The 72,089-nt window shown below is 34.4% G+C and overlaps 5 protein-coding genes and 1 pseudogene across 9 annotated transcripts; 2 read left to right on the top strand and 4 right to left on the bottom strand.

Moving 5' to 3' along the window:
* The first annotated feature begins 4 nt into the window (after positions 1–4).
* Positions 5–9,271, top strand: LOC143580699 (transmembrane E3 ubiquitin-protein ligase FLY2-like). Its single transcript, XM_077063655.1, has 14 exons — positions 5–582; positions 1,784–1,856; positions 1,988–2,115; positions 2,262–2,377; positions 4,135–4,195; positions 4,280–4,502; positions 4,590–4,747; positions 4,838–4,897; positions 5,732–5,825; positions 5,932–6,099; positions 6,827–7,155; positions 7,859–7,975; positions 8,395–8,554; positions 8,811–9,271. The coding sequence occupies exons 1-13, from the start codon at positions 466–468 to the stop codon at positions 8,494–8,496; spliced, it is 1,746 nt and encodes a 581-aa protein (XP_076919770.1). The 5' UTR covers positions 5–465; the 3' UTR covers positions 8,497–8,554; positions 8,811–9,271.
* A 7,011-nt stretch (positions 9,272–16,282) lies between these two features.
* On the bottom strand, positions 16,283–26,781 carry LOC143580698 (putative serine/threonine protein kinase IREH1). 2 transcript variants are annotated; one of them, XR_013143701.1, is made up of 18 exons: positions 26,173–26,781; positions 24,547–24,614; positions 24,272–24,454; positions 22,912–24,198; positions 22,670–22,842; positions 22,336–22,582; positions 22,140–22,232; positions 21,916–22,056; positions 21,748–21,840; positions 21,302–21,503; positions 21,145–21,230; positions 17,969–18,057; positions 17,789–17,840; positions 17,649–17,705; positions 17,199–17,372; positions 17,042–17,119; positions 16,433–16,617; positions 16,283–16,358 (listed from the first exon to the last, which is right to left on the bottom strand). XR_013143701.1 is itself a non-coding variant. In XM_077063654.1 (17 exons), the coding sequence occupies exons 1-17, from the start codon at positions 26,744–26,746 to the stop codon at positions 16,513–16,515; spliced, it is 3,702 nt and encodes a 1,233-aa protein (XP_076919769.1). In that variant the 5' UTR covers positions 26,747–26,781; the 3' UTR covers positions 16,368–16,512. The 2 variants fall into 2 exon arrangements, 1 of the variants encoding a protein (XP_076919769.1); XM_077063654.1 differs by lacking the exon at positions 16,283–16,358 and having other exon boundaries at positions 16,368–16,617.
* A 3,198-nt stretch (positions 26,782–29,979) lies between these two features.
* LOC143580713 (uncharacterized) lies at positions 29,980–32,198 on the top strand (annotated as a pseudogene). Its single transcript, XR_013143704.1, has 2 exons — positions 29,980–30,192; positions 31,163–32,198. The product of XR_013143704.1 is annotated as an uncharacterized LOC143580713 (transcript).
* Positions 32,199–33,281: 1,083 nt separating this feature from the next.
* LOC143580697 (nuclear poly(A) polymerase 1-like) lies at positions 33,282–39,429 on the bottom strand. Of its 2 annotated transcripts, XM_077063652.1 has the most exons (13): positions 39,305–39,429; positions 38,216–38,775; positions 38,048–38,125; positions 37,855–37,962; positions 36,286–36,348; positions 36,032–36,193; positions 35,823–35,936; positions 35,671–35,733; positions 35,247–35,576; positions 34,989–35,153; positions 33,751–34,479; positions 33,559–33,629; positions 33,282–33,484 (listed from the first exon to the last, which is right to left on the bottom strand). In XM_077063652.1, the coding sequence occupies exons 2-13, from the start codon at positions 38,330–38,332 to the stop codon at positions 33,439–33,441; spliced, it is 2,046 nt and encodes a 681-aa protein (XP_076919767.1). In that variant the 5' UTR covers positions 38,333–38,775; positions 39,305–39,429; the 3' UTR covers positions 33,282–33,438. The 2 variants fall into 2 exon arrangements, with proteins under 2 accessions (XP_076919767.1, XP_076919766.1); XM_077063651.1 differs by lacking the exon at positions 39,305–39,429 and having other exon boundaries at positions 38,216–38,809.
* Positions 39,430–43,635: 4,206 nt separating this feature from the next.
* LOC143580696 (putative inactive receptor kinase At1g48480) lies at positions 43,636–46,395 on the bottom strand. Its single transcript, XM_077063650.1, has 2 exons — positions 45,003–46,395; positions 43,636–44,382 (listed from the first exon to the last, which is right to left on the bottom strand). Exons 1-2 carry the CDS (start codon positions 46,378–46,380, stop codon positions 43,757–43,759), a joined length of 2,004 nt encoding a protein of 667 aa, XP_076919765.1. The 5' UTR covers positions 46,381–46,395; the 3' UTR covers positions 43,636–43,756.
* Positions 46,396–54,681: 8,286 nt separating this feature from the next.
* LOC143580694 (translocon at the outer membrane of chloroplasts 64-like) lies at positions 54,682–63,977 on the bottom strand. 2 transcript variants are annotated; one of them, XM_077063649.1, is made up of 14 exons: positions 63,623–63,977; positions 62,253–62,405; positions 62,043–62,167; positions 61,824–61,949; positions 58,923–59,105; positions 58,467–58,611; positions 57,619–57,787; positions 57,334–57,468; positions 55,678–55,878; positions 55,423–55,550; positions 55,305–55,356; positions 55,084–55,153; positions 54,831–54,954; positions 54,682–54,796 (listed from the first exon to the last, which is right to left on the bottom strand). In XM_077063649.1, exons 1-13 carry the CDS (start codon positions 63,826–63,828, stop codon positions 54,872–54,874), a joined length of 1,776 nt encoding a protein of 591 aa, XP_076919764.1. In that variant the 5' UTR covers positions 63,829–63,977; the 3' UTR covers positions 54,682–54,796; positions 54,831–54,871. The 2 variants fall into 2 exon arrangements, with proteins under 2 accessions (XP_076919764.1, XP_076919763.1); XM_077063648.1 differs by having other exon boundaries at positions 54,682–54,954.
* Positions 63,978–72,089: the final 8,112 nt, after the last annotated feature.

The following is a 72,089-nucleotide window of genomic DNA, read 5'->3' as shown; positions in this document are numbered from 1 at the left end:
CTAATAACATCCAAAGTCTTACCTCCCCACCTCGGTAGTCCCGGTCACAGTCATCACGCCCCGTCTTTTACTCTCTCCGAATAATAATAATAATAATAATAATAATAATATTAAACAAACCAAAAGAAACAAGAACACCACCAACGATCATCACCACAACTACTACTCACTCAAATCAAATCAGTTAATATTATTATTTTCTGTAGCTAAACTAATTGACTTGTGAATTGATTCTTGTTGCAACAACCTGACCGCCTTAATCGGTTGTTAACCTCTCATTTTCTCTTATCTATCGGCTGCTGTTGACTTCATTTCAAGCAACACTCGCTTTCATACTTCCTTCATTCCTTCACTAATATTATAATTGTTATTGTTATACTTATAATCTATGTGTTTGCTGTTCGAATCTACTCGCCGATTGTGATTTGGCTCCGTGTAATTGTGTGATCGGATAAGTTAGGGTTTATGGAGTTGAAGGTGAAGGAAGTTAGGGTTTTGTTAGGGCTGTTGTGTTGCGTGTTGTCGGTTTTACGGGCGGCTAATGGATTAAGGCCTTTGAGAGAGCGAGCTTGGGGCGATGAGGTTAGGGTTTACACTTACTCTTTTAAGCTTGTTTCATGTTGTGTTTTTATTGTTATTAGGGTTTGTAACAGGTAAATGTTGTTTATAACTGTTTATGATGACTAAATTAGAATTAAAGAGAAGTTGGTTTTACTGAATTCAGTTTGATACCTTTTTTTATTCCTGAAACGACACGTGTTTATGCAGACTCTAGAAACGAATGAACGATTGACGTAACTTGTGTGTTACATTCATCTTTTATGTTATTAAAGTGTATATAACTATATACACCTTTTGTTATCTTATTGCTTACTGTTAAGCAGACACAGGCAAGAGGCAACCTTTGCAACACCACCAGTATCGATCTTTTGTTTTGGATTGCAAACATCCACGAAACATGCATGAGATTGTTGCAATTTAGGCTTTAAATACTATGTTCATATCTATATATTGAAGGATGTGGGAGCTGTCTGGTAATAAACACCGTCTTTATACAATTTGTTTTGTAATATCATGTGAATTTCTATGATAGAATGACAAACTATGATGTTCACTTTACTTTTGGACTGTTTTTTTTGCTAGACAATTGATTTTTTTTTTTTTTTTGTTAATTGACAAGGTAGAAAATGTCTTGTATATTTAGTTTTTAGGTATCTTTGAATATTATATACCAAAATGACATTTTCTGCCTTGTTAATTAACATACAAATATCTCAATTGTATACTAAAAAGTAGTCCAAAAGTAAAGTGAACACCATAGCTTGTCATGCTACTATAGAAATCAGCATGTTCACCTAATTGTATAAAGAAGTTACTTGTTACTTGAAAGTTTCCATATGCATTAATATACAGATACCAGCATAATATTACAACCTTAATTGCAACAATATTATACGTGTTTCATGGATGTTTGCAATCTGAAACACAAGATCGGTACTGTCAGTGTTAATCTTTGTACTTTGTAGTCTGCTATGTGATAAAATAACTAAAGGAATATTCTGTGTAAATGCTAAACATGCCATTCCACTTGGCACTGTCCATTCTTGTAAAGGATAGTAACAAGATCAATGGTTTGTTTGCAACAAAAATCAAAGTACTCCAATCCGTGATATCGGTGACTCTTATGTTCTGTTTGCTAGAAAGAATCATAATCACAATTGTTCTTGGTATTGAAATACCTAGATGGAGTAAAATGTAATTTAACCCTCTCTGGTTTTTTCAGTGGCTTGTTGCAAGGAAAGATGATAACGATGTGGGCCCATTCTCTGCATGGAATATAACTGGGACATACAGAGGTTTGTAAGTTAGAATTAGCTCTAATAACACGTGTATCAAATGCTTATTTTCACTTTATTACATGAACATCAAGATATATTAACTAGGGTTTATGTAACTGACTATTTTTCTTTTTTATGCTATCCATCAGGGGCTTGGAGGTTTCTCCAGTCTTCTAATACGTCTAGTAGGTTTCCAGATTTTAGGAAATCAAGTGGGAGTTCTGTTTTGGAATTGATCACTAGGCCAACTAAGATAAATGGTGTACATTATGTTCAGGTATTATGATCATATTGTTATGTATCAAGATTGATAGCTTCAAATATTTCTTTCACACTAAAGGCTACAAATGATGTTTTATTTTTCTCCTTTTTATTATAAGGAATTCTGGATTTGTAATAGAACTTTTGTTCCTGACATGACAGGGTGTAATGATTTTCCATGACGTGTTTGATAATGAACCTGAAGTTGGTCGTGTACAAATTAGAGTAGAAGGAGTATATATATGGCCGTTCAGACAACTTCGATTGGTAGTCAACAGGTACCATATCTTCTCTGTTTTCAGGAAATTTAACATATATAACTGATAACAGTTACATGGCAACATATTAGCGTATTTAATGCCTAACTAAAAATGTATGATTTCTGAAGCATGAAAGCATTTGTCTAGTTATAGCAGCAACGACTACTCCCATATTCCTGCTTCTTCCCCCCAAAACCAAATTTGTCCTTACCTCAATCCATATGCTTATGTTACGTTTGAAGTTTAGCAAATTTTTAACACACTTTTTTCGTTTATCATAATTAGTTGTACCTTAAGTTATATATATTATGTTGGAAGAAAACTAATAGTAGAAAGAGGACGCAACACACCATAAACGAAATATAATGTGTGCATGTTTTGAATATAAAAGTTATACACACACATGTTTGTTTGTGCGCTGAGGAGGGCATACCCAAGAGGATGAAGCAAGAGATGATAACTGATAAGGGGTTTGAAATTGAATAGAACCATGGAATGATGTGATACTGTAATACTTGAGGATGCCATGTAGTTCATCGAATATTATGTAGTAGGAACAATGTAAGTGTTGAAATCAATTAAAACTTTAAAACGTTTGCAAGTAGTTTCAACTAGATTCTGATTTTTTTCTATTTTTTTTATGTGAACAACTCTATTTTGTTAAGTTTAAGGGTACAAAGAATGTACAGAAGTTCCATGTGCATTGTCACATTTTAAGGTAATAATAGTCGTGCCAAATTGGGTTTTGTTTTAGCATTTTCTAAATATTTTGGATAATTTAAAACGTTTTATCTAAAAAATCCAAGATTCCAAGTACATCGATAATAGACATGACTTGCTGCTAGTATTGAAAGCCCAAAGTATGACTCGTTCGACTAGGATATCAAATATCATTGTGGTAGAAAAAAAGAATTAAGGACAGTCAGCTCTCTTAGAGGAAAAACAAGGGTGTGTTTTCTTAGTTGACAACACGCATCAAAAGAAGACAAAGATGACATGCTTGATGCTAAGTTCTTTAACTTTGAAAGAGATGAATTTTTATAGAGGTGATGAAGGTCGTGTAATCTTACTGTATAACCAATTGCAATCAATGGATGAGATTTATTCAAGTATTAGTGTTCTTGTATCCCATGCCCTCTTCTAATAATCTATTGGGCACCTGTCGCGGTATAATTGTGTATTGTTCTTCCCTGATTTCCCTCTACCGTTACCAACCACAAATGCAGGAGCTGGGTTAGAACATTGGTTCTAGTCATATTTAGTAATCGTATGAAGGTCTCTCTCACAGTATGTCTAGTAGACACTCGGGATTAAGTCTAGAAAGAGTGACAACTATAAAGAATTCCTCTCTTTGTGTGCAGTCTATTCTACACGTGAGTTGGTGAACGATGTGCCTTGAACTCTTGCGTAAGTGCCCGATCTTAGCGTATACAGACCGTTAGATATGTGGATGAACATCCTAGGAACCCTAACGTTCCCTTTTCATGTAGATGTGTATAACACTAATATATTCTAGCAGTTCATAGTTGAGTCAAAGGGCAATCTATTAAGCCAACTTATACTTTCATGAAAGATTGATTTATCTATTTTTTTTTATGTATATAGAAGAAAGTTACTCTTAGCAACTATGTCAGCAGCATCACAACCTCAAACAATTTGTTTTCTCTTTCCTTTGTTTTACTTTCATCCTGTTGCTTTATATGAAAGATGTTGATTATGCATTAAAAGTATGTTGATGAAATGAAACATATTTAAAGATGTATATTGTATTGCAGCAGCAGAGACGGAGAGTCTGGTCAAGAAGAGGATTATATATTATCCAATCCATACCACCTGGTAATCTTTATATCTTATTTATGATCACAATATCATCATACAAATGATTTTTGTTTATTGCTCACTTTCTTTACACAATTCCAGCTTGGAGTTTTCTCATCACAAGTCTTCCAGGAGTCCTCACAAGATAAAATCAGAAAGAACACAAAATGTACGTTTTCCTCCTTAACCCACACTTTGTTCTTTATTAATTTTATTTCCCAACAAAGTTTTGAGTTTGTTGTTGCAACCCCAATTAGTGACATCGACAAACACTGCAATGTTGAAATCTCTGCTCAAATTTCTCGTGTACCATCTACTCAAAATGGTATTAATTAATTCTCCAATAAAACTATACTTTTCTTATATTTACAATAACATACTTTGCTAGTAATGTTGAAATCATTTGTGTTAGATGTAGAGCATGATCGTTATTATATGGAAGGGTTAATGGAGAGCCCATCAGCTGATGATTATGGAGATTGCTTCTCACCCATGCTAATGAATGCTACATCTGTTAACATAGAAGTTTATTACAACAAAGCAGTCAATTACACCTTAATGGTTACCTTTGTATCCTAAATCGGTTGAGGCGTACTTATGTTATATAAAAATCATCGACTGCTGCTTTATTGTTGTTCCTTAAACTATTCGGTGTATCAGATTTCTTTTCTGCAGGTTCTTCTGTTAATTAGGCAAATGGAGCATAGTAATACACAATCTGTAAGATTTTCGTAACTTCTACTTGTATTCCTGCAGATAGTTAAGTTCTAATCATAGTCACATGGATCACGGTACGTTCCGGTACGTGGTACGGGAACTGGTACGCGGTTCGTGCATTTCTAAAATTCGGTACGAGGGAGGATAGGTTCATTCGGAACGCCAATTTGGTACGCCGTACGGTGTACCATATAATCTGGTACAGCGTATCTGAATAACACTACATATATATAATTAATTAATAATAATATACATAATATATATAGATATATATGATATGTATGTATATATTAAATAAATAATTAATATTATATTGAATAACACTTAACACTCAGTTTAAATTTATATAGAAGACATGATAAAAGACATAATAATAAGTATGAGTCATTGAGTATGCTTTAAAATATTAGTTTTCTAATCTATTTGGCTTCCGATTTAAGTTTCCTTCACCAATTACGATGTGTATTAATAAACTATTTATTTTACCGATGCATATTAAAAGCAACTCATCGTAAATATTTAAAGCCACCACCGGAAAATTGAAAACATCGTCGGAAAAAGCGAAGCCACCTCCGGAACTGTACCGGAACGCAATTTTTAACGATCCCAAACGCCGATATCGTTCACCGGGAACGCGAATCGGATTAAAGTAGAACGATTCGTGCAGCAATTGGGAACTTTCAATTTCACCGATCCGGATCGCACACCATCGGCGATCGGTACGATTTTGTACCCGTTTCCGGTACGTGCGATCCGGAACGAAGATCGCGGGTGATTCTACGTTTCCTGTGACTATGGTTCTAATATTATTATTAATGTATATATTTTAAATGCAAGGGGGCTGCGAAAGTATCAATTCTGATGATTGGACAACAGGCTATCATGGATGCATATCTTTGTCTTTTACATTTGACTGCAGGGATTTTAGTCGGTATGTTTTTGCTTCATTTGACTATTCGATGTCCTTGTGTTAATACTTTAGTCAATATGTTTTGTCTTCTGCAAACACATATTAAATGTAGCTGTTTGGTTTGCAGAATCACTGTTTAATGCTTTTGCTACTGCTGCATTTTTTAAGTTTGTGGTGTTCTCAATATTTGAGATGAGGTATCTTCTTGCTATTTGGAAAGCCAATCGGTCTATAACTAATGGAGAGGGTTGGGAAGCAATGAGACGTGAACTGTCACTTCTTTACAGTCGGTTCTGTAAGTACTTCTCTTAACAATCATTTCCCCCTTTTTTAAAGTTCGTGACAAACACCATTTGAATTGACTTATATGCCAATTTCTTGTTTTCTAATCAAATTTAGCTATTTGTCCATTTTCATCGTCAGTTTTATATAAGATAGTTTTATACAAGCTAGGTGTTAAGTAACTCTTTAACACTTGTCTTTTTTTGTGCCCCCCTATAAAGCGTGTGGCGATTGAATGCGTTTTGATCCCAAAAACATATGCGGCATTCTTCATTAAGAAAATACTAAAAAAATATTTATGGATATTTTAACTTGATTACTTTTAGACACTAAAAAAATACTAAAAAAATATAAGATATTCTCATCATCTCTGACCAGACTTGTTCAATTGTTGGCCTAATTTGTTTAAATACAAAACCCATTGTTCAACTGATGGTCAGGTTTGAAAAACTAAGACCCATTGCAATTTGTTCAGATACTGGTCAACTACATAAAACGCCACATCATGCATAAGATCGCATCAAATTGGGGGTGGAGGTGGAGGGGTTAAGGTTCACTCTAGTAAAACATCTGGGTTTCATTAAATACTAAACTACTACATTTGTAAAACGTATGAAAGTTTAATTTTTGGTACCCTGCTTTTTAAAATGGCTAGTCTCATTGTTCATTTTCCACATGACATTTGTTGGTTGTGTCGCATGATCTGTAATGTATTAAAAAAATGTGTATTTATTTGGCAGATGGGATCCTTTTAGGTGGTATTCTGGTGATGTATGAATTCCACAGATATTTGAGGGGTATACTTGTAATTTTTCATTTGTTTTGGGTTCCACAAATAGTGAGTAACATTATTGGCGATTTAAGAAAACCGTTGCATCCGCATTATATAGTAGGGATGTCCCTGACTCGCCTTGCAATTCCTTTGTATGTGTTCGGGTGTCCTCATAACTTCATGCGAATCCAACCCGATTACAAGTGGTGTGTTACTTTGGGTCTTCTTGTTGCTTTTCAAGCCGCGGTTCTCATTTTACAACACTATCTTGGATCCCGTTGTTTTATTCCTCGCCAGGTTTCTTCTTTTTATACCATAACTCATTTTGTTTTATAGATTTGGATTTAAATATACCTTTGTAATTATGTGAACGGAAAATATCATCAAATAATAACAAAGTTTCCCCAGATGTTTTACTAATGGCAATCAAACTTTTTTATGTAAAGGATAAATCACCCAACTTTCATTTGTGTTCTAATGCTGTGAAATTTGGTATCTTTTGTAGGTCACAAGTTTACATAGATGACATGGAATAATAAAATAAGCGATGTGGATTATTTATTCAAAAAAGGATCAACTCTTATTTATAACATATATAATTTTGAAAAAAAAAAGTATGTTCATTAATAAATTACATCGTTGAACAACTCTTTAGAAGGATAAAAAAGTACCTAATACAAAAAGTTTTATGATCTTTATATGTGCAAAATATAAATATAATTTTTTTCCTCTATATTCTCACCCATCCACACTCTTATTTTTAATCCATACATTGTTTTATTTTTTAAGATTTGGATTTAAAAATTTGTTTTCTGAATCATATTAAATGTTGTTGATAAAAGAATAAAGGTTCGGACAGAAAATGTGCTTGTGGTTGAACCCGACTCCATTCAATGAAGATTATATACAAAAATACCCCTAGTTTTTATCCACACATTTTACCTGTGACAAGCATGATTTTACTTTAGTTTCTTTGACTCACATTTCATTCCTGTTGCAGATTTTGCCTGAGAAATACTGTTATTTTAGAAGGGTTGATCACGATTCAAATAACATTCCTGATTGTGTCATTTGCATGACTGCAATTGATCTCACTCAACGTCCTGATGATTGCATGGTATTTGATTCAAAGTTCTAGTTATTTAGTTACTTTCATCATTAGGTCGAGAAAATAGTTGTTAAATACTCCTCCGTCCCATTATAAGTGTCCATGTTTGAAAAACACAAAGTTTAAGGTGGATTGAATGATTACTTTTTTCTCTTACCAAATAACAATAATGCCCTTGAAAAGTGGGTCCATCAATATTGTTTATTAATGTTAGTTGTGTGTGTTTAAGGGCAAATTTAGAAATTGGCTAATTTTGAAAGTGGACACTTGTAATGGGACAAATAAAAAAGGAAATGTGGACACTTATAAGTGAATGCTTATAACAAATAACGGAGGGAGTATTTTATATTATACTACACTTTCTAAATACTTCTATTAACTAGATAATGATGGTATGTTATTTGAATCTAACTGAATGCTGTTTATAGGTTACTCCGTGTGATCATTTTTTCCACTCGGGTTGTTTACAAAGATGGATGGATATAAAGATGGAGTGCCCTACATGTCGCCGTTCACTTCCACCAGCTTAAAAGTCTATTACACGGACAAGAACCAGTTGACATGACCAGCTTGTTAATTGTTATCATGGTAAGAAACGATTAATATTATTATGGGTTCCTTTTGATATAACTTTTTGAAATTAGACTATGAACCAAAATTTAAATATCTATGAGCCCCATTCCTGTCTTTTTATTTCCAAAATCGTTACAACACGTTGGATTTTGTATTTAAAACAAGAAAAGATGTATTTATCTGAATTTGCAAGGTACCATGCTTTGCGTTAAAAGTCCAACATGGTCATTTTTGACTTCATAAACTAACTTATGACGCTGAATATTTGCAGGTGTTGGTCACATAACCATGATTTGCAGGGATACTGAAAAGTTGACTTTTATTGAGCTTATAATAGGAAACTGCATAAACTGTATATTGTATATTATGTAAACATTTATTCGAGCACCTGGACCAATCGATGTCCTCTTCAACATTAGGTCATCCATATTGACTAGGAGAAACCACATTTTGAGCTACCAATAGTCATTTGTTATAATAATGTATATATGTATGCAATTGGTGAGTGAATTCTAACATGACCTTAACAGTGGTTTCTATCTTTATTATTGCCCATTGAATCTGTTGCCTGAGGCTATATGCTATTGTAATTGTCTTCCTCTCACCGTTACAATCGTGTTATCTACAATTTTGTTAACGTTATAAATAGTTTCAGTGGAGGCTATTTTCGGCGGTTGTGACAATGACGGTTTTTGCAGCAAGTGATAGGTGGCACAGGCTTATTTAGACTCGTTTTGAGCTAGTAAATTTCATAAAATGAATTGGAGTTGATCACATAAAATGGTTATGTGGTTTGGCTCAGGTTACATTTTAGTCTGGAAGATCTGGTTTCAATTTTGTAATGTTGAGGTCATAACACTAATATGTTCAATTTTATGTTAACCATATTGGCCGGTCATCCCCTATACTGGTCTCGCCCTCTAAATATCTCAAATTTCTAAGACTTCTTTGGCAGTTTCTTTAAAATTTTTGAACCCAAAAATCTCCCCATAAAAAATTTGAACCCTACAATCATTAAATAAATTTGTAAGGAGCTACATCAACCTTTTAAACATGTTGAATAAGAAAAGGCAAGGATCGAGCTCAAATAATGGTGAAGGACTAGACTTAAAACGGTGCTGATGAAGTCTCAGTAAACATAAACATCCAATGAGTCTACCATCACTTTTGTTCATTTGTTGAAAACCTTATAGGTCTTTGATTGTATAGAGTATCCAAAAAATCACTCATATTATTTTGGAGCAAATTTTGAGAGATGTTTCTTGGTGTTAAGTATAAAACACCCAAAAGATTTGAAAAATCCTATAAAAGGTTTTCTTTTTAAACATTTCATAGGGTGATTTTCCAAGATTATTAACGATAAGCACCTTAATATGTACATAACAAGCAACGTTGATGGTTTTTGCTTAAAATGTCATAAGAAACATAGATCTTACATAGTGTCATATGCTGATATCTTGGAGCATCATATTGCCTAGAGATGCCAGCCAACACACGTTTTCCTTTCAGTTTAATAAACATGTTTTTATTTAATCTTATTATACAAACGGTTCCTATGGTTCTACAATAAAAGTTTTTAGATTTTAGAATAAATGTTTATAGTTTAAGAAACAAATGGGGTGGAGCCTTCATTTTTATTTTATTCTACGTTCGCAGCGAACCGCTCATTTATTTTTCTTTTCTTTTTGTTTCTAACATATTCACCCTCAACCATCTGATCCTACTTCTAAATCTGCATCTATCTATTTTAATAAGCCCTTTGTGCCTTTTAGACTATAGGTTTTAATAAAAGGACTATTGGTTTTTATTGGTCCCAAGTATTTCATTTTTGCCGGCGCTGGTCCCAACTATCACTTTAACTGCCAACGGTCCCAACTTTCACACATGTGTCTGCCACCAGTCCATGACTAACCGAGTACTAACTCCGTTATGTTTTAGCTGACGTGTCCATCCTACGTGTTAAAAAACGTTGACGTGGCTGCCTGCGTGTATATTAATAACAAAAATACATAAACAAATAATAATATCATTAATTTCTAACTAAAAACCCCCAAATAAATAAAATTACATACATATATACCTTGCACTGGGAACACGAGACGGGATTTCAACCTGGAACTCAACCGGAAGTCCTAGGAACCCATGAAACCGGTCGAATGTAACGTGAGTCAAATGTTGGACGTCTGTCGGCCAACCAATTTCCATTTGACGGAACTTAGGTTTCGATTCGTCCATCCGATCATCAACCCGACACGCCGCCATTGATTTCCGGAAAGCTGCGATTATTAACTCCAGTATGGAGAGTTGACTTTCGTCTGACCTTCTGTTTCCTCCGCCGCAACCTGTGACGGCAACCATTTGGGTCATTGGGTGAGTGAAATTGAAGTGATTTCGTCTCCTCCTGTATGTAATTTTATGCCCACAATAGATTTTGTAACTTGTTCGATCGATTCAATGATTGAATTAGGGTTTTAATCTGGGGTTGTTCTTGATCGTCGATCGATTGGAGATATCGATTTGGGTTTAGGGTTTTTTGTTATTAATATACAGGAGGAGACGGGTTTTTGTTATTAATATACACGCAGGCAGCCACGTCAACGTTTTTTAACACGTAGGATGGACACGTCAGCTAAAACATAACGGAGTTAGTACTCGGTTAGTCGTGGACTGGTGGCAGACACATGTGTGAAAGTTGGGACCGTTGGCAGTTAAAGTGATAGTTGGGACCAGCGCCGGCAAAAATGAAATACTTGGGACCAATAAAAACCAATAGTCCTTAATAAAAAGAAAATGTTATCACTCAGTTCTAAATTGATAAGTTTCTTACAAAATGACTACTATACATTGTGTTTGAATGCGTTTTAAAAAGAGTAAAAAAAAGTAATATAAAAATCAGAAGCATTTTTGTGAAATATAAATTAACATTTAGTATTAAGTTATAAACTAGTAAGGATACCCGTGAGCTACGATGGAGTTTACAGCGGATTAAAACCATTAAAAAAAATACTAATACCGACCCGATATAATACTGACGTGTGTATATATGTTGTAAATGATATTATTACGTGTTTTACATTAAAAATTATAAACACGAATAACGAATACGCGTTGCGACGGGACCGTTTACACCATAAAAAAGATAGACGTAGATCTTTGAAACACGCATCCGCACTACGACGTGTGAACTCACAAAATTTAGAACAATGAGTAAAAGTTGTTAATAGTTTAAGAAAGATAGTGAAAAGTTATTAAAGTCGAAGGAAAGAAAAAGGAAAATATGAGATGTGATACAAATCAAATAGCCTAGTGTAAAATTCAAATAATTAAGCACAAAATAATAAGAACCAATCAAAGCATTTAATAAGTGGTAACCAACGTCAAATTAAGCATAGGAATTAGGATACAACTCATATAGTAAACATGAGAGACAAACTATATTTGATAATAATTAATATATAGTTAATTATGAACTTAAACCTCATGGTATAATAGTTCTATTTATACAATTAGATAGATAAATATGTTACTTAAGGTTTATTATAATATATTTACAATAATTAGGAGATACTAGCTCGCGGGCTACTTAATTTTATATATATATATATATATATATATATATAATCGTGATTATATAATTTTTTGTATAATGTATGTAGGTGTCTGTGTAAACATAAGTTTGTATTAAACTTAAAGCTTATATGAATATATAAAGTATGTTATGTTTGTAGTTTAAGTTTAGTTTGTACGTTTCTATGGTCTTGGTCATGGTCTTGTTGGGTTACGTTTGTTCAAATATGTTTGTTTCCTTTGTACAATTATGTTCGTTTATGTTCTCATATACTTGTTCATTTAAATTTTAAGTAAACGGACGTTTAACCCTGACTTGTATCGAAGAGCATTAAGATCGAAAACTAAATCAAACATGCTTTTATAAATCTAAGATAGCAAAGTATGTTAGCAATATGCCACCAGCCTCAATCATTCTAGGCCCGGAATCAAGGATGGCATGATGATGGTGGTGATGTGAGTGATTTTTTTATTTAACTTTTTGAATGAAAGTTTTCCGATCATATGCAACAGTGATTTTTAAAAGGGTTTAAATATTATTAACTTTTTTTTGTGTTTTATTTTTATTAATAGAATATTTCCCTTTATATTTTGCTACTATACTTGCAAGCTCTCGTAATTGAAAGTAACAAACGTGCGTGTGTTGTGTGTTTGCAATCAAATGTCTCGAATTTGAAGTATAGTACCAAAACAACTTCCAATATTGCAAGTTTAGCTATTAACAACAATTAAAGATTTTGTAATAGGATCATAAATGTTGTCAACATTGCCATGCTTGTTCGTCATCACATATACACACAATATTTCATATTCAAGTATAAATAATAATGGATTGTACTAAGTTGCTAGATATGATTAACTAAAAGTGAACAAAATTAAGGTTGTTTTTTATGTCCACTATAAGATATTAATTAACCTGAAACTACTTGTGAGCCAGAGTGGGAGCCTACTACTTAAAAAGAAAATAATGGGACACAAATGGGCAGTGGGATAAAAGTCATGTATGCAGTTTGACTTTCTGGTATTAGAATCAATTAAAATCAATTTATATCAACTAATTTTGATCATATACACTAAACTGTTCAATAGTTTAGCTATTAATTACACAATTAGAATCAATTTATACCAACTAAATTTGATCATACACACTTATAATTACCTAGTATTAGACAGTTTTACATTGATGAAATGTTACCAAAAACAATACTTGGTCTGAGAATAACATACCAAAGCTCTTAGTCCGAGTTGTGACCTGCACACTGAACCATGTAAAACAAAGAAATTTTACAATATTCCAATTTTGGCCCTACAGAAAATGACATCAGTTTGAACATGTATTCGACTCATTAATTAGAAATTCGCATTAGACCTGATTAAAAAATAACTGTCCTTAAAAAGGATGATAACAAAAGTTGCATTTTTATAATGGATCAAATTAGTTGTTCGGGCCGCTTACCTTTTTAAAACTTAACGCAGTCCGAAACGAACCCGTCCCGACCTAAACTACATAGGCATAAACGTACGGGGTTCAGGTCGTGTTCAGATTCGTTTCATGTTTCGAGTTTATGTCGTGTTCGACCAGCAAACCTGCAAGCGCGACTCGTTTAACAGCTCAAAGAAAAACTCAAAAGATCAAGCAGGTCATGCTCGTGTAAGTTCACAAATATACGTGAGGTGTTTAGGTTCATTTTGTGTTCACCTTGTACCTGAATGAGTGTATATAACTTCAAACCAAACCCGTTTCGACCGGTTCAAATTAGTTTGTTTGGGTCAAAATCAAAACTTTACCCATATAAACCCATATTCAATTTTAAAACATAAACCGACCTGACACACGAACCTGTCCCGACCCAAACATGCGCATAGGCATAAACATACAGTTAACGCAAACTCATCACGGCCCGAATACTTATATAGGTATAAACGTACAGTTAATGAAACTAAAAAAATGGAAGCATTTAGGTATACAAAATACCTAAATCAAAATCCTTAATACTAAGATGCCAAAAACATAGTTTTTCATATGGAGTATGATTCCTTTAATAACACCACCATCATCAAGAAAGATTCAAATTCTAATAGCCTCTTGTTTGAATTTTAAAGAACAAACTTGCATTTTCTTTCAATACAGGACATGAGTGCATATATATGCTTTATGAAAGAGTATAAATATTGGGATGTTCAAGAGGAAATTTGATTTTTGGTGAATTGATAGTATCAAAGCTAGGAAAATAACTACTTGAATAGTAGTAAAAATATAGAGCATTTACCTTGTAAAAAGTTGCAACACAATCAAGTTTGTGTGAGCTCTTTAGATTGGCTTAGAGCTTTTATCAAGCTTGAGCACAAAAATAAACATGAAATATGTAACTAAAGCTTATAAATATTCGACTTTATGCATGTGTGTATTTATAAGTATATACTATATATTAACATGTTCCCTAATATAATGCATTAAAATATCCATATCACATATATGTGTCTAATGCATCTGTGATGAAATATTAACACTGAAATGAACCTGAATTACGAGAGCAACCGAGTTTTGTTGGCGCATCAATGATCGTTTAGTCCTTTCTAACTTAGCCTGCTCCAAAAGCTTCTTCGTGTATCTTTCCTTAGAGCTACGACTTTTGATTCAAAGGCAGGGCACAAAAACAACAAATGGCCACAAATCAAGACATGAATAACCCATAAATCAAAACATAGACAGTAAAGTGAAAGAATATTTAAATTAATGAACACAAAATCCAACCCTGATAAACATTAAACAAACGTATGTATAGACATAACTAAATTATAATAATTTATTTATCCCTTTGTGTCTTGTAATAATGAATACAAACAAATGAAAAACCTAAAGTAAGCTGTACCGGAATGAAATTGTTGTCACAACCAGGCCATGTAGGAGCTTTATTAGCATGGTGAACTATATCGCCTGCATATACAAAAAATTACTTCATCAATGGATTAGTGCACAAATAGAATAGAATAGAATTAGGGTTTAATATTCTTGAAACAAATATACATTAGTCTATGATAATGATTGATTTGAATCTAACATACCTTGATCTGTGATTATATGAACACTGATGATGAATCGAGGTTGAGGAACGATGAAGGATCAAGTGTTTTAGGGTTTAGATCGATGTGTATGAGAAACCCGGTTAGATATTGAGCAAGATTATAATCCGACAAGGTGGAATATGGGTCGTGCGTTAACCCATGTGCGACCCGTATCCGTGTCGTGCAAAATGTTCACATGTTGGCAAAGCTTAGTGAGGACCTAGGATGGCCGCACAGCACACCCTGTTTTTTTACGCATTAGTGTAAATTTACTCGTTTTAGCCAAAAATTTGAGTCTAGCCCCCCCCCCCCTCGTTTATGAATTTGTTACACAAGGGTTTTCTCTGTGCTACTTTCCTTTGATTTAGCCTAACTTTCTTGCTCAAAAGAATTAGTTTATAGTAATTAAAACACACAAAATCAAAGTGAATGAATCATTTTGGCCTCCACAGTTGACCCTACCAAAAAGATTTGGAATATGAAAGAGAGAAAAATAACATGTAACTGAATCAAGACGAAGAATCGTATTCTTCATTTGATATCAATTTCTAAAGTTTTTCTTATTTGATTTTACCTTTTTAAACTTCCTAACTTAAATTCGATCAACATTCCTTCCAAGTTCCGACACAAACTTACGAGAAGTCTCTCGTCAACAAAGTAATTGAATTAGCTTTGTTCTTATGATTTAGATTGTTTAAAACTTGCACGATTTAGTTATATACACAATATTTGTTGTATTCTGTTTAACTCGCGCATTCTAGGAGCAAATAAAATGGAAAGTAATTACTAAAATATGTACTAGTTTGTGAACTAAAATGCGTAGGCTTGTAACCGTTAAGTCCTAATCAAGTTCTAAGGTTTAACATACTAGTGTCATTTAGTCATTGATTTTGTAAACATGAAGCGTCCATCATGTAGAGTAACCAAGTTTTTTCACAGCTGTAAATTCATGCCCTTGGAACTTTTTCCTAACCACACAACCACTTCTGTTATAAATGTTAAATGACTAAATAAAAACACATGACAATTGCTTACTTTCAAGTAACATGACGAGTTATCTTGTGTGGTTGACTTTTATCATCCATGATATTTTTTTATGATAAATTTGTTACTGTAATAGCATAAACCTGCCACCTCAAAGCAGAACATGGATAGAAAGACAATCCATCTTCATGTATAGCTATTTCTACATCTGAAACACAAAATCATATCATCTCATCATCTGTTGAAACAGCCTAAAAGTTACTGAAAGAAAGACACATACATTTACAATGTATATATATATACAACCAACAGCATGCTGATGTTTAAAATCAGATCAGAGAACACAAACATCCATTTCAAAAAGGAGATCCCGACCCAGATCCGGATCCGTTTGTAGGCGGATCATCCTTCAAGCCTTTAGTCAGCAAATCATAGTTGATTAATGCAAGTTGTGATAGATTCTAAAGCAACCACAAGAAAGATATAATGTTAGTAATAATATTTTCATATTATTCCAGTTATATTTTTTTTATCATAACTATATTTATCACATAATTAGATATTAAATTACGTCAAATAAAGTTATAATATTTACTTAAATAATAGTCTCGTTTAGGTTTGCGAGCATTCAAATTGAGCTTCTGGTGAGCCGATCTAGAGTAAATTTCCAAGCTCACGCTCGGCCCGTTTGCTATATTAGTTAATTAATCATTTTACTTATATATACATAATTATGCTTATATATATATTAATAATTTTGATTTTAAAGATTTAACATGTATTAAATAGTAACTTTAATCATATACATATGAATATTTATTACTAAATCAGATATTAAATTATGTCAAACAGAAAATGAAATAATAGTAGTAATAATAATAATACCTTGAAGGAGAAATTGCTAAAAGAGTAGTTAACAGCATATCCTGAATCAAGTTCAGTAAGACCCCCAAACTCATCAGCCTGTCACTCAAAAAAAAAAGTCAAATAAGATTTAATCATCATTATTCATGTTTTATAAAATAGTTATAAAGCTACTGACCACTTCATCACGGTGATTGCTTATGCAGCTACTGGTACCACTCATGCTTCCATCATCACTAGAATTATCAGTTTCACTGGCTCCTGCGTATACCTGCTCTGAGTTATTCCACGTGTACCGACTTGTGAAATAACTGGTATCCAGTGCACTCTCTGATGAAGGAATGAACGCAGCCTGCCACAAATTAGTTACAACATCAGTTCCATATTAGAGGTGACAATTTCCGACATGACACGGATATAATCAGGTTTTGGGTTGTCATATCTAACCCAGGTAATAAACGGTCTTGTTTGGGTTGACCTGTATAATTAAATGAATAGTGCCAGGGTTGACATGTATAACATGCTTAATTAAACAGGTCGACCCGCTAACATATTTGACACGTTTAACATATCCACTTCTAATGTGGTGTGATTGTAAATATGAATCATAAACGAAAATCTTGGGCACCTTCTGTCTGGCAAGTGTATCCCAGTTAATATCTCTAAAGTATGGATGCTGCTTCACCTGAATATGTCAAATTAATAAACTTTCGTATCAAATTCAAATGTATACTACCGATGTTGATTTAAAAAAGGCATCAAATAAACCTCGGTTGCTCCTCTAGCTCCAAGTCTCTGGTTAGGATCTTCTGTCAATAATCTGCAAAATGATTACACAAGATTATTTCACAAATCATTAAACTCTTTCAAAGGAAATAAACTTTTAACAAAAGCGCAACATTAATAAACGTTTTATAGTATCGTAGTTGTTTAAGATGTTTCTCTTACTGATCAATGAGATCCTGAGCTTCATGGCTCATTTCTTCAGGCACTGCAGGCCAGGGTATGTTACGATTCAGAATGTTGTCAAATATCATCTGCAAAACATAAACAAAAAAGCCAAAAGCAAGAATAAATTAGATTACAACTGTGGGACATCCCCCTATATAATAAATGAAGATGTTTTGAGACACTTGTCTTCCTATCAAGGCTTTTGGACACTTGTCAGCTATACAATCAATTTGCTTAGGTGGCAGCCAAAGAGAAGGTTTGCTTCATTTCAGAATCCCGCCAAGTATTTTACCTCTCCATGGCGTTCAAATTTTGAATCTCATATCCTAACCCTAGATTCACTTTTTCATCAGGAGTATGTAGTTGTTACCTTTTTTTTCCTTTCTTATTAAAAATCTTATTAAGAATACCTCTGTCTTACACAACAATGATAACATCACACAGGTATGTCTAGATTTCTTCTCTCAATAGTTTTTTTGGTTGTGGTTGTGCATGAGAGATTCAGCTGATTCCTGGTTTTTTTGTTACCCAAAACAACATTTTTTTTGTTAGTTCTTTAGTTCTTGCAAATATTCTGTATCACTGATCCTCCTACGCTGATTCTGTCAAGCAAATTTTCATTCATATGAACATCTAAAAGGTATGTTCGTAATTACGTTTATTTAGTTATTTGATGTACTAAGTTAGGATTCTAGAAGCAAAATTGGGGGTTTTGGAATACTATTGTTGCGTTTCATGATGTACTAACAAGGGGATCATTAAAAACTTTGATTATTTGACATGATTATGGTGGTGTTAAATTAGGGTTCTTGAAGCTAAACTGGGGGGTTGTGAATTAATTCACCCCAAGTTTTATACTTGTGATGAAAGGGTTATAATAATTGTGAAGGAACCTTTACTCATGTAATAGTCCCTAAATTTATTTCGTTTTGTTTGACAGAATATTTTGTGAGCTTCTTATATTTGCATAACAGTTACCTATTTTAAGTAATTAAGTGAAGATATTATATAAATCATACGAACTTATGTAGGGTACTTAGGAATTGTCTAACTCATGGACCAATTCCTAAGTATGTTGGAAATTTGAGAACTCGACAAAATTTGTAAGTAATTCACATGAAAAAGAACAGGTCCATGTAGACACTAGACCCTAATACGAACACTTTCTCTCCATACAGTTGATGAATTCTACGAACAAGTAATTTGTGAAATATGACAAAGTTTATAAATTTGAATTAACTTATTAGCACATTTTTATGCAATACGACTAATTTATCGTTTTCGAAGCATGCTCTCTATGGATGTCATTTGGTATATATTTATTTTCATTTCCTGCCTAATAAGTTTAATATTCTTAAGTTTTAGGTTCAGTTGTGTGAGTTTGCATCTGGTTGCTACTTAAAAATGCATAAAGAGAAGATTTTTTGATCTGGTGCAATCTTTGTACTTGATATACGATCTTTTCTTCGGTTGGTCAATCAGTAATTTGTTGATTTTTTTTTTCTGCAGTGGTGATGGCAAATATTTAAGATCATTTCATGCAACTGTCTCTCCTACGACAAGCGCTTGAAGTTTTCATCGCTGTTATTTCTACCTCAACGCTTTTCCCTCATGACTAAGGATCTGAGGGCCCAATAATCTAGCGGGTAATGTCAATTCGTATTTATTCAATTAACTTTAAACAAACATTTACACAAACACTTAATCGGACAATTATTTGTGTTCATGTTCGTTTGTTTAGAAAATGAACATGAATGTTTTCATTTATGTTTGTTCATTAAAAATCTTTAATGAGCAATTCACAAACATAAATGAAAATATATGAAGATAATTGAAAAAAGATAAAACAAAAACAAAGATGAACGGACACAAATAAACAATTTTAAATGAACAAAAAACGAACTAAAACCAGCATAAATGAACATAAAAGAACGTTCACGAACATAAATGAATGAACGAAACATGTGTTCATGTTCCTTTAATTAATTAAATGAACACAAATTTTCTTTTCATGTTCATGCGTTCAAATGAAAGCATAAACACACTTCTTGCCGAATGGTTCACGAACAACTCCCTAAACGTTCGGTTCATTTACAGGCTTATCTGTGAAAGGTCTTTTGAATAAACAGCTGAAAATTAATATATATATATATAGGGGAGGGATATTTTGAGAACTTGACGCGTTTTAAGAACTTTAAGAACTTAATTTTGGACCACACATTTAATTAAATGAGTTCGAATATGTGGCTGAGATTAAATTTGATTAAAAAATAAATCAGGAGAGAGAACAAGTATTTTTGAAAATTACACAAGTTTAAACTTTAGTTATACATGTGTAAAAAGTCGATTCGGTGTGTAAAAAATTAGGGTAATTTTTTGTACATTACTTACACTTACGTATTACACATGTGTAAAATAAATTCAAAAAAAAAATTGTTACGCTGAGTTCTTAAAACTCAAAGCGGTTCTCCAAAGAACTCAATCCTATATATATATATATAGGAAATATGATGTTTAAATTTGGAACAACCATCAACCGTGCTTAACAGTGAAAACAAATTACTCAAAATGAAATTATCAACATATAGACAATTTGGTGATTAGAATAGATAAACAAAAGTCCAGAAATAATGTGAATAAAATGAATTTTCATGCCAGTCAAGGGTGCTTTGGGCATTATTGAAAATATGCAATATGGAGGTGTTTTGGTTATTTTTGACTTCATGGACAACTTTAACATTGTGTAGATCAAATTAAATTTTGCCAAAGGATGACTTTTTGGTCAGTTACTTTTATGGTCAAACTGACCAAAAAGTCAAAATCTGGTTGATATGAATTTGTGTTTGATTTCATAACATTTGATTTGAGTTGTATATTTCAATGGATGAACAATTGTAGCTTGAAGAGGGTGGTTCGAATGATGCTTATAATCTTGGGCTATGGAAATAACTACTCAAGTATGGGCTTAGTTACAAAGATATTAAAAATCGGCTTTTTTATAATCCAAGGCATGATGGATTTTTACTTGATTGGGTTCTTGGTTGTTTAGGATCTTAATGGCTATTTTTTTTGTAGATAATTTTTAGATTCAAAAAAAATGTATTAGAAACGAGCCGATAAATTTCATATGGGCTAGTACACTGTATATGAAAGAACAAAAACAAGAAAGTGACCTGAGGGTGTTCTGCATTAAATGGAGGAATGCCAACAATCAGCTCAAATAGTATTACACCAACAGACCACCAATCAGCCGATGTACCTATAAGATATTCGATTATATTTTCCACTCAATATGAACTTTCCAATATACTGAAAAGTTTGCGAACAAACCATGTCCGGTTCCCAGAAGAATCTCGGGTGCCAAATAATCAGGCGTGCCAACAGCAGACCGGTTTTTTCGTCTTTCTTCTTGACTACTAGATAATGACTGAGACTCATTATCTCCCAGTAGTGACGTACCACTCACTGCCGGACCAGACAAATCATCTGTACTGTTAATCAGACCAACTTTTGAAAGCCCAAAATCCGTTAACTGCTCAAACCACAAAATATTTTACAGGGTTAGCAATAAATATGACGTGGCAGCTGATGTATCAGTAACAATTTAACCATGTTGACTTTTTTCTACATTGGTGATATAGTGCAAAATGAAAACTGGTATTTGAGTAAATGCTTAAATCATAAATTTGATGTTATTTTCTGGCTAAAGCGGTTTACCAGTAATGCATTATTCCCACAATTTATTACAAAAAAGCAGCATTTTATAAGCTATATACCTTAATATGACCATCATGTGCAATCAATAAATTATCGGGTTTCAAATCACGGTGAACCACGCGTAGTGAATGCAGATATTCCAAAGCAAGCACCTGAACAAAAGATGACATCATTAATATAGTAACCACTGTATCAACATTCAAATTTCCACCAAAATATACACATACCACTTCTGCAATGTATATACGAGCAACATCTTCATCCAAACAGCCCAAGTTTCTTAATAGTGAATATAAATCACCTCCATTCAAGTATTCCATGACAAGATACAAATTCTCACGGCATGTAAACGAATAGAAGAAACGAACCTGAAACAATTGAAGCTCAAGTAAGAAGAAGAATATAGTTATATTTTAATGTAAGCAATATAATAGAAGCTAAACATCATTACCACAAAAGGATTGCGAACCGATATCAAGATATCACGCTCTGCTAATATACTTTCAACAGCATTCTTGCGGATCATGTCAGCCTTCTTAAGAACCTGAAAAAAAAAATCAAGATCAAACAAAAGAATGAAATAATAAATATTTTGAAGAAGACAGAGATAAACTTATGATTAGAATTAGAATAAGATGCAAAGTCACCTTTATAGCAAAAAGATCCCCTGTTGTTCTCTTTTTGGCCAAAAAGACACGACCAAAAGCTCCACGACTAATTGGTTTTATAATTTCAAAGTCATCAATCGAAGTGCGGTCCTTTCCTGAATGCATAGGGCTGGTTCTTAAGCTGCGCACAACATCATCGTCCAATGGTGCATCTTCATCAATAACAGTACTTGTGATATCAACCTTTTCATCATCAACCATCTCACAAAGCTGCAAATACTTCTCTCTGGCGGTAACAAATAACTCATAATGTTATCAAATGACGAACATAACAATGCAAGAGATTCAAAAAAATGTGTGAACCAAAACTAACCGAATAAGCTTCTCTATGCGTGCGCCAAAAGTCTCAACAGTCAAAGCATTAAATTTTCGGCGGTCAATGACAACCCTAAGGTCATCAAGACAACTCAACAGATAAGACAAAGACCGGTCATCGTCTAAAGGTGTATTTCCAGCACACCTGGCAATATCTGCCAGCTCATTCATCTACACAAATAAAAATAAACAGCATCAAGATATCAATTCCTTAAATTTTCATAATAAACAAAAAAGTACCTGTGGAAGATCATCATGTTCTGAATAAGCACCCTTTCCTGACAACAACAAGTCTATCTGACTAGTCCTAGGTGTCATCAAGGGTGACCTAGGAGTCATACTACCAGCTGATGACGTGGTCATTCCATGATCCGACTTGGGCCCGAAACGGGTCCTACACGACATTGACGGTAAACCTATAAGATCCTCCATTGAAACAGAATTATCAGCTTCTGGAAGCGAGTCAAGCATATCCTCTGAACCTCTTCGTGACCAATCACTAAGCTTTGGAGACACAATATCACACTCCTCATTAACACTCGAGTTTGACACTTTCGCGCCATCTGGGCTTCTAACATCCTTTTGTGCCATTAACTTCTCTAGGGTTTCAGCAACTCGAATAAGCCGCTCATCTACACGCAAACCCATTTGATCACATCGATCAGCAATCGCGCAGATTCTAGAATGATCTTCAACGTGTAATGTAGGCACCTCTTCTTCACAAATACGACATATTATCGAACTTTCATCTGTAATATTCGGTTGATCGCCCCACCCCCATGGAACCCGATGTTGATGCTTAAAAGGAGTGCTAGTTTGTGCATGTGAATCTTTTATGATTTCAGGTGGCTTTAAAGCAGTCAAATCCACATCTGAAACTATCTTATTATCGACCGCATGTTTTTCCACAACTTCCTCTTTTGGGCTTTTCCCACTTGGAGACGGGAATTTCTTCCAAGATGCCATTCGATCTCTTCCTGATGGCGAGTCTAAGTTTTTTGATGTTTCTAAAGAACTTGGAGTTATAATGTTTTCAGGTTTTACAATCTTTTCTTTCTTCAAATCCGGTCTGTGTTGTTCTTGACTGAAGAACTTTCTTGATGATGGTGGTTTAACACCACCAGTTGGAAGATGTTTACCTGCCGAATGCAGTGATTGGCGAAGTTGAAGAACGAGTTCATCTTCAGCTAACCCGGTTTCTTTGTGAAACTGTAACAACCGTGTACATCGAGTGAGTATGAAAAGCATACGCGTATGAAGTTGCTTTAGGATGCCCATTGGTAGCTCTTGACGTCTATCATCAAGATCTTGAACAATGCCTTCACATTGTAACCAAAACTCTCCGGGTGATGTCATCGCACACCTCTGAGCCAATACAAGTAAATCCTCCAGGTTTTCCTGCCATTGTGGTTGACTTTCTGCATTCTTTTCTAGAATTCCGAGCAAATCGCCAGCAAATATATGCAGATCAGCATCTACTTCTTCTTTTGCTTTATCAAATTTACCACGTATCATTGACAAAACCTCCTGCAAAGAATGATGTAGCAACAATGTATCCAACAGAGCAAAAGATATTAATATTAGATAGTGATGTGTTTACCTCTACGTTATTTAAACCACGAGGCTTCCAAAGTGGAAAAGGTCGTACGCCTTTTGAGTTCAACTCATGGGAAAAACTTTTAATGTCAGTTGGATCTCTCTTTCTAGGTACACTTGTAACCCGAAGTATAGCTTGAAAACGAGGTGATTCAGATTCCTTAGGGTTTTCACAATCATATGATGCCTAAAAAGACAAAAGTTGATGATTTAGTTACATACAGAGGGAGAAAGCATCTGCTAATAAAAAAAATAACTATAAAAGAAAATAGAAATTACCGTCAACTCTGGAGTACAAACTTCCGAACTCCTCAAATTTCCAGAGAATCCCCTTGTCTTCATGCGCCCTATTCAAGTAATTGCACAACTCAAAATATTTTACACTTGGATAAAATCTAAGCAGTTTTATCATATAAACAAAAAGTGAAAAAGGTTATAAATGTACACGTAGGTTGAATGAAAACTTTCAAGTGAACCACTTGAACTTACATCTGGTAAATGGATAAACCATGTTAACTCTGATCTCATACTTAATTTCTTTTGAATTTCTTAATAAAACAGTTACTACTCAAAAAGGGAAGTTTATTGGCTTATATCAAATAGAAAACATAAGGCAATAATTTTAAATAGATAAAGGTTGTAACTTCTAAATGTACAACAATAACATGTTATAAGAAACTTATCTGTTTAAAATTTTTGGCTTTAATTTGACAGAAAATAGCTGCTTATAATACTTTATAACAGTCTAATTTAACAACTCAACAGCTAATCTAACTTAGCAGCTGATTCATTAAGCAACACAAAACTAGATTCATGATCAAAACTAGGGAAAACTTAAGAACTCAAATTACATGGACTACAGCACACGGATCATCAAAAGGTCAAATCACAGACACATAGGCGCGCTTTATTAAACCTATGCTATAGCCTAAGCATAAGTCAAGTGATCCTGTTAATTTTGTCTTAAACTGACACAACTTCGAGAGTTTAAAATACTATTTCAGGTCTCATGAATATATATAATCAATATAGTACCAAAATAACATTTTATAAAAATCAAAGTTTCATATGTTTGCAGAATCTAAATGTTTATACATTATAAATAAAAAATAATTCTCCCATCATGATCACGAGTTTATATTAACAATACTTATCTACCGCAAAATGTGTAGGTGCTTGCAGATTGAACCCAGTGAATATTCATGATAAGTGTTTAAGAGCAGTCGATGTAAGATACTATTTGCGAAAACCACACACACATCAAAATGTCCTTCAGTTTTTTGAGTGTCCTAGTATTTTCTAAATACTTCTCACACTTATTTCATGATGGTTATGATTTATGTGGGTGCGAGGGTTTAAACTTGTAAGATAGATCATGATAACAATTTAAAATCATAAAAATGATGTAAACCACACATATATATGATAAATTATATTAACAAAAAAATGTAAAGATTTATGAAAAAATCTGTTACAAAAACGATACACGCAGCTTAAGGATGACATGCTTGCTTGAATCATAAATTGAAATCATAACAAACAAAGGGTTTAAGTAGATGAACTTGAAGAATGTTTTAATATAAGACGTAAAACTTGTCCTGTACTCCTGTAATTATGAGCCCTTATCTACATTGGTTTATTAACTACACTTTTAGCACTAAACAATTAATACTACGAACTTCCGCTAATAACAATACGTTTAGAAAAAATCGAAATATACTATTTATGGAAAATGAGTCAATTAGTGTCTTCTTTGAAATACTTGAGAAATGAGAATATGAACACTTAACATATCTAGGGTCTAAGATTTGAACTCCAGCAGCTAAAAGCTGTTGCTTAACTCTAGCATACATATACATATATAGTTACACCATTAAAAACGCATACTTTCGAAACGAACCATACCAGTTTCCGAAGAAGACTCTCCATTTCTAAGCGGCGAACGCCCAACAGGCGGCGGCGGTGTCTTCTCAACAGAAGCAGCAGGCATCTTCTTAACATCAGCAGCAGCCGCAAAGCTCGCCGTCTTCTTCGAACCACCTCCATCGCCACCCGCACCGCTTTTCGCCTTCGACAAATTACTCGCCCCAATGGATGACCCTTTACTATTATTACTGTTACTACCAAACCCTAAAAAACTCTCCTGGGGCAAGGGACCCGACCTAGTCTTAATCCGATTCAGCCCGAGGGACGCGGCGACAATCGGGTTGGTGTTAACTTGGGTTTTGGGACCCGGGTTCTTTCGGTTGGAAGCTGGGGATGAAGTTGAGGGTGAATTTGATGTGGGTTTTGAAAAGGAAGCATCTTTGAGTTGATTTTGACCGATCGGAGAGTCTTTGATTAGGGGTTTCTTATTACCGGATCTGATTGGAGAATTGGAGTTGGAATTGGAGCCGATGGATCTTGGACTGTCGGATGAGTCAGGGCTTGAAGTGCCTGATGATTTCTTGGAAGAGAAGAATCTGCCTTTGAAGACCATGGTATTGTATCATAATAATAATTATTATGATCTAGGGTTTGGGTTTGGGTTTGGGTTTGTTTGAAGAAGATCTGGTTATTATTAGTTCATTTGCTGCTGCTGCTGTTGCAGTTCAAGTTCATCTATCTATGGCTTTTATATGTATAATAATAATAATAAGTTTGGGTTTGAGGGTGTATCATTCCAAAGTTATTTTGAATTTGCTTCTCACTTCATTTGTAAAATATTGTGGTTTTTCACTTTTTTTGGTTTTAATATATTTATTACTGATTTTTATTTTATTCTAGTATTGCGGGATTTCTTTGTTTTAATATTTATATAAATTTTGGATTTAATTTTATTTATTGTAAGAAAATTAATAATATACTTATAATTTTAAGATTTGATAATGAAAGAGTTTCACAAATAAACAAGATGTTATAAATCGGTTTAAAAGCTATTTGGGCTTGTTGAGACCTATGACCCGCTTTTTTTTATTACTATAAAACTGTTTCTTAATTAGAAATAATATTTAAAAAAAAATTTTAATTTTTAGTATATCCCTATATTATAAGATTTTCATATTAAATGTTTGGTGAGCTTAATTTTTAATTTAATGAGATGTTATAACTCGTTTAAGGGTTATCTGAGTTTGGTGAAATTCATACCCATAAATTTGGGTCAAATGCACGAGAAACCCCTGTATACAAAATAAAGCAATTTGGTAGCTTAAGAGAATGTAAGGATGTTTCGTCTATATATATTTAAGAAATAATGTATAAATGTAACTTTTTGAAAAAATGAGGCATTTTGTTTTGAATTTTATATGAACAAAATAATCATAAGGTTTTTGTATTTATTATGTAAATAATAGGTTTAGAGACAAGAAAAGATGCAAGGAAAGATATGTACAATTAAGTGCTGTATTATTGAAATAAGACCAATTAGACATGTAAATAAGTCATGTGGCTAAACAATTAGGGTCTTATCTAGTATATACAGTCCAAGCAAGAGGTTTCAAAACGCGTAGAGTGTGGTGTAAATTAAAAGATACTTACGCAAGTTGTTTTTTCTATAAAGGTCACCAATATTAGTTATGTTAATGCAACTTGTGGAACTCTTCCTAACAAATTATATATATATATATATATTGGTTTTCAACAGTTTGATATGTTGATGTTGTAAATTATAGGGGTGTTCAAAACCGTCTGAATTCGAATCCGTGTTTGAAAATCCAAATCCGAATTCTTGAAAAATTCGGATATTCGAGTTTTCGGATTCGGATAGTGATTTTGAAAATTTTCGGATAGTTCGGATATCCGAACTATCTGAAATATTTTTTAAATTATTAAAGAATTATTTATAAACTTCGGATACTTTTTGGATATTTCGGATATTTTGGTTAATTTTCGGGGATTTCAGATACTTCAGATAATTTTTCGATATTTCGAATATCCGAAATATTTTTTAAACTAGTTCCTTAAATTTGTTTTATAATTGTTATTTTTATCGGATATTTTGGATATCCAGTTTACTATCAGAAAGGTCTAGATATTTGACTTTAAACACATAATACATAGGTTAATGGGCTACTAAATAACACGAACATTGTTAATAAAGATGACGTGGGGCTTTAGATAGAAGATATGATTCTTTGAAAAGAAAGCTATTAGGTCATAAATACATTGCAAAACATATAGGTCAACATAAGTTGTTGGCTATTTCCTTAAATATAAATTAAGTTAACCTAAACATGACATGTTAGTGCTTAGAAGATCAAGAAACAAGATTGATATAGAGTAAGACACAATGCCCCCATGTTTGTCGAACTCAAGTCTTGTGCGTGTATACAGTAGTAACTTATAAATAGTCAAAGGATAAATGTGAAGACCTTGATGAATAATGGCTCATATTGAAGTGATGTTCACGAGATCATGTACAAAGGTATGAACTTACTGAACAACACTGGCAACGTCATGACAAATGAATGTTAATATTACATGGGAACAAGAAACACTATGATGGAGAGTAGAGTAAACGCAAGTGCACCAATATGCAGTAATTCATATATTATTGTCATCAGGAGTGTTGCGATGATTATAGAAGAGCGTGTCGTTTTAAGAAAGAATGCCATAATCAAGTGACGCTTGAGAAAGAAACAAAGTGGTCATCGATCGAGTGACAAGAATAATATGAAAATAAAAAATTGTCATTGCCCGGCTATGCCAAACTCTGAAGATTGGATAACTATTAACAAAGAAATAAGAGCACCATATGAAATAACGAGAACAATATTATCGACATATAGATAAGAATTTACATATTCAAACAGGATTGAAGGTTGAGTTTGGGAGTTTGACATTGTTTACCTTCTATCCCATTGTTAGAAGATTCTGGAGGTGAAAAGTCTGAAGCTTGGAGGCTAGGATCGAAGCATTCGGTTTAGGAGCATGTCCGGGATTGAAGATTGGGAAGCTTGTTTACAATACATGGTTGTGTACTTTTTTTTATTATGTTCATGTCTTATTGGTTGTTTGTTTTCATTCTATACGCTATGATTAGCTAAAATTCTTTGTATCATCTAAGTTTAGATGATTTTTTATTGTGTGACTCGAATATTTGATTGGATGGATTATGAACATTTCTTGACTTTAGTAAAGTTTTAGTTACTACTCTTATAACGTGTATGACTGTCAATTGTGATTGAGTATGTATATTATTTGCGTGGTATTGATAACCTGAGTGTTGTTAGGACTATCTTTATGTTGTCCACTATGTGTTGCAATTCATGGCTTGAACTAGACTTGGTGATAAATGAATTGGAGGTTGTAATTGGATGATTAGATGAGCTACCGTAAGATTAAATCTAAGTAAAACGATTCCAAAATCTGTTAGAACATTTCCTAGGCTTTCTTTAACTATTTGTAGACTTATTAACGTAACTAGGTTAGAGCTCGTACTCCACACAAATAGAAAATATAATAAAAATTAAAAATTACGTGTTAAAAAAGATACGAGAAGACAGTGTGATATTGTGAATTATGAAAATATTAACAATTAAATATAATTTTGGTTTTATACTTGAAGATAAATCACATTTATATATGTTAAGTCAATAAATCAAACACAATTACCACTTTAGTGGAGTTGGTAAACACATTTGGATTGGTTTGACGTAACGTTTTTCATTTTGTAATTATTAAAAGTTAAAAAGAAAAGAGCAAAAGTAAAAGCAGCTGATTCCCATCAACTTTACTCGATTGTTTTTGATCCAAAAAATTACATAATTTTATGGTCCGAGAATTGAATAACGATGGAGGAGAAGGATGTTAATTATATTCTGGTGCCTTTTGGTTTAGCGATCATGATCGGGTACCATATATGGCTGGGTCATCAAACACCCCAGACAAACTGTTATGGGCCTCAATGCTGAGAGTCGTTATCAGTGGGTCTTCTCTATGATGGCTGTTAGTCTTCTTCTTCTTCTTTCTATTCTATTTCTTTAACTGGCTGGTTTACTATAGTTTGCAGTCAAAGTCTGGGATTCTTTGACCTATGATCCTTTGCTAGATTTTAGTTGAATTTTGACTTTCATAGTCAAAACATACTAAACTTGTTATTTGGGTTGTTTACTTTTCAGTCTAATTAGAATGGTCTTCACTTTTAGAAAGTAGGATTGCGCGTTAAACCCTTTGACTCAACTTATGGACCGAACTTAACTTATGGTTCGGTTTAGCCATTAGGATTTGCGTGCAATAGAAAAGGCGAAACAAACTGAATTTATAGATTTTGATCAGTTTTTTTTAAGTAGTTTATAAGAATTTAATAAATATGTAACTCGAATATTTTAGCTCAAGTGAATAATAATCAATTAGTTATTATTTAACGAAATGATTTAGGCCCAAATTCACTATTGTGGGCCTGTTTTTCTCTTTTTCCCCAAAATTTTCAAGCTCAAATGGCAAAACTGGAAAAACCGAAACCAAAAAGTTTTCAAGAATTGAAAAAACAAAGTTTTAGTTTTAGCCCAATGCAGACCGAAACCGAACCATGCACACACGTACCGTACTAGAAAGTCAGATTTCATTGTGATTAAGTAGATTGTAGGATTGGTTCTATTGTCTTGACTCTTGACATTAGAATGACAACTTTAAAAGTTGGTTTAGAGGTCTTGTTTCATTGAGTAGTTACAATTACATTTGAATGAAGCTTAAAGTAGGTAAATAAAAAAGTTGAAGTTAAAAATAGGCATAATAAGAAATTTTAAAGTTTTTGAAAAGCAAGGGTAAAATGGCAATTTATTTAATTTTCTTTAACGAATTGAGTATATTTGATATTTTACTACTTTGTAACGGCATATATGATACTTTTCAAGTTTATAGGGGCATATATGAATTATCAGTTGAAAATGAACTTTTCGCATGTTCTTGAATACAGGATCCACTAAAGAATGGTGTGTTAGCGGTCCAAACTATTCGCAACAACATAATGGCATCGACTCTTCTAGCCACAACCGCAATCACTCTAAGTTCAATACTAAGCGTTTTCGTGAGCAGCTCTTCAAACACGAACCACGCTTCACAATTGGTGTACGGAAACAAAACCCGATTCCTATCTTCAGTAAAATACTTTGCTATCCTGCTCTGTTTCCTTGTTGCATTTCTTTGCAACGTGCAATCAATCCGATACTATGCTCATGTTAGCTTCTTGGTCACGGTTCCTACATTTATAGACGGAAGAGAACCTAAAAATTATGTTGCTAGGAACTTGAACCGTGGAAGCTTGTTTTGGTCTATCGGGTTGAGAGCGTTTTACTTTTCGTTTCCACTGTTTTTGTGGATATTTGGACCGATACCCATGTTCGTGTGCTGCATTATCATGTCGTCCGTGCTTTATTTCTTGGATACAACTACTAGTTTTACTAGGAATTTCATAGTTATTCTATGAGAGAGAAGACCGAAGAAAACGAAAGCGAGGTTGTTTAAAATCGGTTTTTGTTAGTTTTGTAACATGTTGATGGAGTAGTATTGTAAATGTTTGTTATGCCTAGAAGTGTTATTGAATTAATAAATGTTATTGTACACACTTCATTCTTTCTTCTGTATGAAACCGTGTTGTTTGCCCGGTTGTTAGCAACTAAGTAGGGTTGGTTAATGGGTCACTCTACCTAAATCATCATTAATAATATGGGTTGTGATAACTTGAATGGATATTTATATCATCTAATCCATATAACACGTGATATTGTCGGTAATGTGCACGTACCGTCCCCAAAAATTATGGGCCCGGGGTGAGTTAAAGAAAGGGTAGTTAAAATATAAACTCAATCTCTCGTATATAACTAAAATAATTCGATAGCAATAAACAAGACAGAACTATAGTAACCAAATGATCTATTTTAAATAGTTATACAAATCGTGAAGCTTTTGTAGCATTTTTGGAAGCAAAGTTGTTGATTAACTCTTTATAATTCATACTCGCAAATACCAAGTTCTCAATTATGTGATAATAAGCCACTTACTAAAAAAGAGTCTCATATTAAACATAGAGAAAAGTTACTTTAAAAATTAAAAACGACACATCTAGGATTTAACTCAAAACCTTTGGATTTATAAACTAACGCAATTTCAACTACATAAGAGCGTCATTTTATAGGCTTTTGCTTTAACCAATATATATATATAAAATATAAACTTTTAAACAATTTTGGACACCCAGGGAGAGTGGGCCTTGTGCGATTACCCATCCACACATGGGTCAATCCGACCCTGATTATGTCTCAATCTCATCTCATGACTCAACGAGTTGTCTTGTTTCTTTTTTTTTTTTCTTTTTCTTTTTCTTTTTGACTTTTAGTTTTCATGATTTTATATGTTGGTTTTTTTTTATAGAAGTCACTATTAATAAATTAAGTTAAGTAACAGTCTCAAGTTGACTAGTAACTACCAATACCATTATACATGGAAATGAACTAATTAATAGAAATTAGTTTATGGGAGTTAATAAATTAGTTACTTGAACCAAATCAGCTTGAGTATTTGTACGAGTGACTTAGGTTCAGCTTGAACTCGGATTAAACATTTACACGAGTGAGTTTGGTTCAGCTTCAACAAGCCAGTAAGCTCAAGTCAAATCATCTTAAGTTTTTAATACGAGGTGAACAAGATGCGAGTCAAGAACTATGAAAACCATACACCTTGAGTGTAAAATAATGTTTAGATTTCTTGATCATGAAATAATATTCATATTCATGTCTGTGGGGTGGATAAATGAAACACTTATAGCACATTTAACTATAAAGATATCTAATATTTCGTTGAACTTTGAAGAATGAAAAAGTGTATAAACTGGATTTAGTTGATAAGGCAAGATCATCCCAAACCGAATGGAAATTATGTCTTGTTTTTGCGTGAATAACATAATATAAAACCAAATTAAGTAGAAAAAAGTGTTGATACACATCTCAACCAAAATGAAACAATGGTCCCATAATTCATTAGGTAAAAATTTATGTGGATTTTATTATCCCAAAAGATAGCACATAAAAAGAGTTACACATAAAGATCCGCAAAGTAACAAACACCACCAATCAACACACTGTGATACTGCAAGCCAAGTACTACAAGAGTTTATCATATCAACATTTTAGTGACCACTTGCACAAGTTGATACTAGTCTGGGCTAAGCAGGCTGAGTATTGTGTGTAGCATTTATTAACTACTGTTGCCAGTAGCCTTTGCCAATGAGGTAAAGTTAAACCTGTAAACAAGAACAATAAAACCAGTTTAAGCAAAAACATTAATTAATTATGTTTCCATTAAATATAAAACTACCTCATAATTGGCATTTTCTGTGCTGCAGCGGCATGCGTTGCCCTCGGCAGAGGCACAACAAGTTCGGGTGCCTATATACAAAGTTTAGAAATAAAAAGAAGGTTAAGTGTTACGAATTATAACGAACCGTGTAATGAAAACACATAACATTACTAACCTATGTAAATGTATATACTAATTATAAAAACTAACCTCAAGCTCTTCTAAGCTCTCATTCACAGAACTAGCTACTTCTTTAACAACTGAATACTCCATGTCATTTTCTTTTAGATACTTATTTTGAAAACTATCATCAAGTTCTTCTAGCTCCTCAACTTGTTGACCTAATTGACCACTGATATCTTCACTCTTTTGGTCCAAACTCTGATTTTTGACTCCCGATGTCCCCACTTGATCGTTGACATTAATACCCTCGGGATCAACAGTAGGCACGTCATTTTTCAACTGCTCGGGAGTGCTCAACTTGGTCAACTCGGTCAATTTAGTCAACTCGTCCTCCTCCTCTCGTTTGCGTTTCCTTGTATCATCATCACCCGGTCCATCAACAACATTAACATCAACTGAAGTTGCTGCATCCACACTGCTGGCAGCACTTGTGTCTGGAGCCCGCCTTTCTTCCACACTTGGTCGAGCGGGCCGCGCAGGTCGAACACCACCGGGAAAAACAAAAGCAGGAATGTCTCTACGCTTTATGTGAGTTACACTTATGCCCATTCCCGGCTTCCATGACACATATGAACCAACATTACCTTTAAATTCTTCAACTGTCGCCCGTATATCAAACTTCTTGGCTTCATTCACAGGCACGCCCTCTTTTCTTTGAAGACCTAAAAAGTAACTGCAGTGACATGGATTTAACTTGTCTGGAAAGTCACCTGGATGTGGGTGGCACAGAAGTAATTTGAAGGTGTCTCTTTCAATCTACATTCATAGGGGCATAAAAGTCAAAAGTTGAAAAGTTACGTATCTTTTCTCCATTTTTATTAAAAAAATAACTAATGTGCTATGATGACAAAATCTTCAAATACACGTTTTGGCAGGTATGCTTTTTTGACCATCTGTTTTTCAGTTAAAAACCTTTTACCAACCCATTTAAGAATTAAGATTGAACACAAACGAATCAAAAAAACACAGACATGAGCATGTTCATTCATTTAACTTTAACCGAACAAACGATTAAACATGAACAATTGAACAATCAACTGAGAATGTTTGTTCGTTTGTTAACTGTATAAGCAAACGGTTGATGAACTAACCTAACTGAACGCAGATGAACAAACATAGCTGAGCTAAGACTAATGTGAAAAACAATTTGTTGGGCTTAAAAGGTTAATAAAACTCAACTAACTTGTAATGAGCCAAAAGATTAAAAATGAATACACTAGCGAACGTACAATAACAAAACTTAAATAAAAGCTACAATGCATCACCTTCAATACAAGGTAGCGTATGCGGGATTCAACCCATCCTTTCCAATTCATCATATCTTCATCACACACTGCAACTATATCTATCTGAAGATAATTCTTGTATGCTTCAAAAAAACGATGTGGCTCAAACAATTCAAGCCAACTACCATTATTTAACACCATAGCCTACGGTTCAAACAAAATTATAAGTGACCACGCATAACAAACCAACTCAAAACAAAATCAAATGGTAATGAAAGTTTAGCTAAATATTATTACCTCACAAACATCATGACCCCTCTTAAACTCTTCAGTCATTATTCGTAAAGTACTTGATGACACGTTATAGCTGGAGTTCATGCTAGGATAAGCCGGAGTAATAATTGGCATTAAATGGTATTTATCTTTAGGGTTTTTTCTAGGATCCCAAATTTGCAACCCAAGTGATCCTTCCTCAATAGCACAGAGCATTACTGGATTTGGCCATCGCCACTGAGTGTAGACTCTAAAGAACCGAGAAACTAGCATATTTGGCAGTGCATTAGGGTACAGTTGGCAAATGCGAGCAACAAGCAAAGCCCAGTTTATGCCACCTAGAAATCCTGCAACCTGACCATCAAAATAGAGAAAATACCTCAAAACTACAAAATTATATTGTAACAATCAAACTTCAAACGTCAATTATCTGAAAATAATATCATACATTTGAATAAACGCCCCTTCGTTTGGCCCAAAACCTCATGCATCTTAGTGTTGTGCGGAAATTCTGCAAACCCAAAAAAACAATGAAATGAACGGATAGAACTAACAACTTGTATATATAATAACATAAAAAATGGAAACAACTCTGAAAACCTGAATATTAGGAACTAAAGACAGGATCTGATCAGTAACTCTGCATCCATTAAGACTGCGAACAGTTTTATCATCAGCGTTTTGCAGTATTGAGTCTTGAGAAATATCCAAATCCTGAAATATACAACTCATTAGCAGCCGACTTGTTAAACATAGGTGCTATTTCACCATCAAAGTTAACAAACAAATCTTATGTTTCATCCACTTACATCAGGTATAACCCAAAGTGAAAGTCTTGCATACAGAAGATCTATTGAAACCCCATTCAACTTAAATCTCATCACGGGGACATGAGCATCGGGTACAGGATGCAATTCTGTTACATCAGGCATCTCCAAAAGCATTCTTTTAAGTTCGCCAAAGAAATCCTCCTGTAAAAAATTAAACCATTAGTAAGTTGTGTTGACTATACATCAAGGTTAACAAATTTTACAAGATTAGTAAACCCTGGAGAAGATATTACATCTCGATCTGCATGCCTTGGTCCAACACAGAGTGTATCAATATCCGCACCAGGTCCATGCACCTATAATATACAGAATGTAGACAAGGTTGAGTTTCATTCAGATATATGGAAAACAAACACTGTATAAATACACTCAAAGAGCAATGATTAAGCAAAAGATACATTAAACAAGCAAAACCTAAAAGACTGCAACAAACTAAAAATCAAATAGAAGTATAACAAGAAAAAGAGCACGTGATAGAAAGGAGAAAAGTGCATGCCCGATGTAAGGTTATACCAAATAACCAAAGATAAACATCAAGCAATTATTCCTTTCTTTTAGTTATACATGAAATCCAAATGAGAATGCATGGCAATATAAAGACGTATGCTTTTGGCCATTGTATATACTTTTTGACTGATTCGACTACCCCAAACTATTGCAAATTCCGGCATAAAGAAAGAACATAAATTCTTGATCTGTTGATCAGGCCCAAAGATTTAAGTGAAATAACAAGACTTAATCAAAAAGTGAATGTCTCATAGTGTCATACATGTGGTCTACTCTGACATAATAAACATGGATTAATCTAAATCGAGTCTGAGTGAAAACCTTGGTGTTAAAAAAATACATGTTAGTGTTAATTGTTATGTCATTATTAATAACAATAACCCTAACTAATATACTCTCTTTAATAGTCGAGTGGAGGTTGGATAAAAACATTTAAGACTTAAACCCAACTAGAGAAAGAGGCGCAAATAAGTTTAATTCGGCAAAAGAAGAATCTAATAAACCTAAAACAACCATAGAACTCACAAAGATTTAAGCTGAAATAACAAACTTAATCAGAAGCTAAAATAACTTAAAAATATAGACTACTGATGAATAATCTAGATGAAGTAAAGAGAAGCGATGCATATGGGGTTTTGGCATCCTAAAACTAAAACAAAATGGAACTATGGAAAAGAAAGTAAGAAAGTTTGGCTAAAAAGAATTAAACCTTAACCAAGGAGAGGTTAAACAAGAAAAATCAGAAAAAAAAGGAACATAAAAAAAAACCAAATAGCAATATAAGAATTTAATGAAGTTAAAACAATCTATCGTATCATACAAATTTCAGTTAAAAATAAGAAAACCACTGGAAAGTAAACGACCTTAAAACTAGACAAGATGATGCAAATAGAGCTTTGGTAGCCCAAATTAAAACTACATGATAAGAAAATCTAGCTAAAAAGAATTAAATCTAAACAAAGAGGGATAACAACCAAAATCAGATAAATAAACACAAATAAACTAAATCAATAAAACAAGAATTTAATGAGCCTAAAATAACAAGAAAACTCACCTAGACTTAAGTTGAAAAGACTTAATCAGAAAATAAAGATGTCTTAAATATAGTCTAATGATGTAACATACAAAAATTAATCAGAATAAAATCTGAAAAGTGACAGATAAAAATCATCTATTACCAGTTTCATGTGCCACATACGCATATCAGAAAGGCTACAGCTAACAGCAGGTGTTATAAAGATCATGAGATGAACATTTAAACCATAAAACAAAACTACTGAGAATAATCCTCATACCCCAAGTCGATAGGATCCAAAGGTGAAAATTTTAGCATTCGCTTCCTGTACAAGCTGTTCGTTTAACCCCCTTGCACGGCTTACTTTTTTCACCCAAAGTTTTACAATCTGATCAATCAAACACGAGAGCAACAGTAAAGCATACAATGAAAACCACCAAGCCACAAAATTCAAACTGGAAATGTAATTCAACCTGATCAAGCCGCCCTAAAACCTCTTCCCTACGTATGGCCTCTTCATGACTCTCATATAGACCAGCTTCAGCCAAAAACTATGCAAAGTAAAGAAGTGGATGATTGAGTACTTGAAGTATCAAAAAACAACATGTCAATGATTCTTGAACGTGAAAAGAAAACACAACCTGTTCAAGTTCTTTGGTCTTGATTACATCAAACTCGGTTGGTCCACCCAAAGATATGGGCTCTGTGATGCCCAACCTTTGACCATTTTTCTGATTATTAAACCCTTGGCTACCCATATCTTGTAAAATGAAGATATTTCTCAAAAGAATTTGAGTCTGCTATTAACAAGATTACTGTGAAAAACTAAAAATTCTCCCCTAGTTTTGAACCCAAAACCCAGGTAATACACGAAATAAGAAAACAAATCACAAAACACCACAATATATCTTCCTTAATGTACAGTATGTCTCAGGCCATTATAAATTAGCCAGTGCTACAACACAAAAAGAACTCAAAAAGGAAAACACACAAAAAACCTAATTAAATTGCTCCTTTTATATTTATTGATGTAATATAGCTATTAAGAACAAACCCTAGCTCTATGAAATTGACCGAAACAAACAACTTCAGGTGATCAACAAAAGTGAATAGCAGCGTCCTTTTCGAGCAATCTTTTGTAACTCTTCAACATAACAATCGAACCACGATTCAATCGATAGATATCTTTTAATTCATTCACCTACAAAAAACCGGAAAATTGTATGAGATCGTTCCGAAAACAAGGGCAAATTTGAACAAAATACAAACGAAATAGTGATTACGTAACTGAGAATTCACAATTTTAACCTAATAGAAGAATGCTCAACTTTAACCAAAGAATATAATACACAAATTTAACCTACCCGGAGAATTAGTGAATTAAACCTAATCAGAGAATACACGAATTAAACTTAATCGGAGAATACAATAATTTAACCTACTCGAAGAATAGGTGAATTTAGCCTAATCGAATAATGCGCGAATTTAACATAATCAGAGAATACCGTACTTTAACCTAATTGAAACTTAGATAATTTTAACCTAATCGGATAATACACGATTTTAACCTACTCAGATAACACACAAATTTAATAACATAACCAGATAATAGGTAAATTTAACCTAATCAGTGAATACACGAATTTAACCTAAACAAAAAATAAGCGAATTTAACCTAATCAGAAACACAAGTTTAACCTAATCGGATAATACTGAGGCGGTGAAGGTACCTGCAATCGGCGAGAAGGATTCTGTATTACGATTTCTGAGTTCCGATGAGTTTGCGATGACGTCGGAGATTAACACCGACTTTGTATGTTTCCAGAATTCCACCACGGCAAATGCAGTGAACAATCCACAATGATAACCCAACATATCTTCCCTTCTTTTCTATCTTTTAGCCCCTAACTTCTCTTTTATTATATCTTTCGTCCCTAGGTTATGTTGATGACGTGTCACGTTATTTGTTGATGCGCTTGCGGAATATTGTAACGGGTAGGGCTGTCACTTTTAACCGAAACCCAATTTGAAAAAAACCCCGTACTCGAACCTTAACCAAAAAAACCAAACCCGAGAAAAGACTAACCTGAACTCGAACCCGAACCAAAGTAATTCGGGTTGATTTTCTGGTTTGATTTATAAGTTTCGGGTCAACTCGAATAAACTTTTAGTTTTGAAATTAAATATATTTTTAGGCACTAAAGTTATCAGAATCTGAACCTAATCGATTTTTGTCATTCCAACTATTATGGATCGATTGTTTATTGTTAATTTATGTTTTCCATTTATTACTAATAGTAACCGTAATCGAACAATCAAATCACGTTCAATTAAATAATATTATGGCTCGAGTTAGTTGCTTAGTTTTATTCTTCTTTTGAATTGTTTTATCAAATTATGTTGGTTTATTAATTGATAATTTACGTTACGAGCAAAGAAGAATATGTTGTTTTAATTTTAACATTGAAGTTTTTTATTTTGTTTTGTTTCTAGGATACTTGAAACCCGATTAACCCAACCAGAAAAACCAATGAGAGATTTGGGTTGGGTTTCGGGTTAAGATTTACAACTTTGAAACCCGAAGAACCCGACCCGAAAAAACGAAAAACGAACCCAAAGAACACCCCTAGTAACGGGAGAATACCCAAAATGATTCATTTTAAGAGAGAGAGAGGGTCCAAAACTGTTCTCTACTTTTGCTTAATTTCAAAAATAGTCGGTCTTAATTCAATTGTGGCAATGAGATTGATGTGTCAATGACAGAATGACACGTGGTGTCTAAACTCATCGTCAAGATGAGTTCGGATGCCTACGTGCCAGTTTTTTATTGGTCTTTTAATTCTAATCGGTAACTCTATAATCTTATCCTCATGATCGGATTGTGATAGGCTATTTCTGGAATTAATTAAAAGTGACAGGCATTTTTGAACTTTCTCTCCTAAAATGGGTTATTTTGATAATTTTTCTCGTAGTGTAACACCTCAAATCCTCATCCCGTAACTTATTACTTATTGGAGTACATATTATTAAAATAATCACACATCGACAATGTAGAAGAAAATATAATTCAAATCAACAACAATTTAAAAAGAAATAGATTGTGGTAACATAATAGGCAACCACATGTGACAAGCATGTCATTTCATCAAAGTGGACATAACTTTCGATTAAATTAGATAATTGTTGAACATTTCATACAACATGCATCTCAGTCTAAAAACAAATAAAGCCACTTAAAGTGGGCACGTAGAAACTCACCTGAACAACACGCAATTATGTTAACATAATTAACCTTATACATTTTAGTCTCTAGCTCACCAAAAGACAACACACCTATATACACAATAATGTTTCACACTACGTACGTTTTTCATTTACACTAAACCAGGATCTATCAGTTGAAACACATTGTTGTGAGAGTGATTCTGGGATGGAGGGATGAGATTCAAATAGTTAGAAAGATTTTTGAGTTCATGCAAAAGTTGATTTTTGTTAATGATAACAAAGGAATGAGATTTTGGAAGACAAATGCTAGAAAAGAGTTGAACAATATACCATACTTCATGGATTTTTTGAGAGAAAGAGGAAGACTGCTCATGTTTTGTTATGACAATGTATCCAAGATTACATGGTTGAAACTTCTTTAAACAGTAGAGCACATATGCCACATTGGCATAGATTTTTGTGATGATTCTTTCTTCTTGAAAGCCAAGGATTCATTTGAAAATAACCTTAGAAACCAAACAATCCTAGGGTGGTTAGTGATTAGAATCATTATAGCGCATTTGGGATGAATTGATAAAGCAAATAAAAAGGAACCAGGCGCTTTCCTATACACACGTACCCACACCAAGCATAAGATGGTTCATCTAGCCTTACAACATAGTAACAAGATGAAATAATAAATCATGGAAGATCTCTTCATTTCATTATAATAATTCGAATGTATATATTTAAATCCCTCATTTGTCTAGAATCGCAAACATATGTAATATTTGAGAAGTACAAAAAAAAAAGTTAGAATCTATCTCAAATTCGACTCACAAATATACATGTGAAAGTGATTCTTCCAAAAGTTCAACATGTTTAAACTATGAAACATATATATAACTTTTTTTAATGAATTCAGGTCTACCGAGGTGATCGAGTCTGGAGCAGTTACACTTCCCACCTCAAAAGCCAGCTATCAGTTAGGAGAAACTCACAAGCATGTCTATTTTTAAGTCAATAATTATTTTTGCCTTTTAACTCAAAAGTAAATACTTGAAAACACTTAAGTTTCTTGAGTCCAGAAGAGATATTTCAAGATTATCGAAGATTCCAAAACTTCAAATTTAGTTTATAGGCCTCGAGAGTTGCAGTGGCAATTAGGGGAAAAAACAATTATTACTATTATTATTATTATTATTATTATTATTATTATTATTATTATTATTATACTTAGTACACAAAACGTGGCAATAAAATATTATTTATTTTGAATTCTCGGTTTGTAGATTTGGAACCAGAGAGCCAGAAACAAAATGTACAATGTATCTCGTAGATGAGACGAGATTCCTACCTAGTAATAAGAACCATTGATCCAACACATTATTAGTTCGAGTTTTTTACCAAAATGGGTGGAGAGAAAAAAATATTTATCAATATAGGTGATTTGAAAAGTAATTACCAAAACAGGTGAAGTTACTTTTTTCTCACTCCTAATCTCATTAAATAAAAACAATTCTTATTAAATATCAAATATATTACATTTATAAAATTAAGAGGCTTGTTTATAAACAAATTATTTTTTTTGTCATATCATAACAATAAAGAAAAATAGCAGTAAGGATTTAAAATATTTTTTCAAACTTGGAATTTTCAAATAACTTATTTAAAAAACATTTTTCAGATAAGTATGTACAATCTTTTTTATATATATAACGTAGATTTTAATATGTTTATGTTTTATATGTAGATGCCATACTACTTTTTAATATATAGATATGAAATTATTGTTATTATATGTATAAAAGGAAAATGTATGTATACAGAGGATTTTTATTTTTCTTGTTATTCTTATAAAACATATATTTTAAATATATAGTATTTTTTTGGGAACGTAAGCTATACGAGTTGCAGTACTGCATCGGTACCTTCACAAATCTAACCGATTCTGTCCGAACAATATCGGTACCTGTATCAGTATTATTCAAACCGATATCGGTACTCGTTGATGTATCGACGTCTTTTTTGGCATATCACAATTTCATTATTGTGATTTTTCCTAAATTCTTTGTTTTAGGTATTTAGAAAAATAAACTTTAAAAAAAATATCCTCTAACTGTTTGTTCTAAAATAAAAAACTACATTTTAAATTGTTTAAATATTTTTTTAATTCTCAGTTAAAGATGTTTTTTAATGTTTCCATATATGACTAGACTAAAGAAAACATTTAAAACAAAAGGCTACTTAAAAATGATCTAAAACAATTATGTTTAGTCATAAACAACAATTATTAATATTTGTATATAAGAAAAATAATATATGACTAAAAAGACGAAAAAGAGAAAAATAATTGATTTAGTTTCTAACCTTTTTCAAAAGACGGTTCTAATTTTTTTTAACTTCCGCGTAGAATTGTTTTTAGTCATATATATCGTAACACTAAATAACATTATTAACTAAGAATTAAAATAAATTATTTAAACAAAAAAGTTAAGATATAGGTTTATTTTTGAAAAAAAAAACTGGAGAATATTTTTTTGAAAACCATGTTTATTTTTTTTCTTATAATAAAAATTGTTTTTATTCAATGGGATTAAGAGTGAGAAAAAAAAATTTTCACCTATTTTGATAATTACTTTTCAAATCACCTATATTGATAAATATTTTTTTCCTACTTTTCAAATCACCTATATTGATAAATATTTTTTTCCCTTCACCCATTTTGGTAAAAAACTCTTATTAGTTCCATATAAAGCACACTTTTTGCTGACCTTACAAATACTAGCTTTTCTAGCTCATTACCTTAAACAGAAGAGACAAGACAATTAACACAACATAAATCAAAACACAATATCTCATATCCACTTAACAACAGTCTTGGCAAAGAGCAAATAATAAAAAAGCAATCATAATTACACCAACATGACTACTACAAATCCAACTAACACAACAATTCAACTACCTTATCTTGACACTCAATCCGACTCCACCCCACGAACCTGATCCCCGTTCAAACCATTATCCATCCCTCTCATCAGAGAAGCCCCGCACAGATCCTCAATCCGCCCCACCACCTCTGACATTGTGGGCCGCTTGTCAGGGTACTGAGCCGCACAGTCGATAGCCAGCTGCAAAAGCTGCACCATTTCCTCCTCGACGTTCTGGTACCTTAGCAACTCAAGGTCAAACACCTCAGAAGTCCACTCTTCTTTCACCGTTGACTGCACCCATCTCGGGAGGTCAACCCCTTCTTCATTTAAAAGGGCGTGTGTCGGGGCCTTTCCAGTTAGAAGTTCCAATACTAATACTCCAAAGCTGTAAACATCAGCCTTTTGGGAGACTCTGCGAGGGTCAGTGACCTCTGGTGCGCGGTACCCGGCCACTCGGTTTGGGGTTGAAGGCAGGCCCACGAGAGGGGCTAAACCAAAGTCAGAAACACAGGCCTCTAGAGATTTGGTTAAGAGTACGTTTGATGATTTGATGTTCCCGTGCGAGGCGTTGTCACCATGACTGTGCAGATACTCGACGCCTCGGGCAACTCCGAGAGCAATGGCTGACCGGATTTCCCAGCTCAGTGGTGTCCTGCCGCCTCCTTTGTTCCCTATAATAATCAACAATAATAATCAAAACAATGCTTTTTTAAATTAATAACCATAATGTTACTAACCATAAAAGATAGCCAGGTCAATTAAGGTTATTATTCATCTCTAACGGTCAAACGAGTAAAATAATAAAACTGGTTAAGGGGAATCAATCAAGTGGTTACCTAAACTGTATTAATAATACATAAGACTGCCTATATTAATCATTATATTTCTATAAGTTAATAAGCACATTTGGCACTTTTAAGTTTTAACTATTTTAAAAAGTTTTAGACTATAAATTCCCCCAAAAAAGCAAAATTGAACTAACTAAATAAATGTAATTACAAATATTAAAAATCTTTTGATTAGCTGCTTTAACTCACCAAAGCTCAAATCACCAGGAATATGCAGTTTCACGTCTAATAAACTTAACGACGCAGAATGGTTGTTTTGCAAAAATGTGACGCTCGATTTAAAAACTAGCAAACTTCTATGGTTCGTTTACGTTTTTGATGTTTTCATAACCTATTTGTTAACCAAATTACCCGAAAAAGACAATTCAATTATAAACTATGCATTCCTAAAGTATAATTAATAGCTGCAAGACGATTTAAGAACAAAGGACAAGAAACCAAACCATGAAGGAGTGCAGAAAGGCTGCCCATTGGCATATAATCATACACAAGCAGCTTCTCCTCTTTGTTATAATAATAAGCTCTAAGCGGAACCAGATTCTGATGATCCATCACCCCGACAAACTCAATCTTCTCCTTAAACTCCATCTCCGACACCGTCACATCCTTCAACCTCTTCACCGCCACCATCATCCCACCCTCCAACACCGCCTTATACGCCGTCCCAAACGTCCCTTTCCCCAAAACCTCCGCCGAAGCCCTCAACAAATCCTCCAAATCAAACACACTAGACGACGTCCTGAAAAACACAAGCTTCTTATTCCCAACACCACCGCCACCACCATTCGCGCTCGACGGCGTCGACATTGCCGCCGCAGCCGCTGCCGCCACCGAAAACCCATTACTCCCGTTCCCTGTTCCAGCCCCGGCCCCAGTCAACGGCTTTTCCCCTAAACTCTCCGCGTCATTGATCTTCCTCGTCCCTCCACCGATATCAACCGAGCTCGTCTTCTTACTCTTCCTCTTTCGACAACAAACAAAAACCAACAACCACAAAATAACCAAAAACCCTAAAACCGAACCAATCACTATCCCGGCAATCGCCCCACCCGACAAATCACTCCCCTTCTTCTTATCCCTATTTAAATCCACCGAAATCGCGGGCGGGACGATGACATCCTCCTTCGGACATAATACATCAAGCGGGCTCCCGCAAAGCGAAGTCCCGGTAAACGCCTCTTTCTGCTTCCCCCGAAGCGACTTTGGAATCGACCCGTTGACGTTATTAAACGACACGTTAAACTGATCCAAATTCGGGTTATCCAAATCCGGTAACTCACCGGAAAAGTTATTACCCTCGAGGTAAAGAGTTCGCAACCGGGTCAAATTACCAAACCCAGTTGAAACCCGACCCGAGAAGTTATTCCCAGCAAGGTTAAGCCTCACAAGGTCACGTAACCCGAAGATAAACTCCGGGATGGTACCGGAGAACTGATTGTGTTGTAAATAAAGGTTACGTAGTTGGGTACATGAGGATAAGTCGGATGGGAGTGAACCGGTGAGTGAGTTGAAGCGGAGGCTGAGGGTTTTGAGTTGGGTGAGGTTGGAGAATATTCCGGCGGGGAGTTGGCCGGAGAGGGAGTTGCCGGGGAGGTGGAGGGCGGTGACGCGGTTGAGGGTTAGGTCGCATTGTACGCCGGACCAGTTGCAAGGGGTGGAGTGGGTGGTGGGCCAGAGGAGGGTGCGGCCGGCGAGGGTGTGGCGGAGGGTGAGGAGTGCAGCTCGGTCGGAAGTGAGATCTGCGGCGGTGGTGGTGGAATGGAAGAGAATAATGTGGAGGAGAGAGAAGAGAAAGAGGGTGGTGGTTACGGAGGCTGCCATTGGAATGGAAATGGGAAGTGAGAATGCAGTTGAGAGGAAATGAAATGGGTTATGTTTTATTTTTATTATTATTATTTGAAGGTGAGGGGGGGGGGGGTACTGGTGAATGGTGATTAGTGTTTGTTGTGTGCTTTCATCATCATCACCGAAAAGCAGCACGGGAATGAAAAGGAAAGAGAGAAAGAGATACAGACTGTAATGTAACCCCTGGGTTGTTGAATGAATGAATGAATGAATGAATATAAGGTTGAGGACTGTCTTTCTTTTTTCTTTTCTTTTAAAAAATTTATTTTTATTATTATTATTATTATTATTATTATTATTATTATTATTATCCTTTCTGATATTGTATGCAAGGACGAGATCGGGACCGGTACGGTCCCGAAAATCGCGAATTTTTGGTAGCGGTATCAGTACCGAAATATTATGTTCGGTACCGGTAAGGGACCGGGACGGTACCCGGGATTGAAGGTAAAAATTCGGGAAATACCGGTCATGTGTTGTATCGGTCCCGTACCGAAACTCAAAACTTTGGTATCGACGGTACCAAATCGGTATCGATTTCGGTACCGGTACCATTACCGATTTTGCTCATCCTTATGTTTGGTAGGAAACTTTTAGGAGCTTTTAGCTTCAAACTTTTAAGAAAAAACTCAATTGCAAGCTTTGTTTGGTTCAAGGAGTTTGAAACTTTTATGTTTAGATAAAAAGTTTAAAGCTTATACTAGTAGCGTTTAAAAAGAGCTACAAACATTTATTTTAATTTACTTAAATAACCTTCCAAAATAATTACATTTACTATTATTGTTTTTAGTTATGTCTATTTTAGTAATTTTATACGTTTTATTAAAAGCTCCAGCTACTATGTCAAACATCTAAATATATCTAAAAAACTACAACTATCAGCTACCATCACTCTGCTTCCAACTACAGCTAGTTTTGCCAAACATACCCATAGTATGATGATAGGAATCCCGAGTTATTCATTGAATACTCAAGTTTAATCATTACAAACAATATTTGGAGGGGACATGGGAAAACTCAATAAAGAAAGACTTGTTCTCCAGTCCAATCCTGATGATATCCGGGTTTTAACACTAATGGGCATTCGGGTGGGTGATCTTTTGTCATTGAGTCACCTCATACGGAATACCTACACAATTCTCCATTTGTATGTCGTTTGAAAACAAAAATATTATTTCTATTATTATTTGTTTATATATTTATCTATTTTATCATCTTTTTTAATATTGTGATTGTCGTATAACTTACTCTATTTCTGTCCCGCGTATTACCATTTTCGTTTAATTTAAATTTGAGTAAGTTAGTATTTCTCCCTCGTATTAGTTTAGTTTTTTGATTGCTTTTAAATGAAGGGATTGACTTAATTTAGATCGGATGAAAAGACTGAAATGGTTAATGAGCAAGGCAGACCCCCGCGTTTAAGGTTGTTTCCTAAGGCATAATTGTTATAAATAAAAACTAGTATTTACACCCTCGCGTTACGGTGGATGTGTAAAACTTTGTATTTACATATCTACTTCATTCGAAAGCATGAAGTTACCACCACCGCCGCCTTCGTTCGACATTCCCTCTCCCACAGCCAGGAAGTAACATTGACTATTAAGAAAACTGAACACAAAGTAGACATAAAAACGTTGAACCACACACGCTCGTTATCACACAAAAATTAGACTGAAACATAAAATATATAAAAAAAGTAACTAAGTCAACTTAACATCTACGCGTTGCGATGAGGCTGTTAAATGGGAAATAAGCATAACATTCAACCACACACATAAATTGTAGTGCGTTAACTCATTAAATTCAAACGTAAACGTTAAACAAAATTAATGTAAAAGATGAAAAATATAGGGCGCCAAAGTTGATATTGGAAAAATTTTGACGACTAAAAATAAAATATATTTTATGACTTATAAATTATGAAAGTGTAGGGACCAAAAGTAAAATAAATGAAAGTTATATAAAAAGAATATTACATGGTACAAACTTGAATGCACAATGTACAAAAGACTAATGCATACTTCTCCCACTTTTGTTATTATATAAATATATGTGTTTTTATATAAATTTATTTTAAAACAAAAGCATGTAAAATGACACTTCGTTGCAACGAAAAGAACGTTGGTCTACGAAACATAAGTTTTGAGTTCAAATCATAAGCGTGCCATCGTTTTCTTTTACCTTTAGACGCCTACATCCTGGTATCTTTAAGGGTTATCGAGGACGACCATTGTCGTCCCTGCATGTGAGGGTCACATGAAGATTGTAAATGAAACAAAACGGACAACATGATCCATAGGGCTAAAACAATAAAGAACATATTTTGGGTTTAAAAGGGTTAAAACCCCAAACCACATGGGCCAAAATAGTAATTTATTTTTAAATTTTGTTTTGAATTTGATATAATCTCATAAAAAGTTATTGTATTAAAAGATTTCTAAGATATTTTTAAATTTTGACTTTTAAAGTTTTAAGATAACTTACAACTCAATTAGGCCCCGTTTGTTTTTTTTAGAGATTTAAGTCTGAATCTGAATACCACATCTGAATGTTAAGAAGTGGTTCAAATGTCTGAAATCTGAATCATTAAGAGGTGGAGGCTAGAGACGAACCTCTAGTCGTCGGAGATGGAGCCTAGTCTCCGGGTTAGAAGTTAATGGAGGCCGGAGACGAACGTATGTTTTTTTTGGGTTAAGAGGTTTTCAGACCCACTAAAAGCTCTTACTGGTTCAGATGCTATTAAGACGCTGAACCTCTTAATGCTAGAAAAAAAACAAACAGCCTCACGTCTGATTACGTCTGACCGAATTAGACGTTTTCCTCTATTCAGAGAAAAGAGACAAAAACATACAGGACCTTACTATTTGGAAAAGATATTAATGTTAAAAAAATAACAATAAATAAAAAGATTTTGCCTTTATGTAGTAAAGCACCAAAGCCTAAATTCAGTGAGATTATGATGATGTCATTTTTAATAAAAAAATATAGTCAGTGTTTTGAGTCAATTAAACAAATTTGTCCCAGGAGTGAGCAGTGATTGAATGGACGGATTTAATTTGAAAGCTGGTATCAATTTATTAATGTAGAGGCATTTATGGAACTTCTAACAGGATTCATCTGGAAAGAAGAATTGTGTATCCACTATCCAGCGGCTATTTATTGTCTTTTAGTTGGCAAATGTATTTTTCTTATTCCAACTATACAACATAACCCAATATGACAAAAGACAATTTTGTACTTCTGTGATCGCAAATACGTAGCCTAAGCCCACAAGGAAAACTTGTCTCCCAAAGACCCGTTACGGTAAAACCTAGTTAGGATTGAATTAGAACGTGGTTTGAAATCTTTACTTCCTTTTCTATGCCAGTTGAGCTAAAGCTCATTGGTGTCGGCAGTTGGCAAATGTCTTCTAGTTGTTGAAATTATTTTATGAGTAATTGAAATTATTATACTGAGAAGTGTTTAATTTCAAATTTATCAAAAGAAATTGTATATAAATGTAATTTGGTAAATATACATTATTTGACAAAAAGGAAAAAAATTAATATCATATTACACATGTGTATATGAAAAGTAAAAATAAATTATCAAGCATACAAAAGTGTTTTGGTTGCATATGTGTCAAATGAAGAATTAATAATGACTTCAAGAATAATATATACAAGTTATTAAAACTATCAAAGAGTGTTAAAACCATGTTTTCATCTTTTTTGCATGCCTTGTGTTCCCATCATTATTAAAAGTGAGAAATACACTGTAGAAATTATATGCAAGGTATGTGTCATTTTGGTCATTTTGTGGGTCCATTTAATATGGACAAAGGGGTCAAACCGATAAATAAAATAAAAAGTGTTTGAAAGGAAAGGCATTATGCATAAAACAATATTATTATTGAAAGTAAATATTTTATTCTCAGATTTGACAATTGACGCACTAGTTATGACTTATAATTATTTTTTTAAAGTGTCGTCAAACAAACATCGTGAGACGCCAGCTTTAGGAGACTGAAAATGAAACTAAAGCAATCACTAAATCCGAACACCCATCATATACTTGCATATGAGTATTGCGATAAGGCTATGTTTAGTAGGGGGTTACAAATTTGGAGGATAAGTGTCATGTGGCGCATAGCCAGTAAGACTATGTGTACTGGGTGAATAGCTGGGGCGAATAAGGGCTACAATAACTGAGGTTTTTACTAATAAAAAGTTCCTAAATGTCTTATCAAAGGTCACAAAGACGTTTGGGATAAAAATGTTTAGTTTTTCGAAAAAAAAATGTGATTTTGTTTGGCAAAAATCTTTTTTTCGACAACCTGCAACTAAGGTTGTTAGACTTTTGTTAGTCGCAGACCATTGAGAACAAATATGATAAAATGCGAGATCATTATCACCAAATTCGTTAGTTGGGACCATCAGCGACCAAAATATGATAGTTATTATTAATAAAACAACATACCTTTTTTTAATTATAAACTTAATATTCCATAAAATAAAAGTAAATTTTTCATTAATAAAAAAATCACATTACATTATTAAAAATAAAAAATTGCATAAAATAAATATAAAATTTACATGAATTACTAAAACATAACTAAATTAAAACGAGCAATCCGAATATGATCACTATCGTACCCCTTTCCCATGGATCATCTTGTTTGAAGTTCTCTTTCACTAGCTCATTGCTATTGTACTCGCCCTCTAATCGATGGTTCAAGTACATTCGATTGTAAAGTTGATGCATGCTATCAAAATGATCCTGCTTGTCAAAATCATTTGAGGAGGATTTGATTGTTGTACAACGGGGTAAGGATTTGGTTGTTGAACAATCGAGGGAGGGTTTGGTTCTTGCACTTTTGGGAGAAAGATTGGGAGAAAGAATTGATCGAAAGCCGCATTATAAACAAAGCTATCATCGTCACCTCACCAATCTTTAACATTAGGGGAGGGTTTGGTTTTTGCACCTGAAGATGAATGTTTCGTTGATCTGCCATGAACACGAATATAAAAGTCTAGACATGAAGATGCAAGTTGCGTATTTACAATAATTGAAAATTCAATCGTTAGAATAAATAACCGATGCAAAATACTTGTTGGAAGATGTTATTTCTAACCTCACTTTGTTAATTTATTTTATAATTTGCAATTAGTTTTTGTTTTTGCTTTAAAATTATTTTTTCAAAATTTCCATTTGAATTTAAATATATTATATTATTTAAATATATACAAAATAGAATAAAAAGTAATTTATTTAAAAAGAATTTGAATAAATATAAATTAATTGTAAAAGTAGGTGATGCTTTGATAGTTTGTTGTTGTGAAAGAAATTAAGTTGACCTATAAATGAAGTTTGAAATATGGTGTGGAGCTAATGACTATTTTGTAAAGGTTCGTTGTTGTGGATTTTTTCCTCCGGGTAATTATAATAAGTATTTTGGGATTCTCTCTCTATATATATCATCCTCTATTTTAAGTGTTTGTTTCTCTAATATCAAAGTTTATGTGACAAATGTTTAGCACAATGCACAATAGGTTGGATTTGACTCTAACATGTTGGTTCAAAAATTTGTAATATTTTCGGAGAGCATGCCTAGTGGGCTAACGCCCACATCCAAGTATCCACCTCGAAAGAGAGAGAGAAAAAAAACGCCCACACACCACTATTTCTAGGGCGTTTTTTGAGCATGTGGGAGCGCAAGCATTAATGAGTGTTAATACCAGTACTGGCCTTCCTTAAGGCAAGCAACTGAAAATGCAAAGTACTAATATCATGAAGAACGAAGATGCAAAAGACTAATGTTCGAAAGACTGAAACGCAAAAGACTATACTCTCACGAACTAAACTAAAAAGAAATGATCAATAGTATAGCGATATAAACAACTGATATACCTATCAGATTATCAAAACAGTTGTTTCTCTCATGTGTCAATTGTTCTAAATGTACTTGTGTAAGTGTTATTTTCAGTTGTTTTCTCTAACAACTGAAGATGTCACTTTCATCATTTAATTAGGCCCTTGAAGGTCATTGTCATCGGAACGCCACTCTAGATCTCTCTTATATGTTATATTCTTTGTAAGTTTACGTTAATCGTCTATCAATGGAACTAGTACAACTACACACTTAAAAATTGAGATAGAGAGCTGTTTGATTGATAAGTTATACTCTTATGTTATATGAATTCTAGATTATTAAGCATTTGACATGATTTCATCTTAACTTCAATGTTATTTGACGTTTGTGTTCGAATTTGCTTCCGTAGCAATATGTGGTTCATTGGTTTGTGATGTGAAGATTATCTAATGTAATAATTATTTAATATTTAAAACAAACTTTATAATTATAGAATGATTATGGTCACATTTTTTATTGTTTTGTACGGCAGCCTCCTAAGGGGCAGAGTGGTCGACGGACCCTAACCCGATTCCTCGTTAGACCTGAATCTTTTTAAAAAAAAAACATTATATATATTTTCATGAAAAAATATGTATATATAATTATTAAACTCAATTACATAATCACTAGCTTAGTTTAGTAACAAAGATGTATGACTCTCAACCTAAAAGTTGTTGTTTTTAGTCTCACTTAAGGCTAATTTAAGTCTATTTTTATACGAAAAGTATTTTACACAAGCCAACTAACAACAAACTAAGCACATTAAAAAATTTTAATTGTTTAAACAAAAAAAAAACTTTTTTACTTAAGACTCAAAAGAAATTTTCAAAAAGATTTTTAACAATTATGGGGACAACCCTATTATTCTGCGTTAAACGTCATACGTACTTATTCATTTATGCTTTGATGAAATTTGAGAAAAGTAGGGTCCTACTAGGGACACCTCACAACCCCCTATACGCGGGGGCATATGGCTATATGAGGGCCTATATGGCTATATGACATATATGGGGGGCCTATATGCTCCGTATACGGGACGTATTGGTGAGTTTTTTTTAACAAAAATGGACGGTGTCCCTAGAAAACCCAAAAGTATTAGATCTATATGATAATTCTTTCTTTTAATATAGTAGTTAGTTGTTTGTATTCTTTTTTTCTTTAATAAATAAGGCAACTACAAACATTTAATGTTTTTTTCGGTTTCGCGGTTACTATTATACAACATAAATCGTTTTCATAAACGACTAATTCAACGTAAAGTGTGTGTATTTTTTGTTTCTTTTCAATAAGGTGCTTATAAAAACAACGTATTTGTCAAAAAGTCTTGTTAAAAAATATTTATCAAATAGCCCAATGGGTGTAGTTAAATAATTTCAACCATAATGGATTATTGGAACCAACCAACATGTTTGAGTTTGAATTATTTCTTCCAGTTATTTAACATTTTTGTCTTCACTTGTGAAAACTAGCTAGCTCCCTTTGGAGAAATTAATGTTAAAACAGTTTTGGAGATGGGTTGTAGGCCATTAAATAGAGTACCAACCGTTCATTTATTTGGACTATTTGATGTCGATGTCTAAAAGAATAAAAGGTGTAGATGTTATTTTGCTTATTATTTTACAACGCCACGTCAGCGCCACATCATACTATACTTTACTTCATTATTTTTTACAATATCATGGAAATGGTCACCAATTCACCACTTCTCTCCATTCTCAAGTAAAATAATAATATTTATATAACTAAAATAAGAATTAAAAATATATATAAATTATTAATGTAAATAAAATTAGAAATTAAGTAATCAATAAAATTGTACAATTTAAATGAATTTAAGTAAAATTTAAATTAAATAAAAACAATATTACGTTCATTTAATTTAATAGAACTAAAACTAAAAAATAAATAAAAGGTTAATATAATATAACCCATCTTTTACGATATCTGTTTCTATACATCTCCACCATCTCTATTGGCCTTTTCTCTTTGCAATTCACCAAACCAAACACCCTCAATCTTCTCTACTTAAAGCAATTTTGTTATAGAAAAAGAAAAGAAAACCAAAGCTTTCAGCGGTGTTATGAGCGGTGAAATATCCACAACAAACTTACCGCTGGGCGGCAACAAGATGGTTCGCCGCCGGCACCGCCAGCCACCTCATCTTTTCAACGGCAAATCGAGCTCCACACCTGATAGCCTAAAGATGATTTGATTCTATGTGCATTAGTTACGAAAATATGTTCTTTGCTACTTTATTTTATAGCAAGTTAGTGAAATATGACACGATTTATGTCATGTTTTGATATATAAAACTAAGTTACTGAATGACCGGACTGTTGAATATGTTGCTAACAAAGAACACATGCAGCAAACAAACTAATAACTTGAATGAATTAACAAAAAGTTTTTTAAATATATAAAACACATACAAAGGTAACAAAACCAATAACATCTGAGTTTGTATTCCTGAATCAAAATTGACCTATCATATTACATCATAACCTCCCTTCCATTCCATTCCATTCCATTTCATTCAAAACCCTGCGCCAGCAGACATCGCTCAACCATCGTGTTCTATTGATAATATTTCGTTAGCCTGTCGGCAGACATCGCTGCTCTTTTGTTGGTTGGCTCTAGAACAAGCGCGTACCTAAAATCTGATACAAACCAACATCTTTTATCATACCATTTTCTGTTATATTTGATTATTTTCGACAGTTTCAAGAACTAAACTACTTTGGTTGATAGTAAGTCAAAAACTAAATTAAAAAGTGAACAAAGTCTACCTTCAATTGCTTCTTTGTAAAATCCAAGCATCTCCCGTGCAGTTCCTCTTCTTAAGTACGCCTTCACATTCTGAAAATTAACAAATCCAACTCAAACTGGTATATACATAAATCCGCAAACTTGTTTTTATGTTCTGCAAGTGATTATATCACATTGCATTACCAAAGTTAAATAATAAACGGCCTGCTATTTCGTTTTTTACAAATGAGAAAATTTTTACCTTTTTATCAAGATTGATAGCTTTGGTACAGTCTTCTTCAGCTTGATGAAAACTGAATGAAAATACAAAATGTCAGAAAACTAATAACTTATCTTTTGCACAGAACACGGAATAATACCTATGCAATTCCAAATATGCTGCAGCTCGGTTATTAAAATAAGTTGCAGTGTTGCTATTGAGTTTGATGGCGTCGGTATAAAACGCAATCGCCTTCGGCCAATTTTTTACTTTGAAAGCAGCGTTACCCTATTGGTTCACAAAAATAAACCATGTATTATATATCCATATATAAGACAAATTACTGATAATATACTGAAAATAACATTGAGCATCTATTACACAGCAATGTGAATCATTCAATAGTGTCGATTACCTTTTCTTTGGCGGTTTCAGCAGCGGCTTCCTTGCTGACATCTTTGGGCGATTTTGACTTTCCAGCTTCATCAGCTAACTTTTGTACCAGAGATGCATGCATGGTCTGAAGTGTATCCAATAGAAAACGATCACCCCCGTGTTTTGCCAACAATGACACCGAGACAGGGTAGTTATCATACAATCCTAATGGTACTACCACCTGCATTAAAGTAACAATAACAAAATAATCAACTTATTGAGCTCATCAACTGAACAATTTTCACTACAGCCCAAATACAAACAATGCCATAAATATAACATCAAATTATAGCTATTAAAAATCCAAGGCGTGAGTTGGAAGCTTCGAATACATGAGGCATTTGGTTTTAAGAAAAATAATAAAAATAAGACACTCGAATACATACATACAGAAAAGACCTCTAGGTGCAACTAAGAGAGCTGTATGTACATCTAAAGGCAACTTAACTCCATATACTGTGCACGTACAAGCAGTCTATGCATGATGTACAAGTAGTTTATGCAGGAACTTTCTTAGGAAGCTATAAACCCTAATTTAAAATAAGAACAAAAAAATAAATGAATTAGGAAAACGAACGATAACAAAAAACCAGGTTTGTAATTAAAGGGTTTAATCCTAATCAGGTAGTGGATTCGTGATAAATCAAGAGGTTAAAGATAAACAATGTTTTGGTTTAATTATTGAGTTAAGTCCAGATAACTTAACTGTTAGTATTTTATTTAAATGAATTATGTTTATCGGGTTGGGTTGTTTTATCATTTAAATAGAGTTTGAGTTGGGTTGAGAGTGGTATGAGTTTATTATAAATGTGTTCTTTGCACATTTGAGGCCTGATTTCCAACAGCAATCATATTTGACACGGTAAAATATTTAAAACTTTTGCACAAAATGGGTTCGCTTCAACCCAGCCCGACCCATCTCAAACTCTTAAAAGATTTACACATATTGACCTGAACACCTTGGAGCACCTCGCGCTTTTTTAAACCATACAACAAATATAGCTTGATATTTTATTGTCTACTTATATTTAACTTTCTAATAAACACCCCATCAATCACAAACCATAGTACATGAATAAGAGTGTAAACAAGCAAGCCGCTCGTAAGCTACTCGAGATCGGCTCGCTATAAGCTCAAACCGAGACGAGCTTAAACAAGCTCAAGCCTAAAAGTAAGCTTGTTTGAAAAATGAGTGTGAGCACAACCTTCAGTTATCGAGCCCGAGCTGGATTGTGAGCCTAATCAAGTCTATTTTTTATAATTTTATACAACTTCTATTTAACATTTACCTACCTACCTACATACATACACATACAATCATACATACATATCACACACACAATAAAGCTCAAAATAAACGAGCCAAGCTTGAGCTTAAACACTACTCACGAGCGAAGCTTTAGAAATAAAGCTCAAAACGAACCGAATTCGAGCTCTCAAGCTCTTGCAAGTTAAACTATCTAAGCACGAACCGAGATGAGCTTGAGCTCTGCTCGTTTACACCCCTATACATGAACACATTCCCTTATCTTTTTGTCCATGTTTGTGTGTTTGCATATGTGTGCGTGTATGTGTGTTTATGTTTGTGTGTGTGTGTGTGTGAGAGAGAGAGAGAGAGAGAGAGAGAGAGTTTGACCTGACAGCAACCCGATACACTTGCTAAAACCGTGAGGGAAAATTCAGTCAGAAGATAGTCTTGTGATGAAAGCTCCTTCGCACCAAGTTTAGGAGGAGGACTGGAAACTGTCGGGATCACAAGAACTCCATCATCCTACCCACAAGTATGTATTATCCAACCAATACCAATGCATAATATTAAAATCAGTCAAAAGAGCATCTGTTATTATTATATAAATCAATCACAGTAAGAATGATTCATTCATATAATAAAACAAAGTCAAAATAACCAAGTAGAAGATACCTTCAAAAGAGCATTTAGAGCTACTCGCAACTCGTTTTTAATAGCTTTGAAACTTTCAATATCCTTGTCCGACAACTCTGGTTTTTCTTGTACATGAGCTGATATAAAAGGGTCTAAAGTTGGCTTCACCGTGTTAATCCAATCAAAGTGATTATGGCTAAATTCATGCCTGCGTTCAAAGATTTCTATTAATAACTTCAATGAATCCGTTTGTTGCATCATTTATGATTCAAATTTACACTTATAATTGCAAGTTCAGTTCATTATCGTCGTTTTAATTTACGGCTTTTTTTAATACTTTTGTGTTCTTATGGCATATTTATTAGTTGGTTCCATTTCTCATTTGTTTGTTATTGTACGTGATATATTTTATTATCATGCATATAGCTTTCTTATTCAGTACTATCATTCAACACTTCACTAGAAATAATTAAAATGAAAATTTTATTTTTTTAGATATAACAGAGATGCCTATCTTGACTCCTTATAATGAACCAAGTTGTGTGTGCGGGTCAAATGGTAAGTCCTTCAAAACTTTGCTAGAACTAAAATGAATCAAATTGATTTATTCAAAGAATTAGATGAATAGTATAGTTTATGTAATTATATCTAATGCAGTAACTTCTTACACAAAACAACCTAAATCTACATGATTCGTACATATTTTAAGATGCAGTAATACAGCCGAATATCAAATATTCAAATCCTAATAAATGTTTTTTGTTCTTCAAAACCCATGCAGAATTCTTGCATGCAAAACTAACTCTACAACGTGGACAAAATTGTCAAATGAAAGAAAATGATGAACAGAAAAAAATACGTTCAGAGCAGTATTAAATTTACATTACCTCCTTAGTAGGTGCATAATGTTAGCAAGTGACTTTAGAGAAGAAAATTTAGCATCACCATTTGACTTGTTATAATCAAGTGCTTTCAGGCTTGGAACTCTTGAAGCAATGTAATCACTCAGTATTTCATGCTTCAAAACTTGCTCTGCATAACCCAAAAATGGCACATGTGTTAAAAATAAGCAAGCTGTGTAACAAATTAAAACAGATTCAAGTCAAAATGTGCAACTTTCTAAGATCCGATTGGGTTGACCTAAAACAATCCGTTTACCAATTTTCAATAAATAAGTCATGTACTAGATGTGATTCAGACATCGATTATTTTGATAGTAATTTTTTTTATGTCACCCACTTGAACGATTAACGATCGAAAGTAAACCTGGATTGCTATAATTATTAGATGGAAGAGGAAGAAAAACATATAATGAAGATAATAAAATAAGAGAATGAACATACTTCCAAATAGATTTTCAGTTGACCTGATTACCACCTGGGTCAACCTATTGATAGGAACTTTTGATAGTTGAAAAAAGTCATCAGCAATAATAACATTCCTAGGGTTCCTTTGGCCTGTAAATGATCCTTGTAGCAGCACTTGTCCTACACGATGCAATATACTGGGATCCGTGGCAAACCATCCTGAGAGCAATTTGTGTAAGTTAGAGATAAAAATAACAGATATTACTACATTACAAATAATATTGTAACTGTTGAAAAAGATGTCATATTTTAATTTAAATGTTATAAAGACGCATAAAAATATCCTTTTTGGCCATTTCATCACTAGTTACTTAAATACTGAACATATTGACATGGACAAAACATATTAATTTTCATTTCTCACAATACAATCCCCTAAATTGAAGGTAGCAAAAATGTCAGTTTCAAAACATCACCACACATATCATATAACAATTAAAATGCACAGTGTGCAGCGTGTAAAAATGAAATATATGTCTCTGCGTGAGTGCACACAAGTGTGTGTGTGTGTATGTGGGAAGGTGATAGAAACCAGAAATCTAAATTACGGGAACTAAGATAACTAGCCACATTCGAGATAGGCTTGATCTCCGATTAGCCAATTCGAGATGGCAAATCTCCAAATACAAGGTTGATAAACCCTAATTTTAATTAACAATAAACATAGATATCCATAACCATAATCTCTACACTATTATAACAAGAAGAAAGGTAAAAACCGTCCCATGATTTGCTCCTCTACTTTTGGTAACTGAATAATTGAGTTGACCCATTTTTTGGTAACTGTTTAATTATGTTGACTGCTTTGTGGGTACGCATCAATACTTCCCGCCCGGAGAAACGACTTGTCCTCAAGTCGAAAAGAAGGAATTTGGCGTGCCAAGCAATAAGCCATTCAATGGTAGCCGCACTCGCTTCATATACCCGCTTCATAGAGTGTGGCATATCATTGTAACTCCAGCTTGAATTTGGTAGCCAAGCGATAAGCCATTCAATTGCATTCTTACCGACATCATAGACCCATGGATGAGCTGAAACGGGATGTTGTTGAAGGTAGATTTTCCAATTTATATCCTGAAGAACCGTAAGTGTGGTGGGTATCATCGCTGAGGGCCTTGTAATAGATCCATTAGACCTGCCACAAGGAATTGATAAATTGTTTGTAATGGCGTGTAGGCTGATTTCAACCAAATTGTCATCATGATTCTCTTCCTCTTCCTTTGCTGGACAAGTCTTAACTTCTTCATCTGCAGCCTCTAGCATTCAAAATATTTTCGTTTTACATCGGTGACCGGTAGTTGAAGGTGCAAAAGAATCAGGTAACAGCCTCGAGTGGTTCTGTCCCAACTTGGATTCATATTCTATAGCAAGTCTCATAGCACTGTAAACCGTTTGAGGCTTATGAATTCGAACCTCAACTTTCAGCTCCTCTTTAAGCCCATTTAAGAATACCCCAAGTAGGCAATTATCGAGCCAATTAGATACCCTGGCAGCCCGTTTGGCGAATTCCAGCCTATACTCGTGAACGGTGCCAGTTTGGTTAATGCTACAAAGATGCTCATCAGGGTTCTGGAATTCAACGGAACCGAATTGTTTTTGCAGAACATGAACCAAATCATTCCAAAAAACAAGAGCTCGTTTGGGAGACAACCACGAGTACAAATCCAAAGCTTCCCCCTCGAGATGCGCTAGAGCGATATCAACCCGTTCATCACAAGGAATTTGGTAATAACGAAAATACCTTTCAGCCTTCAAAATCCAATCACTTGGATCGCCAGAGGAGAAGGTTGGAAAATCAATTTTGTTGTACGAACGATGGTTTCGGTTGTGGTTCCAGGAGTTATCGCCGACTTCATATCTTCCATAACCACCGCCGGCTTTGTCCTTAGACGTGCCCTGTGATTTGAGTGCTGCAATATCGTCCTTTAGGGCTTCCATGGACTCAAGTCGAGTCGCTATAACTGCCAACTGAGCAGCGATTGTATCATGATGAACATCACTGCCTTCCTTCTGGTTATTCCGGGTATGCACTATCGTGTTTCCCGGCAATGGAACCATTGATAGAAACCAGAAATCTAAATTACGTGAACTAAGGTAACTAGCCACATTCGAGATAGGCTTGATCTCCGATTAGCCAATTCGATATGGCAAATCTCCAAATACAAGGTTGATAAATCCTAATTTTAATTAACAATAAACATAGATATCCATAACCATAATCTCTACACTATTATAACAAGAAGAAAGGTAAAAACCGTCCCATGATTTGCTCCTCTATTTTTGGTAACCGAATAATTGAGTTGACCCATTTTTTGGTAACTGTTTAATTATGTTGACTGCTTTGTGGGTACGTATCAGAAGGTTTTACGCAGAAGACAGTAATCTTGCAAGAACAAAAAAACAAAATAGATCACACTTTCTCAATCTTTAAAATACAAGAAAATGGTTAAAATGTAATGTTTGTTCATCTCGTTTTAATATTTTAAACAAATACAAAAACAAAATCCGTTTGCTAATAGAGCCTACACAAGTGTTGGTATATTTCCTACGCATGCATAAGAAAACGTTAATATGCGAAAAAGAAAATATATACAAATTAGCTTTATGGTTTTTTATGTATTTTTCATAGACATTTGTATGTAAGAAGTAGAAGGTTCAAAAATACGAACCACTGATAAAAAAAATAAAAAAGAATAAACGATTTAGGTTTGTTCTTTTTGTCCTCACAACAATCACTCTTCTGTAATGAACCTCACCCTATATATATGTGTATGTTTGTGTGTAAAGGAGTGTGGCTCTGATATTGACACTCGAGAACATGTTGAAGATACATATAAACTTTATGTGTATATGAAGGAATAATGAAAGAGTTCATACCAACGGTATCAAAACTTGTTGAGACAGGAATAACGCCCAAATGAGAAACAGCACCATATGATGGACGAAATCCAAAAACACCGCAATATCCAGCCGGTTGCCTGATCCCACCAACAGTGTCAACACCTTTAACAAATTGTTAAAAGCCAATAAGTGCACAGACCCTTAAAAAATGAAACCATAAACCGCTTAAAAACAAAATCTGGTCGCAAATCATACCCAAAGAAAAATCAACAAGTTTTGCAGCAACAGCAACAGCAGCTCCACTGCATGACCCTCCTGGTATCCTTGCAGGAGCAACAACATTGGTAGGTGTACCATAATGTCTATTTTCTCCACTTATCCTGTAAAACACATGCCACAAAAAATATAGGTTTAAAAACATATATTCTGATGTAACAAATAGGTAACCAATTCACAACAACTAACCCAAATGACATGTCATCCACCACAGTTTTTCCAACACATGTTGCACCTCCGTCTACAAGAGCTGAAACAACAGCAGATGTTTGTGAAGCGGCTTCATGTGTCCTTTGCCAATCTGGATTACCGAACCCAGTAACAAACCCATTGATATCAAATCTGCAAAAGATTACAATTCACAATTGCATGAAGAATAAAACGAGAAATACTAGCATAAGCTTATAATATAGCTAGCTGCATCCTATGCCCAAATAATAGCATATTGTTTCTTATACACATGAAACTGAAATGACTAAACCACTGGGAGTCTTTTATATAAACGAAAAGAAAGAGCTGATGTAGCAGCAAAAAGGACTAACCAATAGGTTCGGTTTTGGGTCAAAACACATGATTAGCAAGAGTAAAAAGTGGCCGATCGCATTGACCGGAACACTTTTTGTCCTAAACTTCTAAATTTTTTATTCGCCAAATAAAATTTCTAAATTTATGACTATTTCAACAATAATCTGATAATTACACAGCATCTTGACTGTTGGTTAACCTTCATCTTTTGTCAGCCGACTACAAATTTAACATCAGTATCTCCTAACTGTTCCATACACTACTGTTCCACGTCATGTTTACCATATTTACCTATAACAGAAGTCCAATACAAATAACAAGTCTACATATACAGGTCATGCATCCAATACAATAATAGTCACTAGTGAATAGTGACGAACTTATGTTCTATAACCTTTTCAGAGGTCCATAAGCAATAGCCAAATATAACCAAAAATAACCGATAACCGTATTAACCGACAATCATTTTTCGGTTACTTTGTACCTTTGGTTAACTAAACCGAACCATTCATATTTTCATACAACTCCAGCTTTTATACCTCCATTTCATGTTTTATACCACCATTTCATGTATAAAAATATCTCTATTTCATGTATTTATACATTCATTTCATGCCTTTATGCATCCATTTCAAGTAAAAAGTTAAACCAAATTTGACTTCGGCTATTAACCGAACTGAACTGAAAACCATAAAAATAACCGAATCAACCAAACCGATTAACCAAAAACTGATTGGTTAATTTGATTGAGGCTAATCTCTAGGTCCATAATTTAATGAATTTATATCAATTTTCAAGTTAAAGTAGCAGCACAGCAAAATAAACCAAACTAATACATTAAAACTCCACAAAAGCCTAATTAGTAACCAATTCTGATATAAATTCACATTAGGTCTAACACAAAATACTAGTAGGTTTCACAAATACCAGTATATCACCAGCTAGGTTAACAATAGCAATAACAATCAATAAACTAAAGCTGTTCATGTTCAGTTAATAATAATAATAATAATAATAATAATAATAAGGCATACAAGTCGGATACGGCAAACGTGAGTCCGGTGAGCGGATGAGGTGCTTTGGGCGGCGCCGGTTGCGGCGGAGGAAGAAGCTGAAGCTTCTCAACGAATGCTCCGAAATCGACTTTGACGGCTTTTTTAAGCTTTTTCGTCATCAACAGTATTCCGGCTAAACTCAGGCCAAGCAGTACCCATAGATTAGGCGCTGATGCTGATGTCATCTTTGGTTTGGTTCACGAGTAAATATAATAATAATAATAATAATAATAATAATAATAAGATAGATTGTGGATGGCGGATTCTCCACAAAAACGGTTGAAGTTTCGTGGAGAATTGGTAAGTGGTTTAAGTAAAAGAGGATAACACAAGAGGTGGTGAGTACAATAGGTATAACAGAAGATAAACGAGACCTCAAAAGTTAATACCAGTAGATTGGTCGGGTTGGGTTAGAACGGGCCAGTTTAAAAATAGATTATTTTGATTCGAGTAGAATGGGTATGAGACAAGATGGGTTAAATTAAAATTCTTATTACTAAAAAATCAATCAAATATGATAAACTGGTAAAGGTAGGATACGTGGAGGCGTACACTTCTATACAAAGAAAATGATCTACAGTACGGAGAAATGTTTTTCCAGAGTACTTACTTTTTCTGACCTGCTCGGTAATTTGGTCATGTCTATTGTGGTCGGCTTAACTGGGTTGTAAGTTGATATGGACCCCATCATCGATTAATGGCGTGGACTTCCAGGTTAATTTAACATGCAACCAGTAGTGGACCTAGGAAGACAATAGGTTTTGGTGGGTCAAGAGGGGTGATTGCAAAAGTTCAAAGGGTGGAGGCGCTCGGGGTTTTTACGTGTGTATTACATTAAATTAACTACTTTTAAGGTGCCCTCCCCTAACCCTCTTAGGAAGACAATAGGTATGTGATATGCCCCTACGTGCAACTTGATAAGTGGCGTGTCTCTAGAGCTTCCATGTGGGGAGTAACATATAATTCAATGCTTTTGGCGCCAATTTAGCCCTTACAAATTACAATTGTCGATAGATTATTATTCTGAAAGTTAAAGCTCCTCGTGTTATAAAGAAGATCCCAATGAAAGTTGTGGAACAAGACTTTCATGGTGAATTTAAATGGTGGCATTACGATGAATGTACCGGGGAAGCTGTCAATGTGTTGGGGAAAGGAGCTGAAAAGAAGTTCATCAGAGATGTGGCTAGTTAATTGTTCAAAGAAAAATATCGAGACTCAGTATGATTATTAGATCAGATGGAAGAATAATCAAGACAATGAGTTAGCCTTGCAATTTTAAAGAGTTGTTCGTGTTGTTATGCTTTTGGTACTCATGCGTGAAGTGACTAGAAGATCAAGTGGAAATAAACAAAGACAAAGCACAAGACAATGGGAGTTTGTTAATGCATGATTTTGATATGTCTTGTACTATGTGCCTTATTAGTCTAGTTTGGAATGTATAGGGACCTTTTATGTAATTTATGTAAAGCCGTCGGCTCATACGCTTAAGAGTCTAAGCACAGGAGGCTTATACGCTCATTTTGGATGCCATACGCTAGGGTTGTCAGCATATAGGTGGTTCAAGAGGCGTTTGAAGGCTTGAAGCCTCATTCCCTGAAGATGTCAGCGAATGGGACCATACCCTCTATATATATGTAAACTTTATGAGCGAATGATAACTTTATGCATTTGATTTACACTATGAACCTCATTATATTGTCCAAATCTCTCCATACACACACACACTACACACATATACAAACTGTATTGATCATGTTATCATCTAATACTTAATCTACAGACTAGATCTGGTTAAACGTATGTGTCTTCAAATTTGACACGAGCCCGAACACAATTAGTTTCATAAAATCTTGACCCGAACATGATATGTATCTTCATGTGTTGACCCGAACACAACCTGTTTAGCTTAATGGGCCACGACTTCGACCCAAAACTGACCGGACATGTTTATACCAAACCCAAACCCTCAAATTTCGCATAGTCGTGGTATCCTGCACCGTGACATAAAAGGGTCAAATCTTTTGATTGATAATAATGGCATCTTGAAAATTGCGGACTTTGGTTTGGCAAATATGTTTGATGATAGCGGAAATGTGTCACTAATAAGTTGTGTTGTGACCCTTTGGTATCGACCGCCTGAACTTCTACTTGGATCAACACATTATGGGGTTGTTGTGGATCTTTGGAGCGCTGGATGCATTCTTGGAAAACTTTATGTTGGAATCTTGAAGGGCAAAAATGTAATTTTAAAGTAACATTTATTAATTTTAAGACATTCTGAAAACCATGTATCAAGCAACACCACCTTTGCAATTATTTGATACATGAATGGATTGATTTTTTAAGTCAAACCAAGAAGATACCTTTTAAAAAAAACTAGTAGTCGTACCCACACGTTGTTGCGGGCCGAGTAGGCGTCATGTTTTGTTTATGTTGTACATGTTCATCTGATTAATCACCATCCTAGTTTAATATTAAGCCAAGATGCAAGAAATTTAAGTCAACAGCTAGAATAATCATCAAACAATGCACCTATGGCCTTAACAAAATTGTGTCCAACTATATAACAACCATAGACCATGCTAATAAAACAATCATAAAACCCCCAAACACTGCTGCTACTGCATGGCTTCTTCACTAGTTGCAACCACCAATATTAGTCTCGGTTTGTTGTGTCGTTGTCGCCGTCTCAGCTTTGCAGTTGTGATGGAAGGTAGGTTCAGGTCTGCACCGTTAACCTTTGTGGTGTTTCAATTTGGACCAACGTAATTTAGTACCATGGGGTTTGACCCGTTTATGCCATAGAGGAATGGCATGTAGTGTTCATAGCCTGAAAATACACATTGTATGGTTCAAATTTAATTCTAAGCGTTAATTAGATTTAAGAAAATACAACCCGCACATGATATAGAACTTTGGGTCAGCAAGTATAACTCGATTTTTTTAAATAGGTCGTGTTAGGGCTGACCCGTTTAAAAACGGGTAGTATAGGATCGAACTGTTTATAAACGGGCCATGATAGAAATAAAAGTTTCAACAAAAAAATGAAATTCTCATTTATTAATATTAAAAAATATTGGGTAATTTATCTCGGGTTTGAATGAAACGTTTAGATACGTGTTTGGGTTGACCCGATGTTACGGTTGAAATATTTGACAGTAATAGAAATATGGGTTGTATTCGGGTTCCATTAGTCAACCCGTAGCCTGTCAACCCCCTAACCCAACATGATTAACACCCCTGGATTTATTAGAAGTTTACATACCACAATTAAAAATGTCATTGTACCACTCATGAAGATCTAGATAGCTTCATGCAAAGAACCAATAAAATTGTTGGAAGTTTTAAGTGTGTGAATTAAGGAAGTGGTGGAAGTGGTAAAGGTTTGTCCCACATCGGTTTGGGAACATAATAGTGAATGGTTTATAAGGTAGTGACCTTACACCCATTTGAATTTTTTATGACATGTTTTATCACAAGTTCTACGCGCGCGCAGAGGGGGTGCAAATTTGGGTTTTTGGACTAGAAATCCATCGAACTCGTGCGTGCCCGCACGTCCCGCGGACACGAGTGCAACTCCGAAAACCCGAGCCCGTGTGAGACGATTATTATTATTGTCATTGTGTGGCATATAAACCAGACCAACTCTTCAGTTTAGACACACCAAAATCAAACACACTTCTTCTTCTACTTCTCTACAGCAATATTATTTCCGATTGCATTTCAGGCAAGTGTCCGAGTCCGGCAGAGCACCGATTCTGTTTCGAACTGGAGTACCCTGGGAACAGACCAAGAATCTGTTTAAGGGAATTGTGTTAAACACAAGCCCGGTTTACTGTTTTGTTTATTTTCGTTCAATTTTCTGGAATTTATAATACAAGTTTTCCAACAAACTTAAACAGATTACTTATTATTATTCTTGTATTTTGCATTTCAGAATGGAATCCCAACCCATGAGCGCTGCTGTTTCTGCCATCGTGACTAACGTGGTTGCTGTGATAACTGGTTTGGTTGCTCCGTTGCCGACTGCTGTCACATCTCATGCTGAGAAACCGGAGAAGTTCACCGGTGTGAATTTCAAACAGTGGCAACAAAAGATGTTCTTTTATTTGACCACTTTGAACCTCGCGAGGTTCTTGACTGAAACCGTTCCTCATGTTGATGAAGAGGCAACGGATGCGCTGTCGGTAAGCGCGGTTCAGGCTTGGAATCATTCAGATTTCTTGTGCCAGAACTATGTCTTGAATGGCATGGTTGATGCACTTTATAATGTGTATTGTAAGGCCAAGATTGCCAAAGAATTATGGGAGTCATTGGACCGAAAATACAAAACCGAAGATGTCGGTACTAAGAAATTCGTGGTGGCTAAGTTCTTGGACTTTAAAATGATAGACTCAAAAACTGTTATGAGTCAAGTCCAAGATTTACAAGTTATTCTTCATGATATTCATGCGGAAGGGATGTCGCTTAGTGAGACATTCCAAGTTGCTTGTATTATTGTAACATCCCGAAATTTCCAAAATAATATTAATTATATTATTTAATAATAGAGGGAAAGTTTACTCAGGTTATCGGGAAATAATTAAATAGAGTAGGAGTTGGTATGGGTCGGGCTAGTGTTGGTTAATGGATATAGGTTATGGACCTGGGTCATGAAGGAAAGAAGGATGAGACCAAGGGCTTAAGCCCATGATCCATAATTATATAAACCTTAAATCACCATTTATCCTTCATTTCTCATATTCCATACACCACCAAAACACACACTTAGCTCTCTCTCATCCTACTCTCTCTCTCTCTAAACCGAAACCTAGAAGAAGAAGAAGAAGAAGGAGAATCAGTTTACGACCCAAGGTAATGATAGTATTATGTTGTATGAACTCAACCCCATTAGATTTAGTCACGAAACGACGAGCCAACGCCGTTAAACCGTTGAATTCACGAGATCCAGGTGGAATCGGGTATATAGCGAACCTAAGATGAGCTTAGGGATCACCCTAGCTCAGATCTGGATCGAACGAGACGAAAAACGGTGAAAACGGTGGTGAAACGGCTGAGATCTCGTTTTTCCGGCGAGATCCCGGATTTCCGGCGATGACGGCGCCGGAAAGGCGGCTCCGAAAATGTTGTACGAGGTTAAGAGAATGTCAGAGAACATTCTGACATTCCCTGACCTAAACCTAGTTCGCTAACGGATACTTAACGAACTAGAAGGTAATTCGTTATGTGATTCGCCAAGGGGAGATAACGAAGCAGACACAATTCGTTAAGTAGTTCGTTAAGGAAGAACTAACGAATGAGCCCCAATTCGTTAAGGGTTCAGTTCGTTAAGGGACCAGTTCGTTATAAAGGTCCAACTCGTTATGGAAGATAACGAACCAGCTAACGAATTAGAATAACGAATTGCCTGATGTTCAGATAACGAATCTGATGTTGATTAGAGGACGAATTAGTTAACAAACCAGATCACTTAAGACAACGAATTGGTTAACGAATTACGCTTGATTCGTATAAAGAATGAGATGGTGAATAAAATATAATTTCAAATCCTAGTGGAAAACGTGATAAGACAGTTAATAGAAATAAAATTTTTCCAAGCTGACCTGGCAGCTCGACCCCAGCCAGGGGCTCTGCTCCTTGGACCCTGCTAGGGGCTGCCGCCCCTAGAACTCTGTTGTTAGGGGCGCTGCCCCCGAACTCCCGTTCATTGAGGGTTGTAAATAGATTAGAAACGTGATATGGATAGTAATAGTTAATTGATATGTGTAATTGTTATACAGTTAGTCACGCTCAGCTAAGGAAGGAGTAACTGTTAACCGAGTTCAGGTGAGTTTCTAGCCCCATTTCCTTGTTATGTTTTCGGGGCTGTGTGCATACTCGATGTGAAGTGTGAATACACTTACCTTAAGTGGTAAGTGTATGCTATAGATGTTATACGAGGTAGCTATTATATAATGTTTGTCGGTACGTGAACGATCTTCGGATATTGCACGTATCGCCAAGGATAGTGAGTGCCAAGTGGTTTTTAGTGTGTATGAATGCTATGATGTGACTTGCTTATTATGTAAATGATATGAAGCGTGTTGTAGACTAGTAGAGGTAGAGTGTGTTAGAAGTGGCAAGAGTCTAGTAAGAGTGTTAGTGGCATGACGATAGTACGTGGTAGGGTAAGCCTATACGTGACTACGTTATTAAAGTGGCAAAGTGGCATAACGTTATACGTTATTAAAGTGGCAAAGTGGTAGGTGTAAATAAGAGGCTAAGTGGTAAGGTGAGCAGGTTAGATAGTGGACTACGTGTCTTCGGATACGTATATGTTGTATGTAGTGGTTGTATGACAAGTTGCTTGATTAACTAAAACTCACTCAGCGTAGCTGACTTTTAGTATGCACGCAGGCAAATAGGTTGAGGCAGCTCGCGTGACTGAAGACACATGGCATGGAATCGAAGATGCTGACATCTTGGAGAAATGTTGTGATGTTTAAAGACTATGTTTTGCTTTAATTGACTACGGATGTTTTATAAGACATGATTTGATGGGTATGTAAAATGTTATGGTTGAAGTTTTATTATTCCGTGAAAGTTTTTATTAACTATGATATTTAGAACTGCGTTTATGAGTAAATCCAACACCAAAGTAAGGCTACCGGTAACGGGGCCTTACAATTATTGAGAAGCTACCACCAAGTTGGGTCGATTTCAAGAACTATCTCAAGCATAAGCGAAAGGAGATGACCACTGAAGATCTTGTTGTTCGTCTTCGTATTGAAGAAGATAACAAAATTGCTCTAAAAAGAATTGACTGTCCCGGAACAACAAAGGCCAATGTTTTTGAACAAGGCCAATCTTCAAAGGGTAAAAATGGTGGAAAGAAAAATCATGGGAAAGGCTTCAACCTTGGTCTTAAGGGGGGGGGGGGGGTTGGGAAGAAAAAGAAGTTCCAAGGAACTTGCTACAATTGTGAAAAGCAAGGCCATAGGGCCAATGAGTGCAAGCTTCCAAAGAAAGAAAATGCTCGACAAGTTAACATGGTTCGTGAGGTTGAGAACCTTGTTGCGGTGGTCACGGACCTCTCTATTATGGTCACCGAAGTTAACTTGGTTGGTCAAAATAACAAAGATTGGTTGGTCGATAAGGGTGCTACCTGTCATGTGTGCTTTGACAAAAGTCTCTTTAGCACCTTCAAAGAGGTGACTAATGGAGAAAAGGTGTTTATGGAAAACTTCGCTACGGCCGAAGTCAAAGGTGAGGGGAATGTGGTTTTGAAGATGACTTCGGGAAAGGAACTTACTTTGTCAAATGTGTTGTACGTTCCCGAAATTCGTAAGAACCTTGTGTCGGGGTGGCAGTTGAACAAGTTTGGGTTCAAAATGGTGATTGAGTCTGATAAGGTCGTGTTGACCAAAAATGGTGTGTATGTTGGTAAGGGCTATGCCCTTAATGGTATGTTCAAATTGAATGTAACCGTGTTTAACAAAATGAATGAGAATGCTACTAGTTCTGCTTATATGCTTGAGTCTTCTAATGTTTGGCATGGTAGACTAGGTCATGTTAATTTTAATTCCATTCGACGTTTGATTAAACTTAAATGCATACCAACATTCGATATAGACTCAAATAATAAATGTGAAACTTGCGTCGAAACAAAACAAACGAGATCGTCATTCAAAAAGATTGAACGATTTACCGAACCCCTCGAAATGATTCACACCGATGTGTGTAATCTAAAAGCAATTCCTACTCGTGGTGGGAACAAGTACTTCATCACGTTCATTGATGATAGTACAAGATATTGTTATGTTTACTTACTTAAGAGTAAGGACGAGGCTATTGATAAGTTTATCTTATTTAAAGCCGAAGTTGAGAATCAACTAAATCGAAAAATTAAAAGAGTAAGGAGTGACCGAGGAGGTGAATATGTTTCACCTTTTATTGACTTGTGTGAAAAAGAAGGAATCATACATGAAGTCACGCCTCCTTACTCCCCTCAATCAAATGGCATAGCGGAACGTAAGAATCGAACATTGAAAGAAATGATGAATGCCATGATGATAAGTTCTGGGGTAAGCCCGGACATGTGGGGGGGGGGGGAGCAATCTTATCGGCTAATTATGTCTTAAACATGATACCGAATAAGAAGAAAGATTAACGTGTGTATAATGATGATCTCACAACTAAGTTTTAAATTTATTAAACGAAAATCCTAACGAATCCACACATAACAGGCAAGTGTACCGATCACTAATAGTATAGACCTAAGGAAGTTATCGAACACAAGGACACGAGAAAACGTACTTAATACTTAACCCTAACCAAGACTCACCTAAGAATAATATATTTTAAATGATTTTTAATTATTAACTACTTAACCTAACTTACTTTAATTAACTTAAAAGACTTAAATTAACAAGACTAGACGAAACTTTAAGAATAAGATTTATCAATG

Source organism: Bidens hawaiensis, unplaced genomic scaffold (assembly GCF_021521415.1).
Source record: "Bidens hawaiensis isolate Kalapana, Puna unplaced genomic scaffold, B.hawaiensis_p1.1 tig00030549_1, whole genome shotgun sequence".
Lineage (NCBI taxonomy): Eukaryota > Viridiplantae > Streptophyta > Magnoliopsida > Asterales > Asteraceae > Bidens > Bidens hawaiensis.
Note: the sequence above shows the minus strand (reverse complement) of the source record. Positions and strands in the feature narration are given on the sequence as shown.

Coding starts and splice junctions, on each gene's coding strand:
- LOC143580699 (XM_077063655.1), top strand. CDS start 466: ATGGAGTTGAAGGTGAAGGAAGTTAGGGTTTTGTTAGGGCTGTTGTGT. Junction 1,857..1,987: donor TATAACTGGGACATACAGAG/GTTTGTAAGTTA, acceptor GCTATCCATCAG/GGGCTTGGAGGTTTCTCCAG. Junction 2,116..2,261: donor ATGGTGTACATTATGTTCAG/GTATTATGATCA, acceptor CTGACATGACAG/GGTGTAATGATTTTCCATGA.
- LOC143580698 (XM_077063654.1), bottom strand. CDS start 26,746: ATGGTCTTCAAAGGCAGATTCTTCTCTTCCAAGAAATCATCAGGCACT. Junction 21,841..21,915: donor GTATATACATTGCAGAAGTG/GTATGTGTATAT, acceptor TCTTTTGTTCAG/GTGCTTGCTTTGGAATATCT. Junction 16,618..17,041: donor TTAGCAATTTCTCCTTCAAG/GTATTATTATTA, acceptor TGGTTGCTTTAG/AATCTATCACAACTTGCATT.
- LOC143580697 (XM_077063652.1), bottom strand. CDS start 38,332: ATGGGTAGCCAAGGGTTTAATAATCAGAAAAATGGTCAAAGGTTGGGC. Junction 36,194..36,285: donor CAAGGCATGCAGATCGAGAT/GTAATATCTTCT, acceptor AATTTTTTACAG/GAGGATTTCTTTGGCGAACT. Junction 33,485..33,558: donor CAGAAAATGCCAATTATGAG/GTAGTTTTATAT, acceptor TCTTGTTTACAG/GTTTAACTTTACCTCATTGG.
- LOC143580696 (XM_077063650.1), bottom strand. CDS start 46,380: ATGGCAGCCTCCGTAACCACCACCCTCTTTCTCTTCTCTCTCCTCCAC. Junction 44,383..45,002: donor CCTTTCTGCACTCCTTCATG/GTTTGGTTTCTT, acceptor TGATTATTATAG/GGAACAAAGGAGGCGGCAGG.
- LOC143580694 (XM_077063648.1), bottom strand. CDS start 63,828: ATGACATCAGCATCAGCGCCTAATCTATGGGTACTGCTTGGCCTGAGT. Junction 59,106..61,823: donor AACAAGTTTTGATACCGTTG/GTATGAACTCTT, acceptor AATTGCTCTCAG/GATGGTTTGCCACGGATCCC. Junction 57,788..58,466: donor ATTATGCACCTACTAAGGAG/GTAATGTAAATT, acceptor CTTTGAACGCAG/GCATGAATTTAGCCATAATC.